General features: G+C 44.3%; 2 protein-coding genes across 5 annotated transcripts in view; both read left to right on the forward strand.

Moving 5' to 3' along the window:
* Positions 1–466: 466 nt before the first annotated feature.
* On the forward strand, positions 467–60,415 carry iqgap1 (IQ motif containing GTPase activating protein 1). The gene is made up of 37 exons (XM_046333020.1): positions 467–722; positions 3,389–3,491; positions 19,026–19,182; positions 19,780–19,857; positions 20,205–20,281; positions 21,569–21,636; positions 22,730–22,843; positions 23,018–23,196; positions 23,841–23,928; positions 24,172–24,335; positions 24,691–24,775; positions 29,014–29,177; positions 29,688–29,848; positions 30,914–31,038; positions 31,849–32,012; positions 39,083–39,173; positions 39,987–40,154; positions 40,630–40,772; positions 41,568–41,738; positions 43,844–43,927; positions 44,217–44,288; positions 45,308–45,377; positions 45,559–45,923; positions 46,126–46,289; positions 46,761–46,985; positions 50,083–50,223; positions 50,714–50,798; positions 51,489–51,721; positions 52,368–52,500; positions 52,796–52,898; positions 53,370–53,505; positions 55,195–55,282; positions 57,385–57,594; positions 57,785–57,954; positions 58,499–58,621; positions 58,785–58,893; positions 59,147–60,415. Exons 1-37 carry the CDS (start codon positions 677–679, stop codon positions 59,258–59,260), a joined length of 4,971 nt encoding a protein of 1,656 aa, XP_046188976.1. The 5' UTR covers positions 467–676; the 3' UTR covers positions 59,261–60,415.
* Positions 60,416–62,363: 1,948 nt separating this feature from the next.
* Positions 62,364–72,089, forward strand: part of crtc3 (CREB regulated transcription coactivator 3) — an 88,267-nt gene continuing 78,541 nt past the window's right edge. For all 4 annotated transcript variants that reach the window (XM_046333046.1, XM_046333048.1, XM_046333047.1 and 1 more), the window contains exon 1: positions 62,364–63,589. In XM_046333046.1, coding sequence (XP_046189002.1) covers positions 63,458–63,589 — 132 coding nt within the window. In that variant the 5' untranslated portion in view covers positions 62,364–63,457. The remainder of the gene's footprint in view (positions 63,590–72,089) is intronic.

Raw genomic sequence — 72,089 nt, forward strand, 5'->3', positions numbered from 1 at the left:
TTCACGCAGATAAGCAGGGACCCTGGGCATCTTTTTAAAAATGTTTTTTGATGTTTTTCAGTCAGTAGAAAGGCCTCTTTAGTGTCCTAAGTTTTCATAACTGTGACCTTAATTGCCGACTGTCTGTAAGCTGTTAGTGTCTTAACGACCGTTCCAGAGGTGCATGTTCATTAATTGTTTATGGTTCATTGAACAAGCATGGTAAACAGTGTTTAAACCCTTTACAATCTGTGAATTTATTTGGATTTTTACGAATTATCTTTGAAAGACAGGGTCCTGGAAAAGGGACGTTTCTTATTTTCTGAGTTTAATCAGTGTCGATGCGTAGCGTGCCTTTAGGAAGGTTATTTCAGTGCCTGTAGTAGGCAGCAGAGGGCGCTGCGCCTGCAGTTTCGCCGAGTGGCTGCTGATGGGCGTTTCCTCGAACGCATACTTTAGGATTTAGGAAGGAACACACACCCCAGTGACATCAGTTAGGTTTGAAGAAGAAAAAAAGTCTCAGCTCTCGACTCAAACCGTGCAGTGGAGCAACAAGGGGGCCGAGAGCGCCTTCCCGACTTTATCAATTATATAGCCCGCAAAGAGAACTGGACGAAACTATAGGCTATCATCTCAACTACTATAACTTGACCTCGTCAACCCGGGGAGTGAGGATTATAACACTTATTCAGAGAATATGTCAACCTCAGACGAGGCAGACGGGCTTCGGCCGAGATATGGGTGTGAGTATCTAAAAACTTTTCCTGCTCGCTCACCTTGGGATCATATTTTACCTCCGTTTACAGAAGTTTAACCATTTAATTGTTTTAATTAATACACTTTCACAGGCTTTTTCTTCGTTCTATCTATATTCATATGTTTGACTTTGGTTAGACTTTTGACAGCGTGGTAGGTAGGCTCTGACTTCCGCGTTTTCATCTACATCGGCTACAATATTGCAATTTTACGTGGCTACATCAAATTAAATTAGCCTACATTGAATTTGGTCAATGCAATCCGGGATCCTTGAGACGTCATTGAAGTAATATAGTTTCAAATGGTTAGGTTTAGTCAAGGGTAAAGGTAGGGGTTAAGTTTTTAAGATAGGGACGTCTATGGTAGGATCCGTATAGCACCAACTCATTGAATTTTGACGTGTTTGCATTTTTCACAGTAAAGGATAAGGCGCTACATTGTTCTTATAGGGAATCTGAAGTAGCAAGACGATGCAATATTTGAGTGGTTTACCTGGTCGATTCATTGAAATTTATTGATTGCCTACTATAGTCTATTGATATGTGAACTAGTATCCATTGATCTTAATAAAAACACCTACGTTCGGATATTGTCTTTTTCAATTATATTTTATAAAATAATTATATAATTTTTGTATTGGTTTACATTTGTGATTTTATGCACTTTGAAATTATTCTGTAATGAAAAGTTCTTTACAAATCTGATTTATTTGTTTTTAATTTTATTTATTTGTTATTTTACCAGGTGAGTTGACTGAGAACACGTTCTCATTTACAGCAACGACCTGGGGAATAGTTACAGGGGAGAGGGGGATGAATGAGCCAATTGTAAATTTGGGATTATTAGGTGACCGAGATGGTTTGAGGGCCAGATTGGGAATTTAGCCAGGACACCGGGGTTAACACCCCTACTCTTAATGTGGCCATGGGATCTTTAATGACCTCAGAGTCAAGACACCCGTTCAACGTCCCATCCGAAAGACTGCACCCTACACAGGGCAGTGCCCAATCACTGCCCTGGGGTATTGGGATATTTTTTTAGACCAGAGGAAAGAGTGCCTCCTACTGGCCCTCCAACACCACTTCCAGCAGCACCTGGTCTCCCATCCAGGAACTAGACTTTCCTGAGGCAGTCAGTAGCCTTGGCTTAAGTGGGAACCATACCACTGTACTTGCTGGCTTGTCAACTGCTTTCAAGATTACTGCCACTGTAAATGACCAAATTGTTTGATACATTTATTAGGCTAATAAATGAGATTAAGGCCTCTCAATAATAATAATTGTAATCATAGTCAGTAGAATAAAACCCCACAATAAAATCCTGGAAATTGTAAGTGGCCATTTTTAGACTTTCCCATTCTCTAATGGTCACGTAGCCTAGGTTCTAATGAATATGCTCGTTATTCAGAAGGCCTAGACATCACCAGAAGGAGCCTGAAACAATTAGCTCTTGTAATGCGAGTGCTCATGCCCACTTTTTTTCTCTCCCTCCCAGATCTAAAAATATATTTCCAGCAACATTACCATGCAGGTCTCTTTAGCCTAGGCCAGTGGATCCCAACCAGGGGTACTTAGACCCCTGCTGGTACTTGGCCTATCCACAGGGGCTACTTGAGTAGACTCATGAGACCATAGGTCTACTGGTAAAATGCACACGAGGGGGTACTTCAGGGGTACTCCTGGCCGAGAGAAATTCAGTTGGTGGTAGAGTATCAGAAGAAGGTTGGGAACCAGCGGTCTAGACCCTAGCCTAGACCATAGAACTGTGAGCTACGAGCTTTGTTTACCTGCAGAATAGGTTTGATTTATTACGGTCTCTTCAGAGTTCTTTGAAAGAATGCCCATGCATTTCATTTGGCCTATTTGCTGGATCACTTGAAGTGATAAGACATTTTCCACAGAAATAAAAAATGTCAAATGCTGGAGATGTTTAAACAAAGTTTGCATAGGCTAGCCTACATTTACCTACTGTGTAGTGAGTGACTAAAGCTGAGTTGCCCTCCCTGATCAGTAACCCTTGAATCATCTCATTATGTGGAACTGGCGGTGAGGCCAAGTTGTAACCAGACTGGGAGGGGATGGAGTAGCCCAGCGCTGAGGACAGTTCAACATGGTCCTTCTGTAGCTCAGTTGGTAGAGCATGGCGCTTGTAACGCCAGGGTAGTGGGTTCGATTCCCGGGACCACCCATACGTAGGATGTATGCACACATGACTGTAAGTCGCTTTGGATAAAAGCGTCTGCTAAATGGCATATATTATTATATATATATATTACATGACAGCTGAGCTGAATCAGCTTGTCAATCAATCAACACATGATTTCTTGGGGCTGTTTACATCTTTATGATGGCGGCCAACACGACTATGTCAGTTGTGATATTCGGGATGGATGGGGCAGTCTTTACCCCTCTCATTCTGCATGTAGGAGAAGTCTGTCTCACTGTTCATTTGAAGGTTCTTGCATTTTATCTTGTTAATCGTCCCTACTTGTGTATTTGTGTGTCCGCTAGTCCGTGTGTGTTTACTATAAATCTGAGTGTGAGCTAGACTCAGCTCAGTGTGTGTACTGTGTATGTTTGTAAATGGAGTGTTTCTTGTACAGCTATGCTGTTATGAGCGAGCTAGTATTCACCCAGTGAGTGTTGTTTTCCAGCCGTTCTGGATGGTGTCGAGCGGCTCACAGCAGAGGAGATGGACGAGAGGAGGCAGCAGAACATGGCCTACGAATACCTCTGTCATCTCGAGGAGGCTAAACGGTAAGAGTGTTTTTCATTAGTTGGTAATTGCCTTTTCTTTTGGCTGGTATAAAATGAATAAAAGCAGACAAATAGAAATTGTGCCGGATATGTACCTGGGGAGACTTCAACCCGCAGTAGGAAGGGAAATGGCTCCCACCACAGTCTGTGAAGGACAGAGAATGCAAATGGTCTGCCATTGATCCACACTTCCAATGTGAGAGAATACAGAAGTGTTCTTAGGGGGTCTGGGGCCCTATAAAGAAACAGGGGCCCTGTTTTGTATTCTAGCTCCAGTGTTGCATCTCAGCTATTGCAATGGTGTTTGTTGTAATTGCTGTCATGGGCTCTACCTCAGTCATAACATGTGGGTGAACTGCTCCCTATCGGACTTCCGTGTTCACACTTTAATTGCTTTATTCTTTTTTTGAGGAACAGATAGTTGGAATTGTCACATACTGCTGAGATCAACAATGTTTGGCAATGTGATCTTGAATAGAAAAGCTTAAGTGTTGTAGATTAAAACGAGGTTTAATAAGCGTCATGCAAGGTAAAAGGGTGTGAATATTCTTGTTAATTTCCAGCACCTGGACTGGAACCTGTTGTTCTGGCCTGGTAGTACAGATGTCAGTATTTTCTGAAACGTTGACTTCTGTAAGATTAGACATGTTTTCATGTCCCTGTCAGCCATAGTTCTCCCTAGGTATCACATTTCATATCATTTTGGACTGCCTTATTTGGTGGTCATTATCACTGTGTTTTAGCAACCCCTCTTGAGGTTGAGGTTTTTGTATGTGTGTTGAAACCTACTTGCAATGCTGCAGTTTCCACATTGGATGTGCTGTTTACTTTCTCCCTGAATAACATGTGGTACCAGAACTAACATGCTATACTCATTCATTAATACCTGCTCACTGTCATGTGATGTTTGAAGTGTTTCATATTGTAGAATTATTGAAAAGTGTGTTTTGTCTGTTGTGGTGATCAGGCCTACGGGTTAATGATGCCTGAAGTAGCTAGTGGCCTAGGTTTTGAAAGGACTCTGACACACACCCATCCCCTAGGTCCCCCAGTGGACTCACACACTCAGAAGAGGAAGGAGTGAACGGGACAGGAAGTGACTAAGTCCCTGTTGAGTTTAGTATCTTCCGCTGTTGCCACAGAAACCCCTGGCCGTCATAGCAACGGGTTCCGGTGTGAGTGTTTGTTTGACTGTATGTTGTGAAGATCAAACAGCAGCTGTACGCTGGTCTGTTGGCTCTTCCTCCTCTCCTGTTTTACCACTGTCTACTAGTTCTCTAAACATGGCTTGACAAATATATTGCTAAAGAGGTGAGAAGAGCCTTATGTCAGGGCCTAGGTCCTATGTCAAGTCTACATACAGCGTTTTCCAAACACCTCTGAAGTTGTCTGTGGTTCTCATGCAGTTCTGTCCCTACAGTATCTTTAGCAGATGAGGTATCGCTAGCTGGTTAGCCTAGCACCAGAATGTTGTGCGGTGACGTCACCCTGCCTGAGAATGAAAGTAGTGTCACCCTTGCTCAACAAAGACTATAGTTTGTTGTAGCGATTGGTTAGAAGTTACAATGCTGCTAAGTGAGTGTGAATTGTGATGTTCTGTGAAGTGCAGAAAGCCCTGCGTTGACTCCCAGGACAGAGACTGGACTTACTCTGTTATATATAATGAGACTCCAGCTCCTGATAGGTAGGTGCTTGTTGTTGTACAGTGTCAGGCTGGGGAGACCATTGTGTTCCAAATGGCAACCCAGCCCATAGGGCTCTGGTCAAAAGTAGGGCACTATGTAGTGCACTAATGTAGGGAATATGGTGCCATTTGGGACACTCTAGAGAGAGCGAGAAAGTGAGTGTCGGGTGAAGGAGAGCGGCAGACAGGTGAGAACTATTGGCTTGTGAACACCTCAGCCTGGAGGCAAGGAATGCTTCTGCTCATGAAGGTGATGTGTGGTATGACGGGAATGCTTCTGCTCATGAAGGTGATGTGTGGTATGACGGGAATGCTTCTCACACAGATATGAACACACTGTGTATGTGGACATGTGAGTAATTACTCTCCCTGTCTCTCTCTCTTTCTCTGTCATATATGCAAAAAAGGCCTTTGTTATCTATACCAGTCATTTCCATGCATTGCAGTGTTTAGTTCTATAGCTGTCACTTCTACCTGTAGATTATGATGGTATCAGAGGAGATATTTGAATATTGCTCATCTCTCACTGACTATTTGAGGAATTTCCTAGGTGGCCAATGACAAATGACCAATAGCTGTAGACATACTGTGAGAAATAGGCCTACAGTTGCTGAAGTGAGGTTGCAGGTTGTTTGAAGCGTTGTTCAGGACTTTGATTCAGGACTACAGTACTACTGTTTGTTCTTCTCTTTGTGACACAACAACCACGTGAACCTGTTTTTTCCTCTTCAACTTCTGTCTTCTCTTTAGTCTCGTTCTCTCCCTTTCTCTCTCTGTGGGAATGGTCTTTCCTGCATGTTACTTATTGCTTTACACGAGAGGCTGGCTGAGCTTTCTCTGCCTCCAATGCAATCTGAAATTACATCAGGAGAAAGTAGTTAGCAGTCAGCTTCTAGGGTAAAGTGGTGAAGATGCTCTGTAAGAGGGTTCCCCTCGGGTTCCCCTCGGGTTCCCCTCGGGTTCCCCTTGGATATAATGAAAAGAAGGCTGATGCTTAACGTTAGTAAGTTGTACAACTGAATGCATTCAACAGTAATGTCTTCCTCATTTAACCCAACCCCTCTGAATCAGAGAGGTGTGGTGGGATGCCTTAATCGCCGTCCATGTCATCGGCGCCCAGGGGGCGGGTGTTGTTGGTGGTTAACTGCCATGTTCAAGGGCAGAACAGCCTTGCTGGCTCTGGGATTTGAACAAGCAACCTTTTAGGTTACTGTCCTAATGCTCGTAACCAACGCTCTGACCACTAGGCAACCTGTGACCAGAATACCATCTCATTAGTTATGTTAGTCTGTATAGACATGACAAATAGATACTTACAGTTGAACTGTACACATGCAACAATAACACAACTAAACTACATTGAACAAAAACCAAGCTAATTGAAATGTGCAGTTGTTTAAGGCTCCACCTACTGCTTCCGCTCAGCGTGTTCAGTATTACTAGTGTCTGGTTGTCCCATCCTGGTATGGGGACATGCAACATCAGGTGGCAGTTGGAGGGTGGATGAAATGTGAAGACGACACCAGGTTCTGGTCTTCTCAGGTTGTGATTGAGTCGTGTTTACTAGGCACCAAATGGAAGAAAACGTGTTGGAACATTGAGGGATCAACATGGACTTGTCCAATAAGAAACAATCATTTTAGTTTTCTGTTTATAAATGTTTCTGTTGTGCCCTAATGAACACAACAAACCAGCTCCTAACCCTGACTAGAAGAACTTCCCTCTGTCATCTTAAGCCTGTAAACTGGCCCTGTGAACAGACAGCCTAACACTTTCAGATGTTTTATTGTGTCCTGTTAGAATGTGGGAAAGTGTAAGATAAGGACCAGTTTTCTTTCCCCATTTAGTGTGTTTATCCTACCCATCCACCCTCTACATGTATCAGCAGTAGTTGTGGAGAAGGGGCCTACCTCTGTTTAACAGTTAAGGAGAGATGTGGATAGCTGGTACATGAGATTACTGGGAGATATACCCTGTATATCCCTGACCTAGCAGCACAGACCAACGATGAACCAGAGAGATCATTCTGAGAGGGAGATCATTCCTTAGTACATCTCAGAACTATGTAGTGCTCTTAATCCTCTCTTCACTACAGTATACTCACTTACCACCTTATTTCTGTGTTATTTCTCTCAAGCCCCTGCTATTCATGGTATTTGCGCTCCCCTCTGGTGACGAGTTGGTGCCTGGTGCTCGTACACAAAATGGGTCTTTTTTTTTTAGAGGAGTGAGAGCAGGACACACACACACACACACACACACACACAGGTCCGCCAACCATGTCTTAACTCTTCTGAGGCAAGGTCCCATCTGTGTTGCATACTGCCCTCCTGCTGTTGACAAAGATGCACAAGTGGAGTCCAATGTACATAGGTCTTTGATACCATATGGATTTTAGAGGGTTAAATGTACCATCTTGCAGGCATGTACAAGAACATCAATACACACTATTGTATTATCTACTGCTATTTGGCTTTCATCTGCCAGTGTTTACATGTAATGAACATACAGCTAACCACTAAGCAGCATGTTATGCTCTCATCAATATATTTTCAATTGTTTGTTTTAGTGAGTTGGTGTAAACCAACGGATTACTTAGATCTGCTGTGAAAGGGTCTGTAACTACAGTATGTAACTGTAGTTAGCTCTGTCAAACACAGCAGGCTTTATGTGGAGAAGTATTGGTGAATGGAGGGATGTTTCATGGCAGTAGAGGATGGAGAAGACGTGCAGAGTGAATGTGTGTTAAATCATACCGTTCTGACTGAGTTACTGTATTTCTTGAGAGCCTCAATCTAATCTTCCCTTTCTAGTTGTACAGTATAGATGTTGCAACACGTTATGGAACCCCAGCCGTCAACATAAGACATCTGCTCGTATGCCCTCATTCCTTCCCTCGATGCCTCCCTCCATCTCTTTACACTGCCTTCCCTTCTCTCTAGTTGTACAGTATAGATGTTGCAACACGTTATGGAACCCCAGCCGTCAACATAAGACATCTGCTCGTATGCCCTCATTCCTTCCCTCGATGCCTCCCTCCATCTCTTTACACTGCCTTCCCTTCTCTCTAGTTGTACAGTATAGATGTTGCAACACGTTATGGAACCCCAGCCGTCAACATAAGACATCTGCTCGTATGCCCTCATTCCTTCCCTCGATGCCTCCCTCCATCTCTTTACACTGCCTTCCCTTCTCTCTAGTTGTACAGTATAGATGTTGCAACACGTTATGGAACCCCAGCCGTCAACATAAGACATCTGCTCGTATGCCCTCATTCCTTCCCTCGATGCCTCCTCCATCTCTTTACACTGCCTTCCCTTCTCTCTAGTTCTACAGTAATTTTATCGCTCTCCCTCCCTTCCATTTACCTCTCCCCTCTTCTCTCTGAACAGTATATTCCTCTTCTCTGTGTACAGTATATTTGTTTCATCCTTCCATGTGAGAAACAAATTAGAATGCATTAATGAACTACAGTTGCTTAGCTGTACTAAACCACCAATCAACAAGGGATACACAACATAGTTGCATGCAGGTAGTGAATGCAGTAAATTCCCCAGGTCTCTGGCTGTTGCCATGAAGGAAGTCTACTGTGCTTAATGTCAATACTTTCTCACACACTCTGAAATTAGGGTTGTTCATTTAGGCACCAAACGGAAGTAAACACTCAAACAAGTTAGGGACTTATTTAACTTGTCCAATAAGAAACGCTCATTTTTATTTTCCAGTGCATAACATTTTGAAATGTTTTGCAATGTTCCCTAATTAGTGCTGAGGGATTCACTGAAATTGCTGTACATTTTCAGTTTTTAAACTCCAAATTCACCAACGTTGGCTCAATAATTTGAATTCCATCTTGTCATTTTTAAATTTATTTTTTACCCAAACCGACAGCAAAAGTAACTAATCGCTCAGCACTATTTAAATTTAAATATAACCAGGTAGGCCAGTTGAACAACTTGTCATTTACAACTGCTACCTGGCCAAGATAAAGCAAAGCAGTGCGACCAAAAACAACAGCGTTACACGTGGAATAAACAAACGTACAGTCAATAACACAAATCTGTATACAGTGTGTGCAAATGAGGTAAGGCAATAAATAGGCCATAATGGTGAAGTAATTTAGGAATTAACACTGGAGTGATAGATGTATAAGTAGAAATACCGGTGTGCAAAAGCGCAACAAACAAAATAAAAAATATAAAAAATATGGGGATGGGCTATTTACAGATGGCTGTGTGCAGCTGTAGCGATCGTTAAGCTGCTCTGACAGCCGATGCTTGAAGTTAGTGAGGGAGATGTTTCCAACTTCAGTGATGAATTTTTATTTTATTTTTTTAAATCTATTTTTGTGAGAAAATTCCCGTGTGCAATTTGCTCCAGTCATTTGCAGCAGAGAACTGGAAGGAAGGAAAGGCGGCCAAAGGAGGTGTTGGCTTTGAGGATGACCAGTGAAATATACCTGCTGGAGTGTGTGCTACGGGTGGGTGTTGCTATGGTGACCAGTGAGCTGAGAAGGCAGAGCTTTTCCTAGCAAAGACTTATAGATGACCTGGAGCCAGTGGGTTTGTTGACGAATATGTAGCGAGGGCCAGCCATCGAGATCATACAGGTGGGTAGTACATGGGGCTTTGGTGATAACACATGGCACTGTGATAGACTGCATCCAATTTGCTGAGTTTAGTATTGGAGGAAATTTTGTAAATGACATCGCCGAAGTCAAGGATCGGCGGAATAGTCAGTTTTACGAGGGTATGTTTGGCAGCATGAGTGAAGGAGGCTTTGTTGCAAAAATAGAGCTGATTCTAGATTTAACTTTGGAGTTTACACTCTAGCCAGACACCTAGGTATTTATAGTTGTCCACATATTCTAAGAACTATCCCAAATGAACAGGACCCAGTGCTGTTCAGTCAGCCCAAGTTCCCCTTTACTGAGGCCATTTTCAAGTCATTTCCTGTTTCAGTCTTTTCCAGGCTCACTGGAGTATAGCAGCTGCATGGAGGATGATGTAATCACTGGGTTGTTCTAGACAACAGAGCAGCAAGTAGAAGAATGCATCTAGGGCCTTGATGAAATCTAACTGTTTTGATAACATAATGATGCCATATCCCAGGTGATTGTTGTGATATCATGACAAATTGTATTGATTATTTATGAAGTAATTTTTGCACAAAGTGTTATACAGAAACCCAGCCTAAAACTCCAAATAACAAGCGATGTAGAAGCATGGTGACCTGGAAGAAACTTAGATAGGTTCCAGGCTCTGAGGAGTGGCCAGTCCTCTTCTGTGTTGGGTGGAGTTTATAGGAGTACATGGCCAGAGTACATTGTACATTTAGATTGTGCCAGTTTATAATCTCAGGTAAATTACAGTCAAAACATATTCAATGGTGGTGAAGAAAGTTCTGCAGGCTCTAGTTTTATCTTGATTATTGTCCAGTCATATGGTCGAGTGCTGCAAGGAAAGACCTAGTTAAGCTGCAGCTGGCCCAGAACAGAGCGACACGTCTTGCTCTTCATTGTAATCAGAGGGCTGATATAAATACTATGCTGCCAGTCTCTCTTGGCTAAGAGTTGAGAGACTGACTGCATCGCTTCTTCTGTTTATAAGAAACGTGTTGAAAATCCCATTGTTTGCATAGTCAATTGACACACACACACTTATCCCACCAGACATGCTACCAGGGGTCTTTTCACAGTCCCCAAATCGGAAAAAAAAGCGTAGTTATATATAGCTATTCTTGCATGGAACTCCGTTCCATCCCATATTGCTCAAATAAACTGCAAACCTGGTTTGTTTAAAGAACAAAGTGACACCTCATGGCACAACACCTCTCCCGTATTTGACCTAGATAGTTTGTGTGCATTGATGTGACCTACATATGTTCCTTTTTTAATGTACTTCTGTCCTTGAGCTGTTCTGGTCTATTTAATGTTCTGTATGATGTCATGTTCTGTGTGGACCCCAGGAAGAGTAGCTGCTGCTTTGCAACAGTTAATGGGGATCCTAATAAAATATCATGATGTCCTCAGGGGACTGTTGGGATATATCATGGTGATGTATTATTCTGACAGTCAAATTGAGGTCAAATCCTTAGTCATTGTTCAGTAAAGGCAGTCTGTACATATATTAAACAATGGTCACATCCTAGTTTCATTTTTGTCAAATTTGAAGGTACAACAGTCATTTTCTATTGGCCCATAAATTAGAAGCTGCAACGTAGTCCTTTTTGAATGGCCCTTAAACTTGGCCTGGTAATATCGTCCTGTTTGATTGGCCCTTAAATTTTGTCGTTGTAGGAGAGCCGACTCTGTCACCTGTGGGTGTCACTGGTTGCTTGGCAACAACAGGGAAAGCCTAACTGTTGTGATGACAGGTTCTGACAGTGTCCGCCCTACATTATCTGCCTCCAAGGGAGAGATATGGAGGGAGAGAGAGGAACTGAGATGGTGAGAAGGGGACAGAGGGCAGGAGAAAAGAAACGAGAGAGGGAGGGGTCAGCACAGCAGTCTGTAGAACACTAGAAGTGACTTTTCCGGTTTAGATATCAGTTAGGGGGTAAACCTCAGCGCTTGAACAAGACATGTTGATAAGACCAGGAAGGGAGGTGTGAGAGCGATAGGGGTAGAGAGAGGGGGTAGGGAGATGTTGCTACAAAGTGTGTGTGTGATGGAGAAATGTGGTTTCATGATGTGACTGGTCTGTCCTTCCTCTTGCTTGATCAGCAAGCTTTGCCTTGTCTGGACTCCTCCCCTGTTTTGAAAAGACACACACACACACACACACACACACACACACACACAACACGTAACAAGTGAGTAGGACATAGAAGTGTGTGTAGTATTCCTCTTGGCATTGATGGGTAGTCTGGCGTGAGTCAGGCAGGTTGAGCAGAGATTTCAGACGAGACACTGACTGAATAGAGGAAATGCTTTTCTCTTTGAACTGCTCTGACTATGGAGCGTGTGTGTGAGTTGTAAGTGTTTGAATGTGTGTGTGTGTTGAATGTGTTTCCCAGTCACTAGCCCCCATGAGTCAGTCAGGTGTCATCTCTCTATCCTAACCAACAGCTGGAGGGGAGGGGTCAGAAGGATTCCTATGTTGCAGCAAGGCATGTAATGGGCTATTTCTCTCTCTCTCTGTCTCTCTGTCTCTTCTCGCTCTCGCTCTCGCTCTCGCTCTCGCTCTCGCTCTCGCTCTCTCGCTCTCGCTCTCGCTCTCGCTCTCGCTCTCCCTGGGCCCCGAAGACATGGACGTTGATTAAGGGAGCCCTCCACATCTCTGATTCAGAGGGGTTGGGTTAAATGTGGAAGATACATTCAGTTGTAGAACTGACTAGGTATCCCCCTTTCGTTTTGCTCTCTCGTTCCATCTCGCTCGCTCTCTCCATCTCGCTTTCTTTCTCTCTCTCACATTCACTCTGGTGAATCACTGTGTAATTACTACAGGAACCTGGTGATATAAAGGCCCACTGTGTGGGGCCATCCAAGTGGAAGAGATTGGGTTACTCACTGTAAAATTATTTGCACATAATTCTCTTCCAGTTTCCCATCAAAATACAAAGAGAACAGACAGCTGGGAGGAAGAGGAGAGTGAATAGAGAAATGTTTCTAGACCTCCACAACATTGTTCTCTAACTTTTCCTCCCATTTCAGCCCTCTAGAAACATACCTGTACACACAGACACACGTCTACACAGACTTGACATTGTGCAGAAAGGAACTGGTCATTCAGATCAGTGATTTCATTGAGATAGGAGACAAGGGGTGGCACAATTCAAAGTCCACAGCCTGATCAAATCATACGGATGGAAGGATGAATCTTCGAATTGTTGGAACTGAGCCTGCAGCCTGATCGGATCAAAGGGAAGCATTAATTAAAGCAAGAAGGGAAGAAAGGATGCACTTTTGAAGTATTGGAATGGCACCGGCGGCCTGCTCTGCTATCAACCTGCTTGTGTTTGGAAACAGGCTGCGAGGCAGAATGTGTGTTTGTGGTCTGCTGCTCTGGGAGAAACACTCTGGGGTAAAGTTTCCCCTACGTACAGTTCTAGAATCATCTTCAATTCTCCCAATCCTAATATTACCATTAGTGGGGAAAATGCTAAACTGTCCCAGGATCAGCGTCTAGGGGCAACTTAATCCTGGGAGAGAGGAAGGATGGAGGGAGTATGCGCTAGGGATTCTCCATAGCCACAGCAGCTAGCGCTACAGACTGTATCTGTCACCTGATTCAAATGGGGGAGGTACTAATAACTTTCTTCCAGCAAGGTTCCAGCATCTTTGTTGGATGCGTAGCCAGGCCTGCACAATGCAGCTTTCCTCGGCACAGCTTTAGTATTGTGGTGTGAAAACGGTATTAAAGGGGACTGGCTAGGCTAACAGCTAGCCCTGCCATAGTGTCCAGTAGAGTCCAGCCCCCCTGCCCTCACACTTCCTGGTGGTGTACATCAGGAAGCTTCCCACAGCACAGAGGTCAGGGGTCAATCCAATAGGAAGAGACTGCTACCTGACGACTGTCTCCTCAGGAAGACATACAGATTGTGGAGAAACACTGACTGTTTTCGGTACAGTGGAGGCTGGTGGAAGAAGACATTGAAAGACCATTTCATTGTAATGAATGAATGATCTGTTTAATACCGTTCCATTGAATCTATTCCAGACATTACAATGAGTCTGATTTAAAGTGACACCAGCCTCCACTGTTGCAGTCGTACCCTGTTGAAGACCGAGAGAAGACATGCTAGATAAAACAGTTCTAGTATCTAATAATAGTCTAGCCTCCAATGTTCTCTCTGCATTCCTGACAACACTGCCATATTTCAGCTTGTCATTTTATCTCTGGAAAATTGCTTGTGTGTCATGTTCACAACTTTGACATTTCTTCTGGCATCTCTCCTGCGTGTGGAATTCAATTGTCATTGACATTCTGCAGTCCCATTCATAGGTGTGTGTTTGCTCTGGTCTGGCCCCTGTGCCTCTGATAAAATAACCATTAGTATGGCACCTTTATGAAGCCTTTCACTGTGGAGCAGTGAAAGGAGGAGTTGTTCCCCTCTGCCCACCACAGCCCCGTTACCTGTGACCTGGCCACACTGGGCCTGTGTTGGGAGACCCAGAGTCATGACTTACTGGGAGGGAGGAGTTGTTTCAGATGGAGGGTTTGGGTTTGTTGGCCTGTGTACTGCAAATTGTGTGTGTGCACCTAATACAGGATGTGTGCCAAAAGTGGGAGTGTACCTTTTCTTTAGTAAAGTGTTCCTACACACTGAACAAGCCTGCAAAGCTGAAATGTTTGTTCCGTAACCCTGATGCAGTGAAAACAATACAAACCATAATAGAAGAGTTAAGGGAGCTTCATACTACATTTTTTTGACCATTACACCTTTTTTCTTATCTGAATTCACCTGTTTTATGTACCAACCAAACTTCTGGGGGAGCGTGAGGGTCCCCTTTTTGAAAAGGGATGTACAGTGTTTTCCTTCCTTCAAAGCTGATTTTTGACAAACTCACTTTGTCCTCCAACTGTGAAATGGCTTCTACCCAAGGATAGACTCTGGGCTTTCACAGCAGAGAACACACACTGCTATGGGTACTGGGACGTTACTAGAATGGTGACCTACTGGGAGGCATGGAACTAGAGGGTTGCTGAGAGGGTTACTAGGAGGCATGGATCTACTGGGAGGCATGGAACTAGAGGGTTGCTGAGAATGTTTAGGTGTGGTTTGTTAGAGGTGAGAGTACTCTGCTGTACTACGTACTGGACTGGATGTCATCTGCTCCCCTAGTTGACATCTACACTGGGAAGCAAAAGTATGTGAACCCTTTGGAATTACCTGGTTTTCTGCATAAATTGGTCATCAAATTTGATCTGCTCTTCATCTAAGTCACAACAATAGACACTGCTTAAACTAACACAAATTATTGTATTTTTATTGTCTATTGAATGCATAATTTAAACATTAAAAGGGTAGGTTGGGAAAAGTATGTAAACGCCCTAGGCTAATGTTTTCTCCAAAAGCTAATTGGAGTCAGGAGTCAGCTAACCTGGAGTCTAATCAATGAGATTGGAGATGTTGGTTAGAGCTGCCTTGCCCTGTTTAATTTTTTTTTTTTTTAAACCTCACAAAATTAGAGTTTGCTATTCACAAGAAGCATTGCCTGATGTGAACCATGCCTCGAACAAAATCTCAGAAGACATAAGATTAAGAATTGTTAACTTGCATAAAGCTGGAAAGGGTTACAAAATAATCTCTAAAAGCCTTGATGTTCATCAGTCCTCAGTAAGACAAATTGTCTAGAAATGGAGAAAGTTCAGCACTGTTGCTACTCTCCCTAGGAGTGGCCGTCCTGCAAAGAGGACTGCAAGAGCACAGCGCAGAATACTCAATTAGGTTAAGAAGAATCGTAGTGTCAGCCTAAGATTTACAGAAACCGCTGGAACATGCTAACATCTCTGACGAGTCTACGATACGTCAAACACTAAACAAGAATGGTGTTCATGGGAGGACACCATGGAAGAAGCCACTGTTGTCCCAAAAGAAAACATTGCTGTATGTCTGAAGTTTGCAAAAGAGCACCTGGATGTTCCACAGCGCTTCTGGCAAAATATTCAGTGGACAGATTAAACCAAATTTGAGTTGTTTGGAAGGAAAACACAATACTGTGTGGAGAAAAAAAGGCACAGCACACCAACATCAAAATGTCATCCCAACTGTAAAGTATGGTGGAGGGAGCATCATGGTTTGGGGCTGCTTTGCTGCATCAGGGCCTGGACAGATTACTATCATTGACGGAAAAATGAATTCCCAAGTTTATCAAGACATTTTGCAGGAGAAAGCAAGGCTCTCTGTCCGCCAATTGAAGCTCAACAGAAGTTGGGTGATGCAACAGGACAACGACCCAAAAGACCAAAGTAAATCAACAGAATGGCTTCAACGAAGAAAATACGCCTTCTGGAGTGACCCAGTCAGAACTCAACCTGATATTAAAATGCTGTGTCATGACCTCAAGTGGTTCACACCAGACATCCCATGAATATTGCTGAACTGAAACCGTTTTGTAAAGAGGAATGGTCCACAATTTCTCCTGACCGTTGTGCAGGTCTGATCTACAGAACTTTTGGTTGAGTTTATTACTGCCAAAGGAGGGTCAACCAGTTATTAAATCCAAGGTTTCACATACTTTTCCCACCCTACACTGAATGTTTACACTGTGTTCAATAAAGACATGAAAACATGTTGTTAGTTTAAGCAGACTGTTTGTGACTTAGATGAAGATCAGATTGTATGACCAGAAATCCAGGTATTTCCAAAGGGTTCACAGTTTTTCTTGCTGCTGTAACTCTGAGGTTCAGTTGGTATGAGCCTGGCACTGCCAATGTCATGGGTTCAATTCCTGCAGGGATTACATATTAGTGTTAGTACACAGATTAATATACATTTCTGCAATCCCTGTGTGACTGGATGAAATCGACTGCTAAGTAGCATCTTATCTATGGTGATATGAACACATGATTTGATGATATACTGTGTATTGGTTCAAATGTAGTGTACTAAACACAATGTTAGTTTTCTAACAGTAACAGAACTCAAATCAAATCAAATTTATTTATATAGCCCTTCGTACATCAGCTGATATCTCAAAGTGCTGTACAGAAACCCAGCCTAAAACCCCAAACAGCAAACAATGCAGGTGTAAAAGCACGGTGGCTAGGAAAAACTCCCTAGAAAGGCCAAAACCTAGGAAGAAACCTAGAGAGGAACCGGGCTATGTGGGGTGGCCAGTCCTCTTCTGGCTGTGCCGGGTAGAGATTATAACAGAACATGACCAAGATGTTCAAATGTTCATAAATGACCAGCATGGTCAAATAATAATAAGGCAGAACAGTTGAAACTGGAGCAGCAGCACAGTCAGGTGGACTGGGGACAGCAAGGAGCCATCATGTCAGGTAGTCCTGGGGCACGGTCCTAGGGCTCAGGTCCTCCGAGAGAGAAAGAAAGAGAGAATTAGAGAGAGCATATGTGGGGTGGCCAGTCCTCTTCTGGCTGTGCCGGGTGGAGATTATAACAGAACGTGGCCAAGATGTTCAAATGTTCATAAATGACCAGCATGGTTGAATAATAGTAAGGCAGAACAGTTGAAACTGGAGCAGGAGCATGGCCAGGTGGACTGGGGACAGCAAGGAGTCCTCATGTCAGGTAGTCCTGGGACATGGTCCTAGGGCCCAGGCCAGTTGAAACTGGAGCAGCAGCATGGCCAGGTGGACTGGGGACAGCAAGGAGTCATCATGTCAGGTAGTCCTGGGGCATGGTTCTAGGGCTCAGGTCCTCCGAGAGAGAGAGAAAGAGAGGAGAGAATTAGAGAACGCACACTTAGATTTACACAGGACACCGAATAGGACAGGAGAAGTACTCCAGATAAACAAACTGACCCTAGCCCCCAGACACATAAACTACTGCAGCATAAATACTGGAGGCTGAGACAGGAGGGGTCAGGAGACACTGTGGCCCCATCCGAGGACACCCCCGGACAGGGCCAAACAGGAAGGATATAACCCCACCCACTTTGCCAAAGCACAGCCCCCACACCACTAGAGGGAAATCTTCAACCACCAACTTACCATCCTGAGACAAGGCCGAGTATAGCCCACAAAGAACTGATACTTTCAGCTCCTAGGAAATTAAATGCTACACTGTGGTAACTAGAGGCAACAGGAGAGAAGAATAGTCCTCTCAGAGATTTACAAACTCTAGAGGGGTGAGGAGTTGAATGTCACTGGGTTTAGTGTGTGTGTGTGTGTGTGTACTGCATGTTTCGGGGCTTTAAGCTGACCTTTTTTACAAGGGACCTGTGTGCTCCTAAGTTGAAAAATGTAGGCGCACACAAATGTAGGAGCACAATGAAAATGAGGTAGTAAAACTAGAATCCTTAATTTTCTGTGTACTGTTGGTGTGTGTTTCTGAAGGCACTCGATTCTGTGTATCATGCAGCTCTGAGGTTTATTACCAACCAAAAGCACCGGACTCACCGCTGTGATCTCTATAGTGATGTTGGCTGATCTTCACACTGCTGTGATCTCTATAGTGATGTTGGCTGGTCTTCACACTGCAGTGATGTTGGCTGGTCTTCACACTGCAGTGATGTTGGCTGGTCTTCACACTGCAGTGATGTTGGCTGGTCTTCACACTGCAGTGATGTTGGCTGGTCTTCACACTGCAGTGATGTTGGCTGGTCTTCACACTGCAGTGATGTTGGCTGGTCTTCACACTGCAGTGATGTTGGCTGGTCTTCACACTGCAGTGATGTTGGCTGGTCTTCACACTGCAGTGATGTTGGCTGGTCTTCATTGACTCAGGCTTAAACATTGCTATACTATCTGTAAGTGGCAGTTTTCCCAAAAATTACTTTTCTCTGTTCTTTGACAAGGTCAGAAAGGTCTCACTCATTCTTACTTTTAACGGTTACTAAAATCCAGAATGGATCATGGAAAAAGGTGTTTTAGCTACTCAGCTCTGTGGTCTTGGAATCATCTCCAGACCAGCTTGAAACCCGGCATCTTGTTCCCTTGGAGTTTAAAGGTTTGGTTGACTTACATGTTACTGAGACATGATAGTCATTAGGACTTTACGTGGTTCTACTTATGATAAAAATCTATCTGACGCTTGTATGGTTCTGGAATTCTAATAAATGTGTGTTTACGTATAAAAAAGAGAAAGTAAGTTGTTTGACTATTTGTTACAAACATTGTTCCCTTCTGCTGCCATCCTGGATGGACCAGGTCTCCTGAGAAATGGATATCTTAATGATACGAACCTGGATAAAGGTTAAATAAAAGCTCTTTGTCCTCCAGGTGGATGGAGGCGTGTCTGGACGAGGAGCTCCCGCCCACCACAGAGCTGGAGGAAGGGCTTAGGAACGGGGTGTACCTGGCCAAACTCGGCAACTTCTTCGCCCCACAAACCGTTTCCATCAAGAAAATCTACGACCGTGAGCAGACCCGCTACAAGGTGAGGACCGAGGAGATGCACTGTAACACACACACACACACACACAAACAGGCTCCAGATAAGTGCTGGTTAAAGGGACAAAGATGTTCTTATATTCATTCAGTTACCAGAGGAGACAAACTCCCTTTTGCCCAACCCGCCAAACTCACACCGGACTATCCATCAAGGTGTTGCAAGTTGCACCTAGACACTGATCTGGGGTCAATTTAGCATTTTTCACCAATAATAGTCTAGTTTATGATTGGGGGAGGTCTGTTTCTAGGGAAAACTTCACTCCGGAGCACCTATCAATGCCCCGAGGAACAGACATGCATCAATGGTCCTATTCTATCAACACAGTTTGACTTAAGTTAAATAACCAAAAATAGACATTGTTATTACACTGCAAGAATGCGCCCAAGAAATCCCCCATCTCCAGTCTTACCTTGGAAATGTTTTAGTTGAATAGGACCCCAGGTTACTGTGACTCACTGTCTGAGTCGGGCTTGATTTACTCAATGGGGAAGGAATGAATCATGTGTGTATTACTATAACTGTAATGGCTTGTTTGTGTGTGTCACATTGTAACTCACTATGTTTTGGGTTTCATTCCTGCAGGCCACTGGGCTTCATTTTAGACATACAGACAATGTCATCCAGTGGCTAAACGCCATGACAGAGAAGGGTCTGCCAAAGGTGAGTGATGGGCACACACACACACACACACACACACACACACACACACACACACACACACACACACACACACACACACACACACACACAGACATAGCAGTCACTGTATTCTCAATACCAGGGAAGGGTATTTTCCCTGTACCACCCCTGTGTAACAAGCCGGGGGTTGCCTGGATCCCACTCCCAGACTTCTGAACCCTATGCCCTGGGTCACGTTCAATAGGAACAAACGGAAGAATGTTTTTGAAACATTCACATTCTTATTGGACAAGTCCAGGTAATATGTCATTAATTTCCTAGCGTTTTAGCATGTTTTGTGCCTAATGAAGATGTCCATCTGTCCTCAGATCTTCTATCCAGAGACTACAGACATCTATGATAGGAAGAACATGCCGCGCTGCATCTACTGCATACATGCTCTCAGGTACACACACACACACAATGAATTTTAAATTTGTATAGATTTTCTGAATACTCTAGAAAAACCTTTCATCACAAATCAGAGATAGCAGTGGTTCAAACTAGAACCCAGTTCCTACATCTGAATATCAAAGTTTTGTTTGATAAAATACATTATGTTCCATTTTATCTTTGGGACCCTCAGGATGACAAATCAGAGCAAGATTACTGAGTGCATGTTATTTACCTTCAGAGATGAATGTATCAAACCAGTTGATAAGTGATCAGTTTGTTGTTGTGCTCTCAAACCATATCATGCTATTTCTTTCACTATAATGGCTACTGTAAATTGGACAGTGCAGTTTAACATGAATTTAAGCTTTCTGTCCGTGTAAAACACGTCTATGTCCTGGAAATGTTGCTAATAATGTCATTCTAGTGATATTAACGCACTTTAGCAACAACCGTCCCGGTATAGGGACACCGATCCCGTACATCCTTAAGAGGTTTAAAATGATATTAAACCCTGATCTTCCTCTCACAGTGCTACCTGAACTCTCACAGAAAAGTCACAATAGACAAATTGTCTATCGTAATATTTTATCTCAGTGAAATGTTCAACATTTTCTGCTTTGCTATGTCCTACTCAATACTGCCTGTATGTGAAGTTGAAAACGTAGACTGGATTTGTGCATGTTTACTCTCAGAACTTGGTTTTTGGAAACCTGACACGTTTATGAGGTGAATGGTACGATTTTGGACTGGTGAGGTTTTCGGCACCAAGGAGAAACTCCAACCGCCTCAGCCTTGCGATGGCAGTTCACGTCCCAAACGGCACCCAGTTCCCTATAAAGTGCACTACTTTTCACCAGAGCCCTATTGGCCCTGGTCAGAAGTAGTGTACTAAATAGGGAATAGGGTGCCATTTGGGACACTAAGTCTGTGTTAATAGAACATTCCGGCTGCATGTAAAATGGATGCTGAGCCTGTTCCGTCCAGAGGCTGTACATCTACTGATCCATGTCCCAGATTGCACCATATTTCCTTTGTAGTGCACAATATAGGGAACAGGGTGCCATTTGGAAAGGGTCCTTGGCTTTTAGAGTCAGGAAGTCAACACTACAGGACTGGGTGGCAGAGGGGGGTAGGAGGGGGTGTGTGTGTGTGTGTGTGTATATAACCCCCAGCTCCAGTCCACACTAGATGAATGGCTGTTTGTTGACTACAATTCCTTCTGGCCCACTCCCCTGGTGCCACACACATGCCAGAACACAGCTCCAACAACATGTTTATCTCTCTTTCCCCCACACAGTTTGTACCTGTTCAAGCTGGGTCTAGCCCCTCAGATCCAGGACCTGTATGGCAAGGTGGACTTCACAGGTGAGTGTCCCAATACCACAGTGTTCCATTTTCTTTCACTCAACTCATTCAGTTTGTCATTGTTAATTTTTTTGTTTTAAAGTCAAACGGTTAACACGACTAACATATGATGTTAAACATGATATGTGGTTCAGTTGCTCAAATACTAAACATGGATACATGTACTGTTAGTGACTTTAGATAGTGTCTTCTAAGTGACACGCAGGCATAGTGTTGGCTCCAGTCCTAAGTTACAGTTCCACAGGGAAGGGGTTTTATCAGGCAGCTAGCAACAATGTGAAAGTCATTAGTGATAGAGCAGCAACAGGAAACACAATCTGTCTGCCAAACGCCTGACCAGGGGGTATGTGTATTACTCTCAGGCCAGGAACAATCACCGTCTCCTGTCTGTTTAGCCTCTAATATACAGTTGGCCTACTACTTACAGTATGAAGGGTACTTATGTCCATTAAGTACAGCGTTTGGCTCCAACCTAGCACTAAAAAGTCTGATTCTCCGAATCGCATACTCATCAAGACATAATTAGTTGAATCTCTCTAGTCTGTCTATAATCTACCGTTTGAAGGGTACTGTACTTTAGCCAGTGTGGTCCAGTATGTGTAGAGTGTGGTTCCAACCCAGCACTAAAAAATATGTCCAGCCTCTACCCTCAGTCTTAGCCATGCTCTCTGTCCAGCCTCTAGCTCCTCTCTCTGTCTCTAGCCTCAGTCTTAGCCATGTTCTCTGTCCAGTCTGTCTTAGCCATGTTCCTCTCTCTCCAGTCTCAGTCTTAGCCATGTTCTCTGTCCAGTCTGTCTTAGCCATGCTCCTCTCTCTCCAGTCTAAGTCTTAGCCATGCTCTCTGTCCAGCCTCAATCTTAGCCAAGCTATGCAGAGATGCCTACAGCTCAGGGAACACCCACTCCCCAGTGCCTGATACCATTTCCCTCCAAGTGCAAGAAATACACTCCCCTTTTGTACCATGATTGTTTACAGAACAACCCCTGCCCTCTTTCAGTACTCCCACCAAACTGTTGATAGACCTAATGCCTAACCAACTCTTTCTCCCTCCCCTCCTTTATACCTCACTCTTCCCCTCCTTTCCACCACTCAGAGGAGGAGATTAACAACATGAAGAGTGAACTGGAGAAGTACGGAATCCAGATGCCTGCCTTCAGCAAGATTGGTGGCATCCTGGCCAATGAGCTGTCAGTGGATGAGGCTGCGTGTAAGCACCTATCAGATATCAGAGGGGCGGGTCTAACTGCCTGTTTGGTTGAGTTCAACACTTCTTTATAACAAATTGAAAATTATGGTATAATATTATGTAACATCTCTTTCCTTTTAAATCCATTTCTGAAAATATTCCACACATTTCTGGTAATGAACTCCTCTGCTCCAGTGCATGCAGCAGTGATAGCCATCAATGAGGCCATAGACCAGGGAGTTCCCGAGGGCACCATGGCTGCCATGCAGAACCCCAACGCCATGCTGCTTCAGATGAACACCTGCTCTGCCCAGCACTACCAGGACATGCTGCACAGTGCCAAGGCTGAGAAGGTGGCCAACTCACGCAAACGGGTATGAGAGCTTGCTGTAAATACTGGGATAGAGAATGAGTGGCAGGGTTGGGGAGTCAATTCAATTTCAATTCTAATTCTATCAATTCAGAAAGTAAACCGAAAGTCAAATTCCAATTGTTTTCAGTAATTCAGTTGACTGTCTGAATTGATTGAATTGGAATCCACTTTCTGACTTGACTGATTTGAATTGGAATCCACCCCAATATTGGCTGCTGTAGTAGTAGTGTTTTCTTTTAGAAGTGTATTTGACTTTCTCCAGCTGTATAGTTCCTGTAAAGCAGTGCCCCTCTATTTCTCCTGGCGAGCTGGACTACAGTAGTGTTTTGGCCTCCGCTAAGTGCTATTTTAAATAATAATCTGATGGTCAACACCCTGATTAGCTGAATCAGCTGTTTCACTGCTGAGCTAGGACAAAAACCTGCAATACATTGTTTATCATTGAGCAGACTTCAGGATCACGGGTTTAAATGTACAATGTTGACGTCACAAATCCATGCTTCTATGTGCAACAGAACTAAAATATATGTATCTTGATGAGCAAGTTCAGATGGTACCTCCCGGTTTCTGAGTGTTTTGTTCCGTTTCATGCCTATTGAACACTACCCTGATGTTGCTCCTGTTGCGCTGTCCCTCCTACTGTAGCTGGGGGAGAACTCTGACGCAGAGAGAGATGTCTATGAAGAGCTCCTCACACAGGCTGAGATCCAGGGCAACGTCAACAAGGTCAACTGTGAGTAAAACACACTATTCTGTATGTTGATGAATCCACATGAGAATGCAGACGTGTTTTTATATGTTTATTACGTTTGTAGTCAACAGACTCACAGATCTAACATCCCTGCATTGTTTGTTGATTCACTGAAGTGAGTTTTGCTTCTAGCTGATCTGGGGTCAGTTTTAAAACCTGATCCTAGAGGAAACTTCATCCCAGAGTGTTCTAATAGGTTTTTCTAACATTTTCCTCCCCCATCAGTGACCAGTTCCCTGAGTGCAGCCGAGCAGGCCCTGCTGAGTGGTGATGAAGACCGGCTGTATGAGGCACTTCGCTCCCAGGCTTTGGGCCTACACCGCCTGCAGGCCCAGAACAAGGGCTGGTACCTCAAACAGCTGATGGCGGCCCGCGAGGACAAAGAACAGGTACAGTAGGTGGAATTATTCCAGGTTATTTGTGATTCATCCCACGTTGGGAGATCTGGAAGACCATTGTTTACAGCGGGGTTGTGTTCATTAGGGCAACAGACATTTGACAATGTTTTGAAACAGAAAATGAAAAAAATGTCTTATTGGACAAGGTAGTCGCTCCCTGTTTCAGTCCGTTGTCTTCCTTTTGGTGCTTAATGAGCACAACCCTGGTTGATTTTCTATGTGATGTTGATCACCTCCCCCATATCTTAGATGTGAGCTTCTTCACAGGTTTATTACACTGTTGAAAATTAAACTGAATATTCCACAACCCTGTTTAGAGTAGTTCCTCTTTCTTTGTCTTTCCCAGAATTCTCCAGGAGAGGCGCTGACTAAAGATGAGTTGCAAACTGGAGTAGATGCAGCCAATGGGATTGCAGCAGGCTACCAGAAAAGTAAGCAGCAGTCACTGCTCGGTCTGGGGTGATGTGTACCCTAGGTACACAACTAGGATGTGCCCAATCCTAACCTTAAAGGTCCAATGCAGACGCTTGTATCTCCAAAATCATTTCTTAGTTGGGTAACAAATTAAGTGCCTTGCTGTTCTATTCGAATTGTCAAAAATAAACAAAAAATAGCTTCTAAGCAAAGAGCCATTTCTCAAGCAAGAATTGAGACTGTATGGGAGTGGTCTGAGTGGGGAGGGGAAAAATGAAAACTAGCTGTTATTGTTGAAGAGGTTTGGAACATAATAATATTCACAGTATTATTCATAATATTATTATTCATAATATTCAGTATTATTCCAACCTCATTGTATATCTATCTATCTGAGTACCATTCAAAAGACACCTACTCATTCAATCCATAATGACAGAATGAAAACAGGTTTTTTAGAAATGTTTGCAAATGTATTAAAAATGAACAGATACCTTATTTACATAAGTATTTAGACCCTTTGCTATGAGACTTGTTAAACAAATTGAGATTCTCAATTAGCCATCCTGTTTCCTTGATTTGATTTCACCTTGATGTCCCACAGATTCTCTCAACTTGATTGGAGTCCACAGTCTGAAGGAGTACATTTTGAGCACTTGATGGGACATTCTTTCAATCTTCTACATAAGGTCCCACAGATGACATCAGGTCCAACTCATCCCAGAGCTCTGAGACAGGATTGAGGTCAAAGCACAGGATCTGGGTAGGGTACCAAAACATTTCTTCAAATTTTGAAGGTCCACAAGAACACAGTGGCCTCCATCATTCTTAATAGTTTGGAACCACCAAGACTCTTCCTATGAGCTGGCCACCTGGCCAAACTGATCAATCAGGGGAGAAGGGCTTTGGTCTAAGGAGGTGACCAAGAACCCGATGGTCTGACAGAGCTCCTCTGTGGAGATAGGAGAACCTTCCAGATGGACAACCATCTCTGCAGCACTTTACCAATCAGGCCTTTGGTCACAGTGGCCAGACAGCCACTCCTCAGAAAAAAATGACAAGCCTGACTTATCAGCCCAAAAAAGGCACCCAAAGGACTAATAACCATTGTTCTGTTTCTTGATGAAACAAGCAATTCTCTTCTATGAAACCAATTGGTGTCCTTTAGTAGTGGTTTCTTTGGGCTAAATCAGGCATCACATCTGGTGGAAACTTTGCAATCCATCCCTGAACTGTAAATGCATGGTGATACTTGCATCGGGAAGCTGTTGGATGTTTTTCAGGCTGGCTAGGGATTGGGAGACTAATCAGGATCGAGGGAAAGATGAATGGAGCAAAGTACAGAGATCCTGATGAAAGTCTTCTCCAGAGTGCTCAGGACCTCAGACTGGGCAGAAGACTCACCTTTCCAACAAACTCTGACCCTCAGCACACAGCCATTGACAACCATGTGGCTTAAAGTAAAAGTCTCAATTTCCTTGCTTATTTGGCCCAGCCAGAACATGGACTTGAACCCGATCGAACATCTTCTGTAGAGACCTGAACCTAGTCACAACACAACTGATCCCCATCCAACTTGCATTACAGAGCTTGAAAGGATCTCCAGAAATTAACTCTCCAAATAAGGCACAACTGTTACTTGAAATGCAGCGTCAGTTGACTACCTCATATTCTAAAAACCTGTTTAAGCTGGGCTGAGAGAATCAAGACTGCAAAGTTGTCTTCAACAAAGGGTAAAGGCTACTTTGAAGAATCTGAAATATAAAATATGATTTTAAATTTAACATTTATTTAAAACATGCTTTTGTGTTTTTCATAGTTTTGATGTCTTCACTGTGTAGATCTGCACTGTAAAAACAGTATGTAATCCATTTAAAAATAAGGCTGTAAAATAAGTGTGTTTAAAGTAAAGGTCTGAATAATAAATGTAAACTGTGTTTTACAACACAGGATAATCACTTAACTGTCACTGGTGGGGAAACTACCATTCAAGGGATTTAATTTACCTTTCCTCACTCATTACCAACTGGTGTTCATGTTCTCATGAGGACCATGGCCTCAGCAGAACAAAATGCATGATTTTTATTTAATCCATTACCCACATCACTGGCTGACAGAATGAAAACCTGTGCTTTTTATGCTTAAATGTTTGCAAATGTATTAAAAATGAACAGATCACCTTATTTACATAAGTATTTAGACCCTTTGCTATGAGACTTGAAATTGAGCTCAGATTCATCCTGTTTCCATTGATCATCCTTGATGTTTCTACATCTGATTGGAGTCCATCTGCTGTAAATTTATTGATGGGACATGATTTGGAAAGGGACACAGCTATCTACATAAGGTCCCACAGATGACATGAGGTCGAAGGAATTTTCTGTTTAGAGCTCTGAGACAATTGTTCAAAGCACAGGATCTGTGTATGTATCAGGGTACCAAAACATTTCTTCAATCATTTTGAAGGTCCACAAGAACACAGTGGCCTCCATCATTCTTAAATGGAAGAAGTTTGGAACCACCAAGACTCTTCCTAGAGCTGGCCACCTGGCCAAACTGATTAATCATGTTCCTCACCCTTTCTCTGTGTATTTAATCATGTTCCTCACCCTGTCTCTCTGTATTTAATCATGAGCTCTGTCTCTGTGGATAATTAATCATGGACTCAACCTGTCTCTCAGATTAACAACCATCTCTGCTCTCTTTACCAATCAGGCCTTTGGTAGAGTGGTCATGTTCCTCACCACTGTCTCTGTAAAAGGCAAATGACAGCCTGCTTGGAGCCTGCCAAAATGCACTCACACCTGACTCTTGGATCATTTAAACACAATTCTCACCCTGTCTCAAGATTGTATTTAATCATGTTCAAGCATCACATCTGTCTCTCTGTTGATTTAATCATTGCACCATCCCCCTGTCTCATGTGATTAATCAGCATCTCACCCTGTCTCTGATGTTTTTAATCATGTTCCTCACCCTGTCTCTGTTGTATTTAATCATGAATTCCTCACCCTGTCTCAGTTGTATTTAATCATGTTCTTCACCCTGTCTCTCAGGACCTAGACTTAAGAAGACTCACCTGTCCTCAAGACATTAATCATGCACACTCAAGACCCTGTCTCAGGTTGTATTTAATCAGGTTCTCACCCTGTCTCTCTGTGCCCATTAATCAGAGCCCGGACTTGAACCCTGAACATCTCTGAGACCTGAAAATAGCTGTGCAGCGACGATCCCCATCCAACTTGACAGAGCTTGACCCTGTCTCTGAGTATTTAATCATGTTCCTCACCCTGTCTCTCTGTGTATTTAATCATGTTCCTCAGGCTGTAATCTGCTGCCAATCATGTTGCTTCACCCTGTCTCTCTGTGTAAAGGGTCATGATTACTTACCCTGTCTCTGTGATATTTAAACATTTATGTCTAAAAACTCTGTGTTTTAATCATGTTCCTCACCCTGTCTCTGTGTGTATTTAATCATGTTCCTCACCCTGTCTCTCTTTAATTAATCATGTAAAATAGTGTGTTTGTAAAGGTCTGTGTATTTAATCATGTTACTCACACTGTCTCAGTTGTAATTTAATCATGTGGGGAAACTGTCCTCTGGGTTATTTAATCATGTTCCTCACCCTGTCTCTCTGTGTTATTTAATCATGGCCTCACCCTGTCTCTCTGTGTATTTAATCATGTACCTCACATCCTGTTTCATCTGTGTATTTAATCATGCTGATTCACCCTGTCTCTCTTTTTTAATCATGTTTTTAACCCTCATAGTCTCTCTTTGTGGGTTTGATGTGTCTCACCCTGTGTCTTTGGTTTAATCATGTTGACGTTTTGGCTTATTTTTCACCCTGTCCTCTGTGTTACACTTATTTAATCTGTTACTCAACCCTGTCTCTCTGTGTATTTAATCATGTTACTTCACCCTGTATCGCTCTGTGTATTTAATCATGTCCTGTCTCTGTGTTGTTCTACCCTGTCTCTTTAATCATGTTCCTCACCCTGTCTCTCTGTGTATTTAATCATGTTACTCACCCTGTCTCTGTGTATTTAATCATGTTACTCACCCTGTCTCTGTGTATTTAATCATGTTACTCACCCTGTCTCTCTGTGTAATTAATCATGTTACTCACCCTGTCTCTCTGTGTATTTAATCATGTTACTCACCCTGTCTCTCTGTGTATTTAATCATGTTACTCACCCTGTCTCTCTGTGTATTTAATCATGTTACTCACCCTGTCTCTCTGTGTGTATATAGTGTTGCAGGCTGTGGAGAGGATAAACGCGGCCGTCAGAGCGGGTGTGCCCGAGAACACGGCAGCAGAGCTGATGAACCCTGATGCCCAGCTGCCAGAGGTCTACCCCAGCGCTGCCGACCTCTATCAGAGAGAGCTGACCAGCCTGCAGCAGCAGAGCCCGGATGTACGCGCACACACACACTAATATATGCCATTTAGCGGACGCTTTTATCCAAAGCGACTTACAGTCATGTGTGCATACATTCTACGTATGGGTGGTCCCGGGAATCGAACCCACTACCCTGGCGTTACAAGCGCCATGCTCTACCAACTGAGCTACAGAAGGACCACTAATGCACACACACACACTAATGCACACACACACTAATGCACACACACACTAATGCACACACACACTAATGCACACACACACTAATGCACACACACACTGTCTCAATCGATGTGAGACGCAGTTGGTCTTTGTCAGGCATTACAACTGTATTGATGATTGTACTTATTGACAAATCTTGAAATATATTTTCAGAAAGACATTAGTTAGCTAAACTGTCAGTGATCCACAGGGTTCAACATGGTTGTGCATTAGAAGGCAACTATATTGATGACTTAAGTACAATATATTGATAAATGTATCAGAGGTATGGATTAGTTGAACGTTCTGGTTGTGTTCCCCAAGGGTTCTCTGTCCCATCCGGAGCTGCTGGTTGCCGTGGAGATGTTGTCGTCGGTGGTGTTGATAAATAGGGCGTTGGACGTGGGCGACCGGAATTCCATGTGGAGACAACTGGCCAGCGCCGTTACTGGACTCAGTAACGTAGAGGACGAATACGCACAGAGGTACGCACAGAGACAGACCTTGACAGACACTTGTCTGTCACTAGTTGTGTAGATCCTGCTGTATGCCTTTGAAGACATCTTCAGGCCTCGATCTCAGATTTGGATTGACGGGCGCCATCTACAGTTACCTCAGAGATATGAAACTGTAAATGATGTATTAATGTGTTTTCTACCCGTCTAACCAGATCTTGTAAACGCCTGTCATGTTTTTGTTGCTGATGACAACTACATTTACGTTGTAGTGAACATGTACGTCTGTAATCGACAGTAATTCATTTTCTGGCACTCAATAAATGTCCCGGTTTGATGTCTGTTCAGTTGACTGGTTAGTCTGTAACTATGAGGTTTAATGATGTCTGTTCAGTTGACTGGTTAGTCTGTAACTATGAGGTTCAGTTGACTGGTTAGTCTGTAACTATGAGGTTCAGTTGACTGGTTAGTCTGTAACTATGAGGTTTAATGTTGGTTCAGTCTGTAACTATGAGGTTTAATGATGTTGTTCAGTTGACTGGTTAGTCTGTAACTATGAGGTTCAGTTGACTGGTTAGTCTGTAACTATGAGGTTTAAGTTGACTGGTTAGTCTGTAACTATGAGGTTCAGTTGACTGGTTAGTCTGTAACTATGAGGTTCAGTTGACTGGTTAGTCTGTAACTATGAGGGTTCAGTTGACTGGTTAGTCTGTAACTATGAGGTTCAGTTGACTGGTTAGTCTGTAACTATGAGGTTCAGTTGACTGGTTAGTCTGTAACTATGAGGTTCAGTTCTGTAGTCTGTAACTATGAGGTTCAGTTGACTGGTTAGTCTGTAACTATGAGGTTCAGTTGACTGGTTAGTCTGTAACTATGAGGTTCAGTTGACTGGTTAGTCTGTAACTATGAGGTTCAGTTGACTGGTTAGTCTGTAACTATGAGGTTCAGTTGACTGGTTAGTCTGTAACTATGAGGTTCAGTTGACTGGTTAGTCTGTAACTATGAGGTTCAGTTGAATTAGAAGAAATGAGATGGTAACAATAATTCCCATTAATTTAGGATCAGCACTCATTAACCCTGGTGTTGATGTCTCAGGTACATGGATGAATTGATGCGGCTGAAGGCAGTGGCCAGGGAGGAAGGCAGTGACTATCTGACCTGGAACGACATCCAGGCCTGTGTTGACCAGGTCAACTTGACCATACAGGAGGAGCACGAACGTGAGTGGACCACACCCTTGCATGCACACGTACAAACATGTACGCAAACACACGTGCACATACTTGCAGGAACACACATGCACATACTTGCCAGAATGCATGCACACACACACACACACACACACACACACACACACACACACACACACACACACACACACACACACACACACACACACACACACACACACAGCAGAACTCTACTTCCAAGACTTGTAACCATAAAATAGTTCTAAAAGAGGAGACCACTGATAATGAGTCACTCCACTTCATTTATTTGGCTTTTCAAGATCACTTGACCTCAGTATTCCTCAACATGTTTGAAAAACTGAGACATTCCCATGAGAGATGAGCTCTCATGTACTTCTCTATCTTTATAATGTCCTCTAGTGTGACATTGGCAGTGCTGTGAAAGCACTCAACGGTGATGCCCATGCTAAACAGGCTTTGGGCCAAGTGTGCCCTCTATGCAACTCTATGGACATTCCTCAGTCTGAATTCTGAGTTGAAAAAGAACATAATGGTAATGTCATAGAAACAGGGTGTCATAAGATCTTTAAAAAGATAGCATTACTTTTTCAAAAATAAATCTCTTCCACTAATAGATGGACAATGCTAACATATGGGTTTTAAAGTGTCTAACATACCAGATTGTTTCTTCTACCTTCCCATATCTATGTCTCAGGCTAATCCTTATGTTTGTCACTTGTGATGTATTATATGCCCTTGTGCTCATAAATGCTTCAAAGGATTTGTCCTTGGCTAACAATAAAGATGTGTTATCTTAATCAACCCTTTGTGTGTGTGTAGGTATTGTGGCCATCGGTCAGATCAACGAAGCTCTGGATGGGGGAGACCCACAGAACACCCTAGAAGCCCTCCTGCACTCTGCAGCCAAGCTAACAGACGTAGACCCCTCTGTCGCCCAGCACTACTACGACAAACTGCTTGAGGCCCGCAGGGAGAAGGCACATGTAAGGACCAATTGATGTGTGTGTGTGTGTACACACACACACAAAATGGGTGTGTTTTGGCACAGAGCTGCTTGACTCATGTCACACCTTAAACACACTTTACGTAGAGCACAAACACATATTACACACCCTCTCCTTTCTGCTTTACTGGGACAGTGTCTTTCTCACCTCATTGTAATGAACTGGACCAGTCACCTGGGTGGAGGTGTTAGACTCCTCCACTTTCTCCTTCTGTGCTTGTCTCTGGTTTCAGGGCATTACTGACTGATGGGAGTCTGTCTGGTTTCAGGGCATTACTGACTGATGGGGTCTGCCTGGTTTCAGAGCATTACTGACTGATGGGGGTCTGTCTGGTTTCAGAGCATTACTGACTGATGGGGGTCTGTCTGGTTTCAGAGCATTACTGACTGATGGGGGTCTGCCTGGTTTCAGAGCATTACTGACTGATGGGGGTCTGTCTGGTTTCAGAGCATTACTGACTGATGGGGGTCTGTCTGGTTTCAGAGCATTACTGACTGATGGGGGTCTGTCTGGTTTCAGAGCATTACTGACTGATGGGGGTCTGTCTGGTTTCAGAGCATTACTGACTGATGGGGTCTGTCTGGTTTCAGAGCATTACTGACTGATGGGGGTCTGTCTGGTTTCAGAGCATTACTGACTGATGGGGGTCTGTCTGGTTTCAGAGCATTACTGACTGATGGGGGTCTGTCTGGTTTCAGAGCATTACTGACTGATGGGGTCTGTCTGGTTTCAGAGCATTACTGACTGATGGGGGTCTGTCTGGTTTCAGAGCATTACTGACTGATGGGGGTCTGTCTGGTTTCAGAGCATTACTGACTGATGGGGGTCTGTCTGGTTTCAGAGCATTACTGACTGATGGGGGTCTGTCTGGTTTCAGAGCATTACTGACTGATGGGGTCTGTCTGGTTTCAGAGCATTACTGACTGATGGGGGTCTGTCTGGTTTCAGAGCATTACTGACTGATGGGGGTCTGTCTGGTTTCAGAGCATTACTGACTGATGGGGGTCTGTCTGGTTTCAGAGCATTACTGACTGATGGGGGTCTGTCTGGTTTCAGAGCATTACTGACTGATGGGGGTCTGTCTGGTTTCAGAGCATTACTGACTGATGGGGGTCTGTCTGGTTTCAGAGCATTACTGACTGATGGGGGTCTGTCTGGTTTCAGAGCATTACTGACTGATGGGGGTCTGTCTGCTTTCAGAGCATTACTGACTGATGGGAGTTTGAGCATCTGTGTTGGATGCCCTTGAATTACACTAGCATAGAGCTAGCCCTGCAGATGTTTTCATTTGATAGGCTTTTTTGACCTAAAATGACAGAAAATTGAAAAAGTTTGATGCAAAAACACACTTGACCCAACTATTTACATGTAATATGCAAAGTAGAAGCAGATAATTTGGTACTGTAGATATTTAACAATTTTGTTTACAGTTGAGTAGAGCAGCAGTTTCTCTGTTTGCTTGGTGATGGATAGGTCCCGAGGTCGGCAGGGGTGTGTTGGAGTGCACAATGCTACGTCGGATTATACAAACACCCGAGGCACTGTATGCAAATATAGCTCCTCTACAGTTAGTTCACAGGTGTTTTTTCAATAGATTGTTGAGTGTGTCTCTAAGACAGACCTTCAAATATAGTGCCTAACCTTTGTTCCAACCTACGCTTAATAAGTATGGTGTGTAAAAATTGGCAACATTGGTGTCGGAGGTGGGATGGGGCTACCTTAAGGACTACAGGCTCTGTACTATAAGTAAACATTGAACTTTCTTTTAATATACACATCTGCTAAACAACCAGAATATTATTGTAGTCATGCGTAAATATAATTGTTAGTCTGTGTATAAATATGATTTTTGAGTGGTGTTTTCTTGGCTGATGTCCTGAGGGACAGTGGACTGACTCCATGTGATTCAGCCCCATCATCCCCACATGACTCCCACTAACCCCCTCAGTGATGTCATGGTGTGATCAGGCTTTCTGCTCCCCCGGCTGGTCCTGCTTACCCCTCCCACTCACTTCCTGTCTCTCGCACCCCCATCTTTTGTTTAATTTTCATTCTCTCTCTTTTTGACTCTCCTTCCCTCTGTCTTTTCTCTCTTTATCATTTGAATGGAATTCAAGGGCTTTATTGGCATGTGAAACATTAATATTGCCAAAGCAAGTGAACTCTCTCTTTCCCTCCTTCTCTTTCATCTCGTTCCCTCTTTCGTTCTCCTTTCAACTTAACAACAAAAGGACTGACTAAAATAGTCTATGTACAGCAGTCAAACTGTACAGCCCAATTCAAAGCCAAGCGGGCTGACCGAGACTGTCAGTCTTGTTACTGGGAAGTAGATTAGTGTAGATACAAGTCATAAACTCATTAGACCTCACACACACACACACACACACACACACGGCCTCTGACTAACTTAACTGTGTTATCTTGCCTGGGTGGGGTGATGAGTGTCGTTGTTCTTGTCTGTGCACATCTATGTAATGGTCCCATATGATGTCACCGCTCTGGTCCCACATTTGGTTGTGTTTGCTGGTGAAACAGAAACCAGACTGTAGAAGATGCAGGTGGGGTCAAAAGGGTAAGGGCCATGGTTTACCACAGACAAAAGTGTTGATGTGAACTGCTGTGGGGAAGACTGTAGATGTAGAACCACACAGAAGTCACATATTAGGAAATTCTGAAATAATTATTGGGCCAAAGCTTTAGTTTAGCTCAGTGAGCTGCACTTTCCACAGAAGCTGGCTTGTCCAAGTTTTTAACCAGAATGACTCATCATTGCTAAAACTTAAGGCCAGAAGCATTAAATAGAAAGTGTCCAGTGTGTGTATTTCTCAGTTTTTCCTGATAGAAGTTGGCCTCCGCCCTTGTACTCTCACAGCCAGTGTGCGGGAGAATGTTTTAATTGTCAACAATGGGCCAGTCACATCTCAAGCGTTCCCGTCGTGGCAATGTGACGTTTGTTTGCCAAGACCTTTTTCCAAATCAGGCTTTTAGGGAAGGAAGGAAGGAGAGCGAGGGAGGAGGGGAGTGGTAAAGAAAGCAAGCCATTTCCCTGGTGATCTTTTTCACAGGCATAGGAAATAACAAGCCAGGACTACTCTGTCTGCTTCCTTAAAAGGGCACGAAGCTGAGCACTACATCAGAAGGGGACTTTTCATAGTAGACCCATTTAGTTGGTTTCACCTAGGCCCTCTGGGGCTCTCGTGGCCCCTCCATGGGTCTGATAGCTGAGGGGAGGATTCTCCTTTGTGGTGGGTTTGTTTTGGACAAGACCGACAGACATTCACTGAGTGTACAAAACACTACGGACACCTGCTCTTTCCATGAGACTGGCCAGGTGAATCCAGGTGAAAGCTGTGATCCCTTATTGATGTCACTTGTTAAATCCACTTCAATCAGTGTAGATGAAGGGGAGGAGACTGGATAAAGGATTTTTGAGCCTTGAGACAATTCAGACATGATTTGTTTATCTGTGCCATTCAGAGGATGAATGGACAAGACAAAATATTTAAGTCCCTTTTGAACAGGGTATGGTAGTTGGTGCTTGGTGCACCGGTTTGTGTCAAGAACTGCAACGCTGCTCGGTTTTCACTCAACAGTTTCCTATGTGTATCAACAAGGGTCTGACACCTAATGAACATCCAGGCAACTTCACACAACTGTGAGAAGCACTGGAGTCAACATGGGCCAGCATCCCCATGGAACACTTGAGTCCCTGCCCCGGTGAATTAAGGCTGTTCTGAGGGCAAAAGGAGGGGGGTGTAACTCAATATTAGGAATATGTTCCTAGTGGTTGGTATACTCCGTGTGTACACACACCACACACGTAGGGGTCAAATATCTTCATCGTCTCCAAAGGATCAAATCCATGGCTGAAAGTCCTGCTCTAGGAGTGACTCTACTACGGTGCGTTCAGATTTGGATGACTCAGTCAGACACGCGGCACAGACACAGGAAGTTGTTAGAAACAAGGGGTTCCGGCTGGATTTCAAAGGCCTGATGCTGCTCATGTGCTCCACAGCTGCAGGTGGAGGGGGTTGATGGGACATGGGGATAGTAGCAGATGGGAAGGAATGGGAGCTGTTGAAGGAGAACGAACACAGGGGTATATTCATTATGGTGGAAATTTCAGATCATATCTGGCTGTATCTGTTCTATTCTTTTCTGTAACATCACGCCCTCCTTAACAAGCCTCAGGTTAATACATAGAATCTGATTTCAGATCCTAGACCTACTGTAGATCTATACTTTTGTGCAATGATTCACTAATTAATTCTTTAGCCTTTTGGTGGACCATGGAGCAATAGGTTTGAGATATAGTTTTGTATACACATGTAGGTTTCTAGTGTGTGACTATAGGCCCCTGTTCGTTAGAGCACGCCGCAGGAAATTGGTTGTATTGGAAAAAGAATAAGAGTTTCTTATTGGACAAGTTCAGATAGTGTGTCCCTGTTTCACTCCACGTTGTGCCTTCTGAACACGGCCCAGATTTCTTTCTCAGACGTTGATGTTTCATCAGGGATTGTTCATGTGCTGCCAGACATCCATGTACAGCCTGTGATATTTTTCAGTCTTGTGGTCTGAGGGTTCAGCTTGACGGCCAAAGTAAACACGGTGGGTGGACAAGTCTCTGTACGAGTCCAGCTTCATCGCTCACATCATCATTAAAGCATGTACAGCTCTGTGTGTGTGACTCATGCTCACTGTGTGTGTGTCCATGGGGTGCATGTGCACTCGCTGTGTTTATATGTTGTGTGTACGTTCACCAGCTGTGTTGTGTGTACGTTCACCAGCTGTGTTGTGTGTACGTTCACCAGCTGTGTTGTGTGTACGTTCACCAGCTGTGTTGTGTGTACGTTCACCAGCTGTGTTGTGTGTACGTTCACCAGCTGTGTTGTGTGTACGTTCACCAGCTGTGTTGTGTGTACGTTCACCAGCTGTGTTGTGTGTACGTTCACCAGCTGTGTTGTGTGTACGTTCACCAGCTGTGTTGTGTGTACGTTCACCAGCTGTGTTGTGTGTACGTTCACCAGCTGTGTTGTGTGTACGTTCACCAGCTGTGTTGTGTGTACGTTCACCAGCTGTGTTGTGACCACTGACTACTGATGATACCAGTCAACATCCTGGAATAGAGGACTTCTCTGTAGGAAGACTTTATATAAGGACATGTAGGGACTAGACTGCATTACTGAGGCAATGAAGGGAGGGTTCACTGGCTAAGAACACCACCCTATCGACTTTCACTTCCTCTATTCTGATCATGGTTCATAAGGGCACACAGTGAAACATTTTAAAATATATTGTAACAAATTGAGTGTTTCAGTCCCTCTCTGTTTTAGTCTGTTTTCTTCTGTTTGGTGTCTGATGAACACAACCCAGCTGTCGTGTGTTTGTCAGGAGTCCTAGTTAATAAGATGTGTCCTTCTACTCCCATCCCCTCTCTGGCACCACACCCTTTCTGTATCGCTTACCTGCCCCCAGCTGCAAGGCTGATTTCCAAACCAATATGAATTAGCACTAACCCCTTAATTACTGTGAATAAAGCTATCCTGCCACTGACTGATTGAGAGCCAGTGTTCCCCTTAGGTAGAGCTCTAGGATCTGCTTCCCCACCCCAATCCTAACCTTAACCATTTGTGGGAGAAATACAAAACTGACCCTGTATCAGCATCTAGGGGCAACTTCACCCTGAATGTTGCTAGTGCAGCCACTACCTGCCTACCTGGCTTGCACAAGGAACCACACCTACCTAGAGTTTTGGTATCGGTCTCCCCCAGCCCCCCTCCCCTGAAACACTGCAGGTAGGTGGGGGAGGGGCATGTAGGTGGGGGAGGCACAAAGAGGGCCTGTCCTGTTGGCCTATTAGCGGCTAGCCCCGCTCCCTCCGGAAACCAGCTAGCAGAGAGAGAGAGAGACAGAGGGAGGGAGAGTTAGCTAGCTGTCTGTGCTACTGCGTACTTAAAACACAGAGACTTGACAAACTGTCATGTCATGGTTTCAGTTAGCTAATATGCTCATCCAATTGACTTGTCATGATGGTCAAGAGTGTTTATTTTTTATTTTATTTCACCTTTATTTAACCAGGTAGGCTAGTTGAGAACAGGTTCTCATTTACAACTGCGACCTGGCCAAAATAAAGCATAGCAGTGTGAACAGACAACACAGAGTTACACATGGAGTAAACAATTAACAAGTCAATAACACAGTAGAAAAAAAGGGGAGTCTATATACAATGTGTGCAAAAGGCATGTAGGCGAATAATTACAATTTTGCAGATTAACACTGGAGTGATAAATGATCAAATGGTCATGTACAGGTAGAGATATTGGTGTGCAAAAGAGCAGAAAAGTAAATAAATAAAAACAGTATGGGGATGAGGTAGGTGAGAATGGGTGGGCTATTTACCAATAGATTATGTACAGCTGCAGCGATCGGTTAGCCGCTCAGATAGCTGATGTTTGAAGTTGGTTTAGTGAGAAAAAAGCAATTTTTTTATTTATTTTTGTTTATTTTTTTGCGCAATTCGTTCCAGTCACAGGCAGCAGAGTACTGGAACGAAAGGTGTACACGGGGAGGGAATGCTGTTGCAGGAATGTGGACTGATATGAGAGGTATTTCATACTTCTGCAACTTAGATATCAGACTAAAGATGTAGATTCTCACTGCCTGCTGTAGGCCTTTACACTAAGCAGGTGTTTAATGCTATCAGATGTTTGGTTTATAACATCAGCCAGTGACTTCAGTTCTCCATCTCCCGAGATTGAATTGGATTTCTGTTGAAATAAGTGGAATGACCAATGTCCTAGATTTTCATATGGAATTCTGTTGTAAGTTGTGTGGGCATGACACCCTGTACTAGTCTATAGAGTTCCCTTTCCTGTGGTCTCATGCCATTGTGGTTGGATGCCATTTAGACCCAAGTCCTCTCATTCAGCAGGAGGAGATCGCCCTCCAGTGGTAATTCAGTAGAATGGCAGTAAATATGCTGCAGACCCAGTGGGTGGGTGTGTGCTGTTTTGGAGTTAGACTGACCACCTCACTGTGTGTTCTTCCAGGAGACCGAGGACCCCTCTGCTGTGCTCTGGTTGGATGAGATCCAGAATGCCGTACTGATGTCCAATAAGGATACCCAGGAGGCCTTGCAGTGTAAGAATAGTACACACCCTAGCTGTCCCACAAGCACCTTTTCCTCAGGATTCCAAGCAGACCTGGGTTCACATATAGTATCTGTTTTATTTCAAATACATTTGATTGACTGCCTGAAGTGTCATATGCGCAAGCTTAGCACATTTGGGACTATTCCATTTTTCCAGCATGTCAGAAGGGCAAGCTTAGCACATTTGGGACGATTCCATTTTTCCAGCATGTCAGAAGGGCAAGCTTAGCACATTTGGGACTATTCCATTTTTCCAGCATTTCAGAAGGGCAAGCTTAGCACATTTGGGACGATTCCATTTTTCCAGGGAGCTTAGCACATTCCATTCCATTTTTCCAGCATGTCAGAAGGGCAAGCTTAGCACATTTGGGACGATTCCATTTTTCCAGCATGTCAGAAGGGCAAGCTTAGCACATTTGGGACGATTCCATTTTTCCAGCGTTTCAGAAGGGCAAGCTTAGCACATTTGGGACTATTCCATTTTTCCAGCGTTTCAGAAGGGCAAGCTTAGCACATTTGGGACGATTCCATTTTTCCAGCGTTTCAGAAGGGCAAGCTTAGCACATTTGGGACGATTCCATTTTTCCAGCGTGTCAGAAGGGCAAGCTTAGCACATTTGGGACTATTCCATTTTTCCAGCGTTGTCAGGCAATCTCAATCAAACACAGCGAAGGTATTTGAAAGAACACATACTATTTGAACACCGGTTTGGTTCCAAGCTATTTCCTGTAAGTAGAGCATGATGGAATACTGAAAAACCAAGTAAAAAACCTTGATAAATAAATGACTCGTTTCTTCGTCAGTCTCCCAGGCCATCCAGGCCATCAACAGCGCGGTGGACAGTGGCGAGGCGTCTAAGACCCTGGCTGCGCTGCGCTCCCCTGGGGCCGGCCTCTACGGAGTCACCCCTGAGTGTGTCCAGAACTACCAGGATGACCTGGCCAAGATCAAACAGGACAAGACCCAGGATGGTGAGGAGGATGGTCATGGCTGCATCCCAAATGGCACCCTTTTCCCTACATAGTGCACTATTGACCAGACCCCTATGGAGGGGGGATATACTGTATATGCCCTATATAGGGCATTGGGTGCCATTGGGCCACAGTCACACAATGTGGCCAGTTTTCTTTCATTACTTTTATTGTTTTGTGTTCATTACCTGCAATTAGTTTCTTCTACAATGGAGTTGGTGCAGGAACATGTAGGTTCCATTAGTAGATGTGACTAAATGGCATCAGCCAGAGCAAGTTAATGTTCATAGTCAAAAGATGTTTCTTACCCAGGAACTGCAGATATAAAGGAGCTTGATCACTTGCTTTAGTACAACAGACAAGGTAAACATGGTTCCCTGACTGACAGATGGATGGAGCCAGATATATCAAGATGTACAGTCTGTAAATAACTTGGTGAGAAATATGTCCATAACGCTGTGTGTTCATGCTCCAGGTGACAACGGCAGTGACTGGATGAAGCACTGGGTGAAGGGAGGACACAACTACTACTACAACCTGAAGACAGGAGAGGGCTCCTGGACTGAACCTGCAGACTTCCTCCAGAACAACAGCCAGCTCAACAAGGAGGACATCCAGGTAGGCTAAGATGGATACTGGGAGCCCTGGGGTGAAGTTTCCCCTGTGTACAGAGCTAGGATCAGTTCCTCCTGCCCAAATCATAACGTCAACCATTAGTGGGGAAAATGTAAGACTGGCCGTGTCTAGGGGCAGTTTCACCCTACACCATACAGGGCTTTGCCTCTTCCTCTCTGGCTGTATTCATTGAGGTGAAACCTTCAGAACCTTGCAGATAGAATTGTAATGAATAGAACGTGCATGATTCCCTCTTACATGAGACTTCTGTTCTACAAAATGCATTTCTATGTGGACGATCTATAATGCTGCACCCAGCTGAACAGGCCGCAGTACTGTGGTGATGTAGCTTTGTGGAGCATGCTAACAGCGCTCCTTCTACCACTCCCATTGTTTTTAAAGGAAATGCTAATGCTAAACTCCACCGTAGCTAAGTGGACAACCTAAAGTCTTACATTGTTTATGCTCATGCAGGCGAATGTATAGTTGAGATCATTATGCAAACTCAGACCTTAATATAAATCATTCAATAATATCAATAGTAGACTTGCCAAAAGAATAGTTGAGTGCGTGGATCCCAAGTCGGAATACTGTCATGGTCCATACAGACTACTTTCTTGGTATTTGTACGATTAGGTGAATTTGCCATTTCAGATTTTCCTTTATCATTCTCACTTAACTCCCATCTCTTTTGCTAAAAACAGACACACCTTCCACTGCCACCCCTAAAGCTGTGTTGATAGTATGTCATTATGTAAGTGGGCCTGTGTGTGACTGGCTCTCTGTGTTGTCAATCAGTCTGTGGTTTCCGGGGTGACCACCATCTACAACCGGGAGCAGCTGTGGCTGGCCAATGAGAGCCTGATTGCCAAGCTGCAGGCCGGATGCCGCGGCTACCTGGTGAGGAAAGGCCTGAAGGAGAGAAAAGACTTCCTGAAATCTCAGGACCCAGCCATTACCACCATACAGGTCAGAGGTCAAACTCTTCCCTCCCTTTGGACATGGAGTGAATCAATATTTCCTTGATTCCTCACATCCTTTCTCCTCATCTCCTTCTCAACATCCTTTCTCCTCATCTCCTTCTCAACATCCTTTCTCCTCATCTCCTTCTCAACATCCTTTCTCCTCATCTCCTTCTCAACATCCTTTCTCCTCATCTCCTTCTCAAAGTCCATTGGAGCAGAAGACTTGAGATTCCTCCCCTCGGATCTTCTCCTCCAATACTCTTTGAGAAGGATGAGAGGGGGCGCGACCAATCAAGGAAATAAAATTGAGATTCACCCATAGTCATTACACATTTCACAGTACACACTTTGAAAATGTATATATTTTAAATGTGACCTTTATTTAACTAGGCAAGTCAGTTGAGAACAAATTCTTATTTATAATGATGGCCTAAACCCGGCTGACGCTGGGCCAATTGTGTGCCGGCCTATGGGACTCCTAATTCTATATGCCTATGGGACTCCTAATTCTATATGCCTATGGGACTCCTAATTCTATATGCCTATGGGACTCCTAATTCTATATGCCTATGGGACTCCTAATTCTATATGCCTATGGGACTCCTAATTCTATATGCCTATGGGACTCCTAATTCTATATGCCTATGGGACTCTTAATTCTATATGCCTATGGGACTCCAGGGGCGGCAGGTTGAGCTTGGACTACTAACCGAAAAGTTGCTGGATGGAATCCCCAAGCTTGTCGTGGTAATTTCCTGTAAGGAATACCTAGGATAGGATAAGTAATCCCTCTCACCCCCCTTTAAGATTTAGATGCACTACTGTAAAGTGACTGTTCCACTGGATGTCATAAGGTGAATGCACCAATTTGTAAGTCGCTCTGGATAAGAGCATCTGCTAAATGACTTGTAAATGAAAGGAGAGTTTACAAACCACACAAGTCAGTTATACTTTAAACTGAATCTTTTAATTATATGAGCTTCACCATAGCCCTTTGACTCAGATCAATTCAGTGTCAATAAATTAATTCAGAGTGTCAACATAATGGCAGCAGATCTTTTATAGCAAAGATCCACCTCTCAACTCACAATGACGAACCCCAGGTCTTAGGAAAACTGCACAAAGGAAGACTTTTACTTGAGAGAGGAGTATCCCATAGCCAGACAGCATTAGCTATAAATTATCGTTCAGTTTGCTCTCTTAGACGAGGTTCTACTTCTCGTTCTTGATATTACCAAAACATTACCTTATCCAATGGCATATCAATTGTCAATTCTAGATTCTCCCATCTCAAATACAATCCCTCCAGGAGAACTCACGGAGAGGAGTGAGCCTCTAGGTCATATACCATGAAAGACAAGTTTGGACATCAGAGGGGACACATACAGTGGTTCCAGACACTGTCATACTCCTCCCCCCAAAAGGGAAAAGTAGGGAGTGACTAGCACACAGACATTGTGGAGCCAAGAGATAATTGTTTCCCCTCAATCATCCCCTCACATGGTTTAAAAGAGCAGTTCACATATGAAGACAAGCCTGACCTCTCCCCTCTCTGGGGCCCAAGTAACTTTCCCACATAAGCATATTTCTGAAAGTTGATAAAACATCTTATTTATCAATGTTCCCTAACTAATTCTGATTCGACAAGCTGACTAGGTTAAAATCTGTAGTTCTGCCCCTGAATAAGGCAGTTAACCCACTGTTCCTAGAGCGTCATTGTAAATAAGAATTTGTTCTCAACGGACTTGTCTAGTTAAATAAATAAAATAATGTCTGGATGTGATAGAACATACACAACCCCAGTGCTACACAGCCAGTCTCAAATCATTCCCTTAGTCCTAAGCCTTCAACAGTATCTACCCAGTTCTGCAAACACTGAAGGCTTTGGGCCAAGTGGGAACTGCTGACATTTTAAAGAAAACATTGTCCCACTTTATTGCCATGTTTAACTTTAAGGGACAGTTTCTGACTAGTCTAAGAGCACTTTCAATGGTGATTCTCCATTGAGCATGATTTTTAGTCTAGGACTCAGACTGTCTGTGAATTTGGCCCTAAAAATGCTCTTGTGCTTCTTAACACTGGTCCTGTATATTTGTCTGTATCTTACAGGCTCATTTTAGAGGCTACAAGCAGAGGAAGGTCTATATAAAGAGGAAGGAATACCTGAATGACCACAGTGAGGATGCTGTAAAGGTAAGGTCTCACCTACTGTATGTGTAGCCATCTTTAGAATAAAACAACACATGGCCTTGATTGGTGGGTCCTGTTCATTGGGGCATGCAACGTTCTAAACGCTTTGCAAAATAAACATGTACTTTTCTTATTGGACAAGGCCAGGTTGTCCCTCCCTGTTTCAGTTCATTTTCTTTTCTTTTGGGCCTTAATGAACATGAGCCTGTGTTGCTGCTTTTCCTTTAAGTCTGAGGTTTTCTGTGAATTTCAAATCTTTTTTAGTATTGACCTAGTTGAGTTATTGCTTTAGATCCAGTCGATGGTGAGGATGCACCAAGCTCGCAAGAAGTACAGAGACCGCCTGAAGCACTTCAAGGACCATGTGAGTTGATGTATTTAGTTAACCCTTATTTTACAAGATACACAAGTCATTTAAATCTATTAGTAGCGGGTAGTTTGAATCCCAGATTGAACAAATGTTAACCATTTGATATATTAGGGGTATTCAACTGTTACCTTACGAGATCTGGAGCCTGCTGATTTTCTGTTCTACCTGATAATTAATTCCTGGTGTCCCAGGTCTAAATCAGTCCCTGATTAGAGGGGAACAATGAAAAAATGCAGTGGAACTGGCTTCCAGGTCCAGTGTTGAGTTTGAGGGTGAATTACTATTAAAAAAAGGGTATTTCTGTAAAATGAGTATGAATCTTTGATGAAAGACAAGTAGCTAGAAGGTCCAGTAGCTTGTAGAGTCTGGTTCCTGTCAAGGTCTCCTGCTTTCAGGGAATGTTGCCTTGTTACTATGCTACTACTTGACTCTAGCCCAGGTAACAGCGACGCATGTTGTCAATTTTGTGAAAAGCGCTACATAAATGTGATTGAGGTGAGTTGTAGTTATATGGTGTGGTATATGGTGTGCCCAGGGCTGTCTGTTCTCTAGTCTTCTGTATTCACTGTATGACGTCACATCTAACTCTTTATATCCTCGCCTGACACATCCACTGACATTTTCTCTCTCAATCCCAATGGCACCCTATTCTCTAAATAGTGCACTACTTTCAAATAGTGCACTACTTTTGACCAGAGCCCTATGGGCCCTGGTCATAGTAGTGTACTATATAGGAAATTGGGTGCCATGTGGGACACACTCGTCCCACATTTAAATGTCCTTTCAGCTTAATGAGGCTACTAGGCTAGATGGCTCACTTAACTCTGTACCCTGACTAACTACAGATTACCAATGTAATCTTTCTCTTTATAAAAGTGCTGCTTCCCACATGGCACCCTGTTCCCTATATAGTGTACTACATTTGACCAGAGCTCTAAGGGAATGGGGTGCCATTTGGGACACAGTCATGTTCTTGATCAGTGAAGTGACTGCTGTTTGCTCTGTTGTGGCAGATCAATGATGTGGTGAAGATCCAGGCGTTCATCAGAGCCAACAAAGCCAGAGACGACTACAAGACACTCAGTGAGTATGATGATGATGATGATGATTAGAACCCTCACCCACCACTGGCTGTCTCTTTTCACCATCTTCTCTCCGTACTGAGTCTCGTCTCCCAGCTGTTCTTTCTGCCATATACGACTCCATCCTGACTGAATCCCTCTCTCACTGTCTCTCACTGTCTCTCACTGTCTCTCTCACACAGTCAACGCTGATGATCCTCCCATGGCGGTGGTGCGCAAGTTCGTCCACCTCCTGGACCACAGCGACCAGGACTTTCAGGAAGAGCTGGACTTGATGAGGCTCCGGGAAGAGGTGGTCACCAACATTCGCTCCAACCAGCAGCTGGAGAATGACCTGAACCTGATGGACATCAAGATCGGCCTGCTGGTCAAGAACAAGATCACCCTGCAGGAGGTGGTGTCCCACAGCAACAAGCTGACCAAGAAGAACAAGGGCGAGTTGTCCAACCTGATGATGATGAACAAACAGAGAGGAGGCCTGAAGGCTCTGAGCAAGGAGAAGAGGCTCAAGCTGGAGGCCTATCAGTATCTTTTCTACCTGCTGCAGGTACTGTAGATGCTGTGTGTCAACGCATGTATGTATCGATCTCCTCAAACAGTTAGCAAAGCTGTACTGCAAAGAGAATCACACTCGCAAACAGTTGAGAAACATAAAATACTGTAGGTGACAGTGAGACAGACTAGAAACGGAACAGGAAAACATCCAATCTAACCATAGTTAACGTGTTTCCTTTCTGTCCTCCCTGCAGACCAACCCCACCTACCTGGCCAAGCTGATCTTCCAGATGCCCCAGAATAAGTCCACTAAGTTCATGGACTCTGTGATCTTCACCCTGTATAACTACGCCTCCAACCAAAGAGAGGAGTACCTGCTGCTCAAACTCTTCAAGACCGCCCTGCAGGAGGAGATCAAGTAAGGAGCTAATACTTGAAACAATAGAATTCATCAATAAGGCCTGGGGAGGTGTGGTATATGGCCAATATACCATGGATAAGGGTTGTTCTTATGCATGATGCAACGTGGAGTGCCTGGATACAGCCCTTAGCCATGGTATATTGGCCATATACCACAAACCCCCATGGTACCGTATTGCTATTATAAACTGGTTACCAATGTAATTACAGCAGTAAAAAGTGTTGTCATATCCGTGGTATAAGGTCTGATATACCACGGCTGTCAGCCAATCAGCATTCAGGGATCGAACCACCCAGTTTATAACTTAGCATATGCCACTTACAGTCATGCGTATTTCATATGGGTAGTCCAAGCGGGAATCGAACACATGAGCCTTGGCGACGAAGCGCTATGCTCTACCAAGAGTCACACAGAAACACTTATACAGTCTAGCAGTGTCTCACCATGTTCCTAACCTTGTGTTCTCAGATCCAAAGTGGATCAGATCCAGGAGATCGTCACGGGCAACCCCACGGTCATCAAGATGGTGGTGAGTTTCAACCGTGGCGCCCGAGGCCAGAATGCACTGCGTCAGATCCTGGCACCTGTCGTCAAGGAAATCATGGACGACAAGACGCTGAACATCAAGACTGACCCGGTGGACATCTACAAGAGCTGGGTCAACCAGATGGAGACACAAACTGGAGAGGCCAGGTGAGAGGAGGAGTCTGGGTAATGGAGTTCAGAGGAGACTGTCAGAGAGGAGTTGGGAGTTTGGCGTCAACTGTTCAAAGATGGAAAGTATTAAGAGCTGTCGTTACAATTTCTGAGTGAAATTATATGACTGTGTACCTTTCTCTCGCCCTTTCCCTCCGCTCCTTTCTGTACCACCTCTTTCCCTCCGCTCCTTTCTGTACCACCTCTTTCCCTCCCTCCTTTCTGTACCACCTCTTTCCCTCGCTCCTTTCTGTACCACCTCTTTCCCTCGCTCCTTTCTGTACCACCTCTTTCCCTCCCCTCCTTTCTGTACCACCTCTTTCCCTCCCCTCCTTTCTGTACCACCTCTTTCCCTCCCTCCTTTCTGTACCACCTCTTTCCCTCCTCCTTTCTGTACCACCTCTTTCCCTCCCCTCCTTTCTGTACCACCTCTTTCCCTCCCCTCCTTTCTGTACCCATCTTTCCCTCCCCTCCTTTCTGTACCACATCTTTCCCTCGCTCCTTTCTGTACCACCTCTTTCCCTCGCTCCTTTCTGTACCACCTCTTTACCCCTCCTTTCTGTACCACCTCTTTCCCTCCCCTCCTTTCTGTACCACCTCTTTCCCTTCCTTTCTGTACCACCTCTTTCCCTCCCTCCTTTCTGTACCACCTCTTTCCCTCCCTCCTTTCTGTACCACCTCTTTCCCTCCCTCCTTTCTGTACCACCTCTTTCCCCCCTCCTTTCTGTACCACCTCTTTCCCTCCCCTCCTTTCTGTACCACCTCTTTCCCTCTCCCTCCTTTCTGTACCACCTCTTTCCCTCCCCTCCTTTCTGTACCACCTCTTTCCCTCCTTTCTTACCACCTCTTTCCCTCGCTCCTTTCTGTACCACCTCTTTCCCTCCTCCTTTCTGTACCACCTCTTTCCCTCCTTTCTGTACCACCTCTTTCCCTCCCCTCCTTTCTGTACCACCTCTTTCCCTCCCCTCCTTTCTGTACCACCTCTTTCCCTCCTCCTTTCTGTACCACCTCTTTCCCTCCCTCCTTTCTGTACCACCTCTTTCCCTCCGCTCCTTTCTGTACCACCTCTTTCCCTCCGCTCCTTTCTGTACCACCTCTTTCCCTCCGCTCCTTTCTGTACCACCTCTTTCCCTCCCTCCTTTCTGTACCACCTCTTTCCCTCCGCTCCTTTCTGTACCACCTCTTTCCCTCCCGCTCCTTTCTGTACCACCTCTTTCCCTCCCCCTTTCTGTACCACCTCTTTCCCTCCCCCCTTTCTGTACCACCTCTTTCCCTCCCTCCTTTCTGTACCACCTCTTTCCCTCCGCTCCTTTCTGTACCACCTCTTTCCCTCCGCTCCTTTCTGTACCACCTCTTTCCCTCCGCTCCTTTCTGTACCACCTCTTTCCCTCCGCTCCTTTCTGTACCACCTCTTTCCCTCCGCTCCTTTCTGTACCACCTCTTTCCCTCGCTCCTTTCTGTACCACCTCTTTCCCTCCCCTCCTTTCTGTACCACCTCTTTCCCTCCCCTCCTTTCTGTACCACCTCTTTCCCTCCCCTCCTTTCTGTACCACCTCTTTCCCTCCCCTCCTTTCTGTACCACCTCTTTCCCTCCCCTCCTTTCTGTACCACCTCTTTCCCTCCCCTCCTTTCTGTACCACCTCTTTCCCTCCCCTCCTTTCTGTACCACCTCTTTCCCTCCCTCCTTTCTGTACCACCTCTTTCCCTCCCTCCTTTCTGTACCACCTCTTTCCCTCCCTCCTTTCTGTACCACCTCTTTCCCTCCCCCTTTCTGTACCACCTCTTTCCCTCCGCTCCTTTCTGTACCACCTCTTTCCCTCCGCTCCTTTCTGTACCACCTCTTTCCCTCCGCTCCTTTCTGTACCACCTCTTTCCCTCCCTCCTTTCTGTACCACCTCTTTCCCCCCTCCTTTCTGTACCACCTCTTTCCCTCCCTCCTTTCTGTACCACCTCTTTCCCTCCGCTCCTTTCTGTACCACCTCTTTCCCTCCCTCCTTTCTGTACCACCTCTTTCCCTCCCCTCCTTTCTGTACCACCTCTTTCCCTCCCCTCCTTTCTGTACCACCTCTTTCCCTCCCCTCCTTTCTGTACCACCTCTTTCCCTCCCCTCCTTTCTGTACCACCTCTTTCCCTCCCCTCCTTTCTGTACCACCTCTTTCCCTCGCTCCTTTCTGTACCACCTCTTTCCCTCCCCTCCTTTCTGTACCACCTCTTTCCCTCCCTCCTTTCTGTACCACCTCTTTCCCTCCCCTCCTTTCTGTACCACCTCTTTCCCTCCGCTCCTTTCTGTACCACCTCTTTCCCTCCGCTCCTTTCTGTACCACCTCTTTCCCTCGCTCCTTTCTGTACCACCTCTTTCCCTCCGCTCCTTTCTGTACCACCTCTTTCCCTCCCCTCCTTTCTGTACCACCTCTTTCCCTCCCCTCCTTTCTGTACCACCTCTTTCCCTCCCCTCCTTTCTGTACCACCTCTTTCCCTCCCCTCCTTTCTGTACCACCTCTTTCCCTCCCCTCCTTTCTGTACCACCTCTTTCCCTCTGTACCACCCTTTCTGTCCTTTCTGTACCACCTCTTTCCCTCCCCTCCTTTCTGTACCACCTCTTTCCCTCCCCTCCTTTCTGTACCACCTCTTTCCCTCGCTCCTTTCTGTACCACCTCTTTCCCTCCGCTCCTTTCTGTACCACCTCTTTCCCTCCGCTCCTTTCTGTACCACCTCTTTCCCTCCCCTCCTTTCTGTACCACCTCTTTCCCTCCCTCCTTTCTGTACCACCTCTTTCCCTCCCCTCCTTTCTGTACCACCTCTTTCCCTCCCTCCTTTCTGTACCACCTCTTTCCCTCCGCTCCTTTCTGTACCACCTCTTTCCCTCCGCTCCTTTCTGTACCACCTCTTTCCCTCGCTCCTTTCTGTACCACCTCTTTCCCTCCCCCTTTCTGTACCACCTCTTTCCCTCCCCCCTCCTTTTCCCCTCTGTACCACCTCTTTCCCTCCCCTCCTTTCTGTACCACCTCTTTCCCTCCCCTCCTTTCTGTACCACCTCTTTCCCTCCCCTCCTTTCTGTACCACCTCTTGTCCCTCCCCTTCTCTCCTCCAACAGTAAACTACCCTATGAGGTAACACCAGAGCAGGCTATGAGTCATGAGGAGGTGCGCACTCGCCTGGAAGCGTCCATCAAGAACATGAGGACGGTCACAGACAAGTTCCTGTCCGCCATCATTGTCTCTGTGGACAAAATCCCGTAAGTGTCTCTAGCTCTGTTCTCAATAGAATTAGGAGAAGGGACAGAGCCCTTCAGACCACAGCAATTTGATTGGAACACTCGTGGCTACACTCAATATGTCTGCCTGTCCACCAGTCATCTTGAATGGGAATGTCCATTCTAGACATTTATATTTCCATGCTGCTCTCATTTAATAGGGGTCGGTCCAAGATGTGGCCCTCGAGGGCCACATCTACTAGTTCCCAACCTTGCCTTTTTATCAACAGGTGATTTAGACCTGGAGTCTGTGACATGAATTGATAGTTTGAAATGTTGAAAAGGAGAAGCAGCAGGTATTAGATGTAGCCTGTGTTACACCCTGTTTTTCATCCCTGCTCTACAGAACATGAACCAGCAACTGTGGGTTATAATGCTTATAATGCTTCTATGAGAGAGGGTCACTTATATAGGGAATAAACCAGTTCTAAATGCACTCTAGAAAGTAAAGAAATGGGTCTTTGTGTGTCAGGTATGGGATGCGTTTCACCTCCAAGGTGCTGAAGGACACACTCCATGAGAAGTTCCCCGACGCTACAGAGGACGAGCTTCTTAAGGTGTCATTATATCATTCTTATACTATAGTCAACTGTTACACTGTATTGCTAGAACTGTGCTCTACGGGGCTCTGCTCTGCTCTACGGGGCTCTGCTCTACGGGGCTCTGCTCTGCTCTACGGGGCTCTGCTCTGCTCTACGGGGCTCTGCTCTGCTCTACGGGGCTCTGCTCTGCTCTACGGGGCTCTGCTCTGCTCTACGGGGCTCTGCTCTGCTCTACGGGGCTCTGCTCTGCTCTACGGGGCTCTGCTCTACTTGCACTGTTATCCTGGTGAGCTTGACTTGGTATCACTCTTCTTCTACTGAATGTGGTTTCCTTCTTTCTCTTCCCTCTCCCTTGTTCTCCTTCTCTCTTCCTCCCCTTTCTACAGCTATGCTCTCCTCCTCCTCGTCTTCTCTACAAACACCCAGGCTGCATACCAATTCTGTTCAAAACCTTCCTTCCTCTTCGCTGCAAACTTCCCTCGTCTCCTTTTCTCCCTGACTACTAAGTTTGAATCTCTGAACTTTTTCAAGTCCAAGATTAGTGGCTATAATATATTGACTATAAAGAAAAGGAGTCGAAGATTACTGGGACACAGCAACAGTTTTATACAACCAGTAAAACCCTGTCCACTGGTGTCCCTTGACAGGCTTGGTGTTGCCTACAGGAAGTACAGTGCTCTATCTAACGGGAGTGTGTCTGTTCAGATCGTGGGTAACCTGCTGTACTACCGCTACATGAATCCGGCCATCGTGGCGCCCGACGCCTTCGACATCATCGACCTGTCGGCCGGAGGTCAGCTGACCACAGACCAACGGCGGAACCTGGGCTCCATCGCCAAGATGCTGCAGCACGCCGCGTCCAATAAGATGTTCTTGGGGGACAACGCCCACCTCAACCCCATCAACGAGTACCTCAGCAGCTCCTACCAGAAGTTCAGGTGTAGTGGAGGACTGTCTTTATGGGTCGTGTTCATTAGGGCATGCTATGGAAAATGGAAAACATTTATCACTTTTATCCGTCTTGTGCTATAAATATTATCTTGGTGCATTTAATCCCCATCTAAGCATCGACATTGAAATGGATGCAGATCAAAAAACACGTTCCATTGTTGATCCTTTGAAGGGGCCTGGCATGGGTTTGAAGGGGCCTGGCATGGGTTTGAAGGGGCCTGGCATGGGTTTGAAGGGGCCTGGCATGGGTTTGAAGGGGCCTGGCATGGGTTTGAAGGGGCCTGGCATGGGTTTGAAGGGGCCTGGCATGGGTTTGAAGGGGCCTGGCATGGGTTTGAAGGGGCCTGGCATGGGTTTGAAGGGGCCTGGCATGGGTTTGAAGGGGCCTGGCATGGGTTTGAAGGGTCAGAAGACATTTACAGGATCATAAAAACATGAAATTGTGCTTTGTACAAGCAAGAGTTAGAATATGTGTTGCGTCTCTTTTTTTAAATAAATCGTCAACCAAAGATTGTGACACGTGAATTTACATCTAACTTAAACATGGAAATAATGGCTAGTAAGAGTGCGTCCTGAGGTGGGAGAGGCATGTGCGTAGCTTCTTACCCTCCTTGTATCTCTGTCCCTCCGCAGGCGTTTCTTCTTGGCGGCGTGTGACGTCCCGTCATTGGAGGACAAGTTCAACGTGGATCAGTACTCTGACCTGGTCACGCTTCAGAAACCTGTCATCTACATCTCTATAGGGGAGGTCATCAACACACACACGGTCAGTCTCTCTCACACACACAGGAAGACATGCTTATTTCTGCCCTCATAAATAAAAATGAGTACTCTTTCACACTTATCTCAGCGAGTTTACTTTTTCTCTGTTGTGAAAAACCCAAATTATACATGGAGTCATTTTGTACAATTTGTGACCAAGTACTAGTGTATTTTCTCATAGCCAGTACCAGAGGGATAATGTGTTTGTTTTCTCCCATATGAAGCCAAAGGCAAATGTCCACATTGTGTGAACAATAAAGATTTTCACATTGTAATGTTCCTGCTCGTCCCCACCCCAGCTGCTGTTGGACCACCAGGATGCCATCGCCTCGGAGCACAACGACCCCATCCACGAGCTGCTGGAAGACCTGGGAGAGGTGCCCACCATAGAGTCCCTCATCGGTCAGTACCGTAGATATGCCAGAGTCCCTCATCGGTCAGTACCGTAGATATGCCAGAGTCCCTCATCGGTCAGTACCGTAGATATGCCAGAGTCCCTCATCGGTCAGTACCGTAGATATGCCAGAGTCCCTCATCGGTCAGTACCGTAGATATGCCAGAGTCCCTCATCGGTCAGTACCGTAGATATGCCAGAGTCCCTCATCGGTCAGTAGTCCCTCATCCAGTACCAGTAGATATGCCAGAGTCCCTCATCGGTCAGTACCGTAGATATGCCAGAGTCCCTCATCGGTCAGTACCGTAGATATGCCAGAGTCCCTCATCGGTCAGTACCGTAGATATGCCAGAGTCTTCTAAATGTCTCACAGGTCATCGCTCTCCCCTCTTAGAGCTTCCTTCCATCCTCCCCACAACTTCATGGGATGTGAATGACACAACTTCCTCTCCTCTAACTGTCCCCTGTTCTCCCTCCAGGTGAGAACCCCCTCCCCCCAGGGGACCCCAACAGGGAGACGATGGGGAAGACAGAGGTGTCCCTCACCCTCGCCAACAAGTTTGATGTTCCCGGAGAGGCCAATGCAGAGATGGACGCCAGGACTCTACTGCTTAAGTAAGAGTAATATTTGTATACAGTAAAAAAATACACACTTTCTTAGGGCTCTTTCTCGATTGTCTAAATGGATCCTCCTCGCTTCGCCTTCTCGACTGCTCTTATCTGAAAGAACTGACCAGGAGGAAGCCATATGAGCTGCCACCATATTGTTTTCACCTGCCAAGTTTCATTTCCAATCAGTGCAGATGAAGGAGAGGAGATGAAGACAGATTTTTAAGCAATTAGATCCAAGGTGTTAGTTCAAAAGGAGGCCAAATTGAGTTCCCGGACTCCTCAGTTGTTTGTGCTTTCCCGGCTGAACCTTATCTTTCCTCTTTATGGCCTGCTACACTAGAGGCGTAACCTTTGCAGAGCGTGAGCCGCTCCAATGAATTGAAATGAAACCTGGGTGTGAGTGCCGGCTCCACGGGAGGCTCACGCTGCTCAGAATGGTTTTTCACTGGTTGTAATTTCCTGATTTCGACTCACAGCTTCACACCCAAGAACAATAGCATAGTGGCTTTCGCTCTGCTAACACCCAAGAGCAATAGCATAAAGTGGCTTTCGCTCTGCTCACACCCAAGAGCAATGGCATAAAGTGGCTTTCGCTCTGCTCACACCCAAGAGCAATGGCATAAAGTGGCTTTCGCTCTGCTCACACCCAAGAGCAATAGCATAAAGTGGCTTTCGCTCTGCTCACACCCAAGAGCAATAGCATAAAGTGGCGCTCGCTCTGCTCACACCCAAGAGCAATGGCATAAAGTGGCGCTCGCTCTGCTCACACCCAAGAGCAATGGCATAAAGTGGCTTTCGCTCTGCTCACACCCAAGAGCAATGGCATAAAGTGGCGCTCGCTCTGCTCACACCCAAGAGCAATGGCATAAAGTGGCGCTCGCTCTGCTCACACCCAAGAGCAATGGCATAAAGTGGCGCTCGCTCTGCTCACACCCAAGAGCAATGGCATAAAGTGGCGCTCGCTCTGCTCACACCCAAGAGCAATGGCTCTGCTCACACCCAAGAGCAATGGCATAAAGTGGCGCTCGCTCTGCTCACACCCAAGAGCAATGGCATAAAGTGGCGCTCGCTCTGCTCACACCCAAGAGCAATGGCATAAAGTGGCGCGCTCTGCTCACCCAAGAGCAATGGCATAAACGCTCTGCTCACACCCAAGAGCAATGGCATAAAGTGGCGCTCGCTCTGCTCACACCCAAGAGCAATGGCATAAATGGCATAAAGTGGCGCTCGCTCTGCTCACACCCAAGAGCAATGGCATGCTCACACCCAAGAGCAAAGTGGCGCTCGCTCTGCTCACACCCAAGAGCAATGGCATAAAGTGGCGCTCGCTCTGCTCACACCCAAGAGCAATGGCATAAAGTGGCGCTCGCTCTGCTCACACCCAAGAGCAATGGCATAAAGTGGCGCTCGCTCTGCTCACACCCAAGAGCAATGGCATAAAGTGGCTTTCGCTCTGCTCACACCCAAGAGCAATGGCATAAAGTGGCTTTCGCTCTGCTCACACCCAAGAGCAATGGCATAAAGTGGCTTTCGCTCTGCTCACACCCAAGAGCAATGGCATAAAGTGGCTTTTGCTCTGCTCACACCGGCTAAACGTTACGCTTCCAGTCTAGCAGCTAAAATAAACCTACTGTTGTCTTGACACCCTAGAATAGCTCCTATGTCTCTTTCCCCCTGTCTTTCTCTCTCCAGCACCAAGCGGCTGATCGTGGATGTGATCCGGTTCCAACCTGGAGAAACACTCACTGAGATTCTGGAGGGTGCTGCCAATCCTGAACAGGTGAGACCCTGAGGAGGTAGGGATGAATGAGGGAGACCTGGACAAAACGTTTCAGTGCAATAGTGAAGGTGTAAACTTGTCAGTATAACGCCTAAACAGTACACTGAGCTCAAAGTATTGGGACGGGGACACATTAGGTGTTTTGGCTCTACTCCAGCACTTTGATTTGAAATGATACAATGACGGAGGTTAAAGTACTGACTGTCAGCTTTTAATTTGAGGGTATTTTCATCCAAATTACAGTGCTTTTTGTACATAGTCCCCCCATATTAGGGGACCTATTCAAGTAGTCTCAACTTTATTATTTGTTCCCATGTTCCTAGCAATGATGATAAAATCAAGCTTGGGACTCTACGACCTTGTTGGATGCAGTTGCTGTCTTGGTTGTGTTTACGATTATTTTGTGGCCAATAGAAATGAATGGTAAATAATTGAAGTCGCTTTAAGTGTCTTGTTTTGAACACTTCTACATTGTGGATGTGACCATGATTACAGGTAGTTCTGAATGAACCGGGATGAAGGAGGAAGTTAGAGGCATAAATATCATATCCCACCTTATTGTAATGGTGAGAGGTAAGCATGTCTTGGGGTATGATACTTGTGAGCCTAACTTTTGTACCCTGCACACACTAATTGACAAAGAAACAAAACGAATGCTTTGTTGATATCAAAAAGGCTTTAGGCACCTCCCGAGTAGTGCAGCGGTGTAAGGCTCTGCAGGGCTTGAGGTGTCACTACAGATCCGGGTTCGATCCCAGGCTGTGTCACAGCTGGCTGCAACCGGGAGGCCCATGATGCTGCACAATTGGCCCAGCGTCGTCTGGGTTAGGGGAGATTTTGGCCTTGTCCCATTGCTCTCTAGTGACTCCTGTGGGGGGTAGGACACATGCACGCTGACACGGTTACCAGCTGTACAGTGTTTCCTTCTACACATTGGGTTAATGGAGCAGTGCGGCTTGGCAGGGCCGTGTTTTGGAGGACACGTGGCTCTCGACCTTTGCTTCCCCCGAGTCCGTACGGGAGTTGCAGCGATGGGACAAGACTAACTACCATTTGGGTACTTTTTCCAACACTGCAAAACAAGGTAGAAACTGAGATGCACTTCCTAACCTCCTTCCAAATGTATGACCATATTAGATACACATATTTGCCTCAGATTACACAGAACCACAAAGGATTTGAAAACAAATCCAATTTTGATCAACTCCCATATCCATTAGGTGGAATACCACAGTATGACATCACAGTAGCAATATTTGACCAGTTGCCATAAAGAGCAACCAGTGAGGCACAAACACCACTGTAAATACAACCCATATTTACTTTTTATTGATTTTCCCTTTTGTACTTCAACTATTTTCTCATTTTTACAACACTGTACATAGCCATAATAACATTCTATTCTTTTAACTTGTGTGTAATGTTTACTTTTCATTTTGGATTGTTTATCTATTTCATTTGGTTTGGCAATGTAAACATGGTTCCCATGCAAATACATTCCTTTGAATTGAGGGGGAGGGAAGGATGTAAACCTGTTATAAATATTAGTTACCAGCTCACTAACAGCGTAGCCTAGTGGTTAGTGTTGGACTAGTAACCGGAAGGTTGTGAGTTCAAACCCCCGAGCTGACAAGGGTACAAATCTGTCGTTCTGCCCCTGAACAGGCAGTTAACCCACTGTTCCCAGGCCGTCATTGAAAATAAGATTGTGTTCTTAACTGACTTGCCTGGTTAAATAAAGGTAAAATTAAAATTAAAAAGACTATCTTTGTTTTTGATGATATCGTTGTGCCATAAAGGTGAAGCAGAGGGGGCACACCACTAAAGACTGGTAGCTTGCACCAGTTTAAAGTAGTCTACTGAGTAGGACTTCCTCTGGGTTCGGGAGTTATCACTTTTGCTTGGCTTTATTCAACTATGATTTGTGCACAATGACAGTATATGGTGAATTTGTCCCTAGACGCTGATCTTGAGTCAGTTTAGCATTTTCCCCACTACTGTTTAGGTTAGAATTGGGGGAAGCGAAGCTGACCCTAGATCTGTGCCTTGGGGACTCTTCGCCAGAGCAACACATGACACCACCCCTGTTTTCCCCCTTCCAGGAAGTGGAGTACCAGCGTGCTATGCAGCGGCGGGCCATCCGCGATGCCAAAACCCCAGAGAAGATGAAGCAGGCCAAGCCGGTGGTGGATGACAGCCTGACGCTGCAGGGCAAGAAGGACAAGATCAGGAGCAACCTGCAGCGCCTGGCAGAGCTGGGCAAGGTGCACCCTGAGAACCGCTACCAGGACCTCATCAATGACATCGCCAAGGTACTGTACAGCTCGCTAGTTGAAGCTGTGTGTGTCCACCCCTTGAACCACTTCCAGGACCCTAATCAACGACATCGCCATGGTACTGTGTGAGAGAGAGTCAGTGTTTCTGTGTCTGTCACGTGTGTGGTACTTATAGTATACGTGTTTTTGTGGATGTGCCACATAAAATATAACTTGTTTGTTCCAGGACATCCGAAACCAGCGGCGGTATCGGCAGCGGAGGAAGGCGGAGCTGGTGAAGCTCCAACAGACAAATGCCGCCCTCAACTCCAAGACCGCCTTCTACAACGTCCAGATTGACTACTACAATCAGTACATCAAGACCTGCATGGACAACCTGGCCAGCAACAAGGGCAAGTGAGTGGGCTTTGTCTTCATACCAGGGGGAAGACGCTAGCCTCCAGGTTTCAGAGGTGGGCAGGTGACCGGGGGGATGCAAGTTGGAATCTCAGGGTTGACGGAGGATGTTTTGTGTGTCAGTAGAATAAAGGATCAAGAGCTCAACTGAATTCTTATTACAGAAATGTTGTTTGGTGTAAGTGAATAAGATAGACGGGGAAACATGCACTGCAGAGGTCAAGGGTTTGAACCTATTAGAGGGCTGGGTGGAGCCAATGTCATACTTTTTACATCTGGGTTGTGTTCATTAGGACACACGTTAACAAAATGTAACAAGTGTTTGTTATTGGACAAGTCTAGGAAGTACCTCCATTTGATTAAGTTTTAATTCCATGCCTAGTGAACACGACCCTGAAATGGAATGGAACTACCAAAATGTTAAGTTTCTAGCAGAAGGCAACTGCAACTCAGGTTGCAGGAACGTCATTACATGGACTGCTATTTCCTCTGTTACGATGTGTGACAGTGTTATGGACACTATATTCTCTCCCTCCCTCCTCAGGCTGTCAAAGAAACCAGGTGACACCAAGGCCAAGAAGAGTAAACAGGTGTCTCAGAAGTACACTGCCGCTCGCCTCCATGAGAAGGGTGTGCTGATCGAGATTGAAGACCTGCAGACAAACCAGTAAGTTAAAGATAGACCTTGGATGTTTAGTTAATAATTGTTTACCAAATGTTGTCTTGAAAGTTAGCTGTATGGGATTTATGATGTAATATGGATACATCTCATGACATCACACATCCTTAGTTTTAGGCAAACAATTGACATCCCTCTCCCCCACACACAGGTTTAAGAACGTTATCTTTGAGATCTCTCCGTCGGAGGCGGTTGGAGTGTTCGATGTGAAGGCCAAGTTCATGGGAGTGCACTTGGAGACGTTACAGTTGGAATACCAGGTATACATGTGAATGATGTACAGTGATGCTGGGATGTGAAAAAGGTGGTCAAATGGGATTTTATGGTTGATATTTCTGTATTTTTTAAAATACTTTTTCAAATGATTCCTTCTCCCTTTCTCCATTTCTCCTCATCTCCCTCGCTCTCCCCTTTCTCTGCTCCTCTCACTCTTCCTGCCTCTCGTGCTCTCCCTTCCTCTCAATCTCATCTCTCTTACTCGTCTCTTACACTCCCTTCTCTTCTCTCTCCCAGGACCTCCTGCAGCTGCAGTATGAGGGTGTGGCTGTGATGAAGCTCTTCGACAGGGCCACCATCAATGTCAACCTGCTTATCTTCCTGCTCAACAAGAAGTTTTATGGAAAATAGATGGATGGAAAGAGGAGAGGGGTCTACAGACACTGTTGAGAACAGAACATCTAACAGAGGGCCTTGGCTCTATGCTGTCTTATCTTAGCTCGGTTTCCCCCTCTTCCGCACTACTTTAACTATATGTATTCATTATGTGCCTTATTGAGATGGAATATTCACCGTACGGTATGTGCCTTATTGAGATGGAATATTCACCGTACGGTATGTGCCTTATTGAGATGGAATATTCACCGTACAGTATGTGCCTTATTCGCCAAGGAAAAGTCCACCGGAAACCTGCTGGATGCTCCAAGTGTATCCTCGTCAGGATCCAGAGTGCTTGTTGCGTTTTGTTACTATGTTACTGTAAGACTGTCAAGGTAGAAGATATGGATTTGTCTGTCAGGTTGTTTTCCGGTTATTTGAAACTCAATTCAACAGTTGCATGTTGATGACATCGCAAGCAATTTTGTCATACAGTATAACTTTAAGAAACTTGCAAATCCACTATTGACATAGGAAATAGCCTTTCAAGAGTAGACTGAACAATCAATGTAGAAAAGATGTGTTATGCTTTGTGTTAAATAAATTTCTAAAAAAAAAACTGTCCTTATTTATTCTTTGTGTTGTCAGTCCTCCAAGTATAGTTAAGGTTACTTTCTTTTTTATTTTCCTTTTAAGGAGTATAGTTGTCAGAGCAAGACACGTTTCATAGTTCTTTAGTCACATTCACTATTAAATGAAAATACGGTGACTTCAGTTGATTTTACTCCGTTCACCACTCTGAAGGAAACGGTTCATACACTCAGTGTAGAGTGCAGTATCATATAACAATGAGGAGAGATGCTTTAGGTTCCAGTAGATGTCACTCACTGTACACTAAACAAACTGTCTCTGGCACAGAATCCTTACGACAATCTGCTCCCTTTCAGAAGACTGGAAAGCGTGATATACAGTACTGCCCTGTCAGAATGGTTTTGAAATGATTTTTTAAAAACCAGTGTACCCTTGTAATTGAAGTTAATTTACACTGGGCCTAACCAGGATATAGTTACCTAGTAGCCTAAGCTCTTTCGCCCATAGTCCATAGAATGTTTTACATGTTTTAAAGAATAAAGCTTTAATAATGCCATTTTTCGTGAGATACATATTACCAGTGACATAAAAGTGACAATTTAAAACATTCATGAAGAGTTTTAAATTATTAAATGCTAAGAATGCTTACACATTTTAATGTTTATAAATTGTTAAATACACATTGGTTATTATGCACACTATGAATAGTAAATTAACTTTAAGGGAAGGTTTCCCAAAACCAGATCCAGCCTAGTCCTGAACTGAAATAGATTTTCAATAGAGATTCAGGATTAGGGTTAATCTGTGTCTGGGAAAACTGGTCCTATTAGTTAACATGGATTGTTTTGCAGAATGTCAGTATTTCATTTGCATTGTATGATGTAATATTTTTTCTCCATGTGGACACTAGCCAGCAGGTTCTAGTTCTGTATGTCCATGGATGATTGGATAGGTTTGAGAATGAAAAGTACAAGAACCTGAATAAATCAAGCTAATTTACTTTCACGTGTGCCACTGTGGTAAAATACATTTACGATTGTTATGAGCACTTAAATGTTTCCTTCATTTCGTAGACATTTGTATCCAGGTCAATTACCATTCAGTTGACTAAATAATGAGGCTGAACAACCGTATGATAAAGGCTAGGCCGGAAGTATGACAAATATAAGCACCCATCTAATTTGTATTATTATTTAAAGGCAATTTCCAATTGAGATGAAAATATCTGCAGCGTTTACCTAGAATGTGAACATGGTAACATTACTTTTAAAAGGCCCATTGTTGACAGGCCGATCTGATTAAATCCTGGCCTAGGTGTCCCAAGAAAAACACGAACAGAAATAGCAACATGTTCCCCATGGTTTCAAATACACAAAATTATGTAATATGCAGTTTCTTATCTTAGTGGATGCAAATTTGTAAGTCGCTCTGGATAAGAGCGTCTGCTAAATGACTTAAATGTAAATGTAAATGCTATGATTAAATGATGTACAAAATGAAGCAAAAACACTTTTTTTTCAGACAAAGGCTATGTTTGAATTCCTAGGCTATATTCAGAAGTGTTTACAGTCATATTTCAGTGTATGAACTGATCCCTAGTGTCACAATCTCAGTTTGGCAACCATCTCTACAATGAACTAGGTTTCCATCCAATTGATGCCAGATTTTCATACAAATATAAAAAAATCTGCATAAAGAAAATCGGACTTCTTGTGGATAAAAATCAGTGTGAAGACGTAGTGCACACAAAATGTACTTTTTCGCTTAAGTTTTCATGTCCCGAATAAAAATCAAGTTCATTGCGTTTCCAGTGCATTTTCAACTCTACCAATAGTTTTGTCACAAAAACTGTGCTCTTGGCACATGTGCTCAAGCCAACAGCTCACAGATACATTGCGGGTAGGCTAGTCTACATGATAATATTATGGATAAGAGCGAGAATATTGAATATTGTCAAATGGTAGTTAAGCATCGACCATCATGTCTCCAGAATAAGACCCTCGATATTTAGTGGAAAGAAGCATCAAGCTCATTGTGCACTTTCACAATTTATTTCATCTGTAGTCGAATCAACTACATGGTTTCCTCGTAGAGTCGTAGTGGGAGGACCTCACACCATATCATCATGTGACTCCAAGTTTACTTCAATATGATGGTTATTATATCAATATTTGCGCATAAAGGTGCTTGACCGACATTCCTTGCATAATTTATTTTACTGAAACAAAAAGATCCCACCATGTCGAACAAACAATTTATCTGTTGGCTTTTATAAAATTGTACCAAAACCTCTGTTACTATCACAGCTGTCTTGACTTTGTATTTATACTGTATGACTTAACTCGCATAAAAACTGGATGGAAACTTGTTATTGGCTGCAGTGAAAAGGATTCCGTTGAAGTGTTTCTATGCTACAATATTCAGTTGGATAATGCGGCCAGGTACACATCCCCTTTAAGAGTTCTTCATTGCCCTCCTGTGGACATAACCGGTAAGGTTGTTTTACAGTTTTAAGCAGTTTTTTTTTTTTATATGGCAGGATCAGTGGGAAAGGGATCTCACCAACGAGAGCCGACAAAACTATGGACCGATATGCAACAGGAGACAAGACGAGAAGAAGCTCGACTTTACCGCATGGATTTGAATGTTTACACGCTATCTAAATATAGCCTGTAAAAAATAGTTGTAGCTGTTACAGTCGACCTGCTTGCCTAATCAGAGGACCAGAATCGAAAGCAATGTTTTTGAGATCGAGAGAGTGGATTATGTTACATGCTGATTTGGATAACCCTCGCGCTGCAACGGCAAGATCTTTCCGACACTTGTTGAAATTACATTTCGAAATCTTCTCCACAAGGGAAAGTATTCGCTAATGAAAACATTGCTAACAACTATATTTGGGCAACGTTAGCAAATATTGTTTTAGTTTACAAATCTTTAGCCAACGTAAATTGCGCTTCTCTTCTGCTGTTCGTGTCGCGATACGCGGTTGCTACTGTATGAGCTTGCTGCGTAGCTGTAATTTTTATCGAACATTTTTATACACTGCATAAAATGACAGTTTTGATAGATTTGAAGAGGTTGAAGTACTTATTTGTTATTTAGCTACGCGTGTTGCCTCAATTGACAATGCATTGCTGGATACGTCCTCAAATAACGTTACTATTTTAAGCTAAATTGTTAATGAAGAAAATGGAAGTGACAGGTAGCTAGCTAGCACTGGCACTCTCTCACGCTAGCTAGTTAACATAACTAGCTACTGATTGAGTTTCAAACAAGTTGTTGGCTTATTAGTTTAGCTAACTATTTACAAATGTAAATATTTTCCCATGCATTGACAATACGTTGGGATGTATATAACTCAATAACTTCGGTAAGCGTTACCTGCTGGCACCGAAAACACATTTTGGAATTAGTTTGTTTACAAACACTTGTCAGCTGAACTGTTCACTATTGTTAACTTATGTGGCTATCAAGCTAACGTTAGCTAGCACCGAACATTTGCCAACGCGACGATTTGAAGCAGCACTGATGGATTCGCTAAAAGTGGACTGACAATCAAAACCACACTCTCTATATTTGTGCCCCAAGCACTCGCTTTACATTTAAGTAACATTTTTAAACTGTGCGGCCCACACCATGTCCGGATCCCCGGGCTCGGGTGGCTCAAACCCCAGGAAGTTCAGCGAAAAGATAGCGCTGCACAACCAGAAACAAGCAGAGGAGACGCTGGCCTTCGATCAGCTTATGACAGATCTCACTGTCTCAAGGGTAAGCAGATCCCTGTCTATAAATATCGAATTATTAAATGTGATTTATTTGTGCATGAGTGGTCTCAAGCTAGATAGGAATGCCATGTTTAGTTTGATCAAGGAAGTTGGACAGGCAAGCCAGCAGGGTGTGAATGCTCTCTGCTGTCAAGCAGCGGGGCACCTGTCAAACTTGTCACGATTCATTGATGTTATGGTTAGGCAGGTTACTTCGAATTTAAAAAATATATATATATTTTACCTTATTTAACCAGGCAAGTCAGTTAAGAACAAATTCTTATTTTCAATGACGGCCTAGGAACAGCGGGTTAAACTGCCTGTTCAGGGGCAGAACGACCGATTTGTACCTTGTCAGCTCGCGGGTTTGAACTTGCAACCTTCCGGTTACTAGTACAACGCTCTAACCACTAGGCTACCCTGCCGCTAGCTGTTTAAAAAAGAACCATATGGCTATTGTTTACTATATAACTACAATGACTGTAGTTAACAATACGGTTTTTAATACTTACAAGGATCATCCTTAAATCAAAGTTGAATTCATCAGGGTTGTTTGGAAATATATTTAGCCGAATCAGGGGGGTGTCAATCGATGGGTGATTAGTGGCTGACAGTTCACACTCACTACTTAGACATAGGTCAGCATTGATCATTGTCGTGTGTGATGTGAACAGAAACATCACCAGTAAACATGCTTTCTGCACCACCCACTCTTGCACTCATCAGCCTATTTTTGAATGAAATGATTGGTTAATAACCAGCCAGCTGCTGCATATTCTTCTGAGTCATCATTAACAGCAATGTGTTGTTGTCATATGATGTATAGATGGTGCCTCTAATTTTGCCTGCACAATAAACTGACTTAACTACATTCCTCTGTAATCCTCCATTTGAATATACACTCAAGAAGTGAGATCTTTGGGCCTGCCTTTTCTGCACTGAATGGGACCCAAACTGCAAATTATGTGCCGATCTCATCCATTTAACTGTTTATTAAATTTTCATTTTAGTAATTTAGCAGACGCTCTTATCTAAAGCAATTTACAGCTACTAATGTTAACGTAGCTATGGTAACATTGAATTGGGCAGTCCTATACATTTGTGTGGACAATTGCATTCTAAAACACCCAAGCCCAGTTTACTGTGTTAGGCTGCATCAAGGTCTCAAATCAATCCCCTCTATTGTGAACGAGCAACTCTCACATTGCTTTACAGTGGGACATACACACAGTCATGCTTCTCTTATCTTCAATTGAGCCCTCGAGGGCTTTATCTCCTGTATCTTAATGGAGTAAAAAGGCAGAGTTATTGGGGGCGTTGGGTGACTCATTCCTGGTTTTGCTCATTGTTGGTAGCCTGCAACCGTTGGATTTTGGCAGGTCGAATATAAAGATGACAATGGAATCCTTGTATTGGGGACTTATTTGTTGAGGAATGTAACTGTTTTTCTGGGTGATTTGTGAGGTTTTAATTGCACTTCCCAAGACTGTGTTTTAATGTGTGTGTAAAATAAAATGAATGGCCAAAGCTTGCTGGGAACCATGTGTAGACATACCAGCCCCGCCTCATCTGCTAACTACTCATAACAAGTTCACCATGTGTCTCCAGCTAGATGGGAAGGAAACTTCTTGTGTGTCTGATTCATTTGAAATGTACCAGCTTTGCATCCAATGTCATGTTTTTCTTGTTGCCGACTACTTCTGAGACTATTTTAATACCAAACAACTAGCACCACAGCTGCTATGTAGGGACACTCTTAGGGACTTAGTCATTCTTCTTACAACTCCGCACAGATGGAATCTACAAGGGTAGCATTTCTTGCAGTTGCTACATTCATTTTAGACTTTAATGATGTGTATTAGGGTTGCACGATATGGTAGAAATCGAATAGCGATTTACATTTTTTTTAATGTAGTTCTTTACCAAATATTGTGATTTGACAAAGGTCATAACTCTTGGTATAACTTTTGGAATCCTAGAAATAAAATGACTTATATTAAGAAGCAGAGTGGAAAGCAGAATTGTTTGTTTTAGAATAGAGGATGACCGATTTATGATTTGTCAACGCCGATACCGATTATTGGAGGACCAAAAAAAGCAGATTTTCTTAAAATATATATAGATATTTTTTATATATATATATATATAATGACAATTACAACAATACTGAATGAACAACACACACTTATTTTAACTTAATATAATACATAAATAAAATATTTTTAGTCTCAAATAAATAATGGAACATGCTCAATTTGGTTTCAATAATGCAAAAACATGGTGTTGGAGAAGAAGGTAAAAGTGCAATATGTGCCATGTTAGCTTTTTACATTTTTACATTTAAGTTCCTTGCTCAGAACATATGAAAGCTGGTGATTCCCAGTTCCCAGTTCTTCAATATTCCCAGTTAAGAAGTTTTAGGTTGTCGTTATTATTGGAATTATGACTCGTCGACTATTTCTCTCTATACTATTTGTATTTAATGTACCTTTGGCTATTGGATGTTCTAATAGGCACTTTAGTATTGCCCGCCTAATCTCAAGAGTTGATAGGCTTGAAGTCATAAACAGCGCTGTGAGTCAAGCATTGCTAAGAGCTGCTGGCAAACACAGTAAAGTTTGAATGAATGCTTACGAGCCAGCTGCTGCCTACCACCGCTCAGTCAGACTGCTCTATCAAATATCGAATCATAGATTTAATTCTAATATAATAAACACAGAAATACGAGCCTTTGGTCATTAATATGGTCAAACCAAGAAACTAATTTCGAAATCAAAACATTTATTCTTTCAGTGAAATACAGAACTGTTCCATATTTTATTGAACGGGTGACAACCCTAAGTCTAAATATATGCTGTTACATTGCACAAACTTCAATGTTATGTCATAATTCTGGAAAGTTAGTTCGCAACAAGCCAGTCAGCCTAAACTGTTGCATATACCCTGACACTGCGTGCAATAAATGCAAGAGAAGTGACACAATTTCCCTAGTTCATCTTGCCTGCATGAATTTATTTTAACTAAACATGCAGGTTAAAAAAAAATATATACTTTTGTGTATTGATTTTAAGAAAGGCGTTGATGTTTATGGTTAGGTACATTTGTGAAATGATTGTGCTTTATTTGCGAATGTGCTTTTGTTAAATCATCCCTCGTTTGGTGAAGTAGGCTGTGATTCGATGATAAATTAACAGGCACCGCATTGATTATATGCAACGCAGGACAAGCTAGATAACTACATATGGTTGATGATATTACTAGGTTAACTAGTGATTATGTGAAGATTGATTGTTTTTTAAATAAAATATGTTTAATGCTAGCTAGCAACATACCTTGGCTCCTTGCTGCACTCGCGTAACAGGTGGTCAGCCTGCCACTCAATTTCCTCATGGATTGCAATGTAATCGGCCATAATCGGCTTCCAAAAATGCTGATTACCAATTGTTATGCAAACTTGAAATCGGCCTTAATTAATCGGTCGACCTCTAGTTAGGTCAAATGCAGTCAACCGATTGTTCCAAACAGAACAGCAAGCAAACTTCTAGTGAATCTAACAGAGAGGACGAGGAACTGTGCCAGTTAAGTGACAGAGGCGGCTCAACGTCCCCAGTGTCTGGCGCGTGAAGTCATTAGCTCTGCTGGTTGGCTACTCCATAGTAACATAGCAGTGCCAAAATCCCTGGTCTGCCCTAGAAAGCCTGTGTCAATTACGATCGCCAGAACGGCCAAACCAGAAGAATTTAGGTGCCTGTTTTTGAGCTCTAAATTTTTTTATTTTGATCAAGTCCCAATGGTGAATTGTTATAAAGTTCGCTACAAATCAAGATATTTTAATTAAACAGTGATCCATTCTGACTACTACATTTGTTGTCACACAGGACCACGTGCTGACAGACAATCACGGGCCGGCAGGCTACGAGGATGCTCGCGCCCTCATGCGCGTGTCTCTCAGGCAGGATGAAAACGACTACGTAACTAGCAAAGGATTATGGTTGATGGTCACTTTCACTTAATGTTTTTATATTTTTTAATGTCATTAAGAATTAAGGCACTTCAAATACTTCCAGCTTAATGCGCCGTCGGGAGTTTCCATAGCGCTGACGTCATCCACGTATTCCTATCACCATCTACTGGTTTTAATGTCTATGGGAGGCACTTGGTGTGTGTGTGGGATGCCGCTGCAAGAGGAGAAATAAAATGGAGTAAACTATAGCAAATGTTACAAGTGGCTGATATGTTTCAGAATATAGCATGCGATATAAGTCTCTTGTGACTGTTCTGCCTTATTATTATTCGACCATGCTGGTCATTTATGAACATCTTGGCCATGTTCTGTTATAATCTCTACCCGGCACAGCCAGAAGAGGACTGGCCACCCCACATAGCCTGGTTCCTCTCTAGGTTTCTTCCAAGGTTTTGGCCTTTCTAGGGAGTTTTTTCTAGCCACCGTGCTTCTACACCTGCATTGCTTGCTGTTTGGGGTTTTAGGCTGGGTTTCTGTACAGCACTTTGAGATATCAGCTGATGTACGAAGGGCTATATAAATAAAATTTGATTTGATTTGTGATGTGGATATTGCACATGTCAATATTGCGATTTTGATGTGATCTACACACAATACCATGACGACAAAGAAAATGTTGCTAGTTTATTTAAAAAAACAAACATTATATTTACATATGTATTCAGACCCCTTACTCAGTACTTTGTAAACGCTGCCAAAGGTGCTTCAAGTCTTCTTGGGATAATGCTACACGCTTGGCAGACCTGTATTTTTGGGAGTTTCTCCTGTTCTTTTCTGCAGATCCTCTCAAGCTCTGTCAGGTTGAATGGGGAGCATCGCAGCACAGCTATTTTCAGGTCTCTCCAGAGATGTTTGAATGGGTTGAAGTTGGTGCTCTTGCTGGGCCACTCAAGGACATTGAGACTTTTCCTGAAGCCACTCCTGTGTTGTCTTGTTGGAAGGTGAACCTTAGCCCCAGTCGGATAACCTGCTACAGAACGCTCAGGACTTCAAGGATCTTTCTGTACTTTGCTCCGTTCATCTTACCCTCAATCCTGACTAATCTCCCAGTCCCTGCTGCTGAAAAACTTCCCCACAGCATAATGCTGCCACCACCATGCTTCACCGTAGGGATGGTGCCAGGCTTCTTCTACCTGAATGCCAAGCATAACATCTGATCTTGGTTTCATCAGACCAGAAAATCTTGTTTCTTATGGTATGAGAATCCTTTAGTTACCTTTTAGGAAAGCCCGCTTGGCGTTTATCTTGTGCCTTTTTATTGAGGAGTGGCTTCTGTCTGGCCACTCTACCATAAAGGCCTGATTGGTGGAGTGCTGCAGAAATGGTTGTCCTTCTGGAAGGTTCTCCCATCTCCAAAGAGGAACTCCAGAGCAACCACAAGGCTCTTGGTCAACTCCCCGATCGAGGCTCTTCTCTCCTGATTGCTCAGCTCTAGGAAGAGTGGTGGTGGTTACAAACTTCTTCCATTTAAGAATGATAGAGGTCACTGTGTTCTTGGGGACCTTCAATACTGCAGAAAGGTTTTGGTACCCTTCCCCAGATCTGTGCCTCGACACAATCCGTTCTCTGAGCTCTACGGACAATTCCTTCCACCTCATGGCTTGGTTTTTACTCTGACATGCACTGTCAACTGTGGGACTGTATTTAAAAAATATATATATATATTTCACCTTTATTTAACCAGGTAGGCTAGTTGAGAACAAGTTCTCATTTGCAACTGCGACCTGGCCAAAATAAAGCATAGCAGTGTGAACAGACAACACAGAGTTACACATGGAGTAAACAATTAACAAGTCAATAACACAGTAGAAAAAAAATGGGCAGTCTATATACAATGTGTGCAAAAGGCATGAGGAGGTAGGCGAATAATACAATTTTGCAGATTAACACTGGAGTGATAAATGATCAGATGGTCATGTAGAGATATTGGTGTGCAAAAGAGCAGAAAAGTAAATCAATTAAAAACAGTATGGGAATGAGGTAGGTGAAAATGGGTGGGCTATTTACCAATAGACTATGTACAGCTGCAGCGATCGGTTAGCTGCTCGGATAGCTGATGTTTGAAGTTGGTGAGGGAGATAAAAGTCTCCAACTTCAGCGATTTTTGCAGTTCGTTCCAGTCACAGGAAGCAGAGTACTGGAACGAAAGGCTGCCAAATGAGGTGTTGGCTTTAGGGATGATCAGTGAGATACACCTGCTGGAGCGCGTGCTACGGATGGGTGTTGCCATCGTGACCAGTGAACTGAGATAAGGCGGAGCTTTACCTAGCATGGACTTGTAGATGACCTGGAGCCAGTGGGTCTGGCGACAAATATGTAGTGAGGGCCAGCCGACTAGAGCATACAAGTCGCAGTGGTGGGTGGTATAAGGTGCTTTAGTGACAAAACGGATGGCACTGTGATAGACTGCATCCAGTTTGCTGAGTAGAGTGTTGGAAGCCATTTTGTAGATGACATCGCCGAAGTCGAGGATCGGTAGGATAGTCAGTTTTACTAGGGTAAGCTTGGCGGCGTGAGTGAAGGAGGCTTTGTTGCGGAATAGAAAGCCGACTCTTGATTTGATTTTCGATTGGAGATGTTTGATGTGAGTCTGGAAGGAGAGTTTGCAGTCTAGCCAGACACCTAGGTACTTATAGATGTCCACATATTCAAGGTCGGAACCATCCAGGGTGGTGATGCTAGTCGGGCATGCAGGTGCAGGCAGCGATCGGTTGAAAAGCATGCATTTTGTTTTACTCGCGTTTAAGAGCAGTTGGAGGCCACAGAAGGAGTGCTGTATGGCATTGAAGCTCGTTTGGAGGTTAGGTAGCACAGTGTTCAATGACGGGCCAAAAGTATATAGAATGGTGTCATCTGCGTAGAGGTGGATCAGGGAATCGCCCGCAGCAAGAGCAACATCATTGATATATACAGAGAAAAGAGTCGGCCCGAGAATTGAACCCTGTGGCACCCCCATAGAGACTGCCAGAGGACCGGACAGCATGCCCTCCGATTTGACACACTGAACTCTGTCTGCAAAGTAATTGGTGAACCAGGCAAGGCAGTCATCCGAAAAACCGAGGCTATTGAGTCTGCCGATAAGAATATGGTGATTGGCAGAGTCGAAAGCCTTGGCGAGGTCGATGAAGACGGCTGCACAGTACTGTCTTTTATCGATGGCGGTTATGATATCGTTTAGTACCTTGAGTGTAGCTGAGGTGCACCCGTGACCGGCTCGGAAACCAGATTGCACAGCGGAGAAGGTACGGTGGGATTCGAGATGGTCAGTGACCTGTTTGTTGACTTGGCTTTCGAAGACCTTAGATAGGCAGGGCAGGATGGATATAGGTCTATAACAGTTTGGGTCCAGGGTGTCTCCCCCTTTGAAGAGGGGGATGACTGCGGCAGCTTTCCAATCCTTGGGGATCTCAGACAATATGAGAGGTTGAACAGGCTGGTAATAGGGGTTGCGACAATGGCGGCAGATAGTTTCAGAAATAGAGGGTCCAGATTGTCAAGCCCAGCTGATTTGTACGGGTCCAGGTTTTGCAGCTCTTTCAGAACATCTGCTATCTGGATTTGGGTAAAGGAGAACCTGGAGAGGCTTGGGCGAGGAGCTGCGGGGGGGGCAGAGCTGTTGGCCGAGGTTGGAGTAGCCAGGCGGAAGGCATGGCCAGCCGTTGAGAAGTACTTATTGAAGTTTTCGCTAATCATGGATTTATCGGTGGAGACAGTGTTACCTAGCCTCAGTGCAGTGGGCAGCTGGGAGGAGGTGCTCTTGTTCTCCATGGACTTCACAGTGTCCCAGAACTTTTTGGAGCTGGAGCTACAGGATGCAAACTTCTGCCTGAAGAAGCTGGCCTTAGCTTTCCTGACTGACTGCGTGTATTGGTTCCTGACTTCCCTGAACAGTTGCATATCACGGGGGCTATTCGATGCTATTGCAGTCCGCCACAGGATGTTTTTGTGCTGGTCGAGGGCAATCAGGTCTGGAGTGAACCAAGGGCTGTATCTGTTCTTGGTTCTGCATTTTTTGAACGGAGCATGCTTATCTAAAATGGTGAGGAAGTTACTTTTAAAGAATGACCAGGCATCCTCAACTGACGGGATGAGGTCAATGTCCTTCCAGGATACCCGGGCCAGGTCGATTAGAAAGGCCTGCTCACAGAAGTGTTTTAGGGAGCGTTTGACAGTGATGAGGGGTGGTCGTTTGACTGCGGCTCCGTGGCGGATACAGGCAATGAGGCAGTGGTCGCTGAGATCCTGGTTGAAGACAGCGGAGGTGTATTTGGAGGGCCAGTTGGTCAGGATGACGTCTATGAGGGTGCCCTTGTTTACAGAGTTAGGGTTGTACCTGGTGGGTTCCTTGATGATTTGAGTGAGATATATATAGGGTATATAGGCAGGTGTGTGCTTTTCCAAGCCATGTCCAATCAATTGAATTTAGAACAGGTGGACTCCAAGTTGTAGAAACATCGCAAGGATGATCAATGGAAACAGG

The sequence above is a fragment of the Oncorhynchus gorbuscha genome, unplaced genomic scaffold (genome assembly GCF_021184085.1).
Source record: "Oncorhynchus gorbuscha isolate QuinsamMale2020 ecotype Even-year unplaced genomic scaffold, OgorEven_v1.0 Un_scaffold_333, whole genome shotgun sequence".
Taxonomy (NCBI): domain Eukaryota; kingdom Metazoa; phylum Chordata; class Actinopteri; order Salmoniformes; family Salmonidae; genus Oncorhynchus; species Oncorhynchus gorbuscha.

Excerpts from the sequence above, each read along its gene's own strand:
- iqgap1 (XM_046333020.1), top strand. The coding sequence starts at position 677 with ATGTCAACCTCAGACGAGGCAGACGGGCTTCGGCCGAGATATGGGT. Across the intron at positions 23,197-23,840 it reads TGGCCAACTCACGCAAACGG|CTGGGGGAGAACTCTGACGC; the intron begins GTATGAGAGCTT and ends CTCCTACTGTAG. Across the intron at positions 58,622-58,784 it reads GAAGACCTGCAGACAAACCA|GTTTAAGAACGTTATCTTTG; the intron begins GTAAGTTAAAGA and ends CCCCACACACAG.